The 72089-nt window shown below is 38.4% G+C and overlaps 2 protein-coding genes and 2 long non-coding RNA genes across 9 annotated transcripts in view; all 4 read right to left on the reverse strand.

The window, feature by feature from the left end:
* Positions 1–3593: 3593 nt before the first annotated feature.
* On the reverse strand, positions 3594–35821 carry kcng1 (potassium voltage-gated channel, subfamily G, member 1). Of its 4 annotated transcripts, XM_055012858.1 has the most exons (5): positions 35644–35820; positions 18219–18266; positions 17121–17292; positions 6852–7688; positions 3594–5248 (listed from the first exon to the last, which is right to left on the reverse strand). In XM_055012858.1, the coding sequence occupies exons 4-5, from the start codon at positions 7632–7634 to the stop codon at positions 4469–4471; spliced, it is 1563 nt and encodes a 520-aa protein (XP_054868833.1). In that variant the 5' UTR covers positions 7635–7688; positions 17121–17292; positions 18219–18266; positions 35644–35820; the 3' UTR covers positions 3594–4468. The 4 variants fall into 4 exon arrangements, with proteins under 4 accessions (XP_054868833.1, XP_054868834.1, XP_023122488.1 ...); XM_055012859.1 differs by lacking the exon at positions 17121–17292 and having other exon boundaries at positions 35644–35821; XM_023266720.3 differs by lacking the exon at positions 35644–35820 and having other exon boundaries at positions 18219–18410.
* An 11908-nt stretch (positions 35822–47729) lies between these two features.
* On the reverse strand, positions 47730–50887 carry LOC111566227 (uncharacterized). The gene is made up of 3 exons (XR_002745981.3): positions 50476–50887; positions 49622–49915; positions 47730–49223 (listed from the first exon to the last, which is right to left on the reverse strand). It is a non-coding gene; the product is annotated as an uncharacterized LOC111566227 (long non-coding RNA).
* Positions 50888–61970: 11083 nt separating this feature from the next.
* LOC129349406 (uncharacterized) lies at positions 61971–71040 on the reverse strand. The gene is made up of 2 exons (XR_008602398.1): positions 70916–71040; positions 61971–68165 (listed from the first exon to the last, which is right to left on the reverse strand). It is a non-coding gene; the product is annotated as an uncharacterized LOC129349406 (long non-coding RNA).
* A 731-nt stretch (positions 71041–71771) lies between these two features.
* The window catches only part of nfatc2a (nuclear factor of activated T cells 2a), a 21919-nt gene continuing 21601 nt past the window's right edge, over positions 71772–72089 (reverse strand). For all 3 annotated transcript variants that reach the window (XM_023266719.3, XM_023266717.3, XM_023266718.3), the window contains exon 10: positions 71772–72089. This exon is cut by the window's right edge and continues 2353 nt beyond it. The gene's annotated coding sequence lies outside the window, so the exon portion shown is untranslated.

Below are 72089 nucleotides of genomic sequence, written 5' to 3' on the forward strand. Positions count from 1 at the left end.
TAAAAACACAAGTGTTTAACCATTTAGGTCTTTCAAACCATATGTGTACACATGTTTTTAATATGCATGTGGAAATCTAAATACAACGATGATACATCATTAGAAGCTTGATAATCGTAACATATGAGGAGAGTCTAAATTCATCTGTCCAAGACATCTTTGGTGAAATTATTTTGAAGAACCATTGCATCATTTCACCTGCTCAGGACACGTTATGTGAGGCCTTAATGTTCAGGAGACACAACAGACTGGAAGGGGACTATATAAAAGTTTGAGATAAACGTCACATGCAACTCCTGAACACAAAGGAAGAATCGGCAGATTATGTTACACTTGTAGGCCTGTGACATAGACTGGGTCGGATAAATAATTTAAGGTATTCTGTAAGAGTTTATAGCTGCTCTTGAGACCAGCTTAGTTTGTTTGTTCTCTCTCTGTAGTGTGAAAAAAAAAACACAAATGGACTGAGGATCACTGACTCTGCTCATCTTCTTGAATAATTCAGTGAGAATGCGGTTGTCTAAACAATTCTCCACCAAAAATTAATATACTTAAAATATTAAGAGTGAAAGTTCTCATTTTGTGGCCATTTTATGTTGTATTAATTTTCAGTTTTATGCATTATATTTCTGGATTGTTGTCAGAATTATTAAATATTTCACAACTTGTAATGAGCACTTAAATTTTGTAGCTGCCTGAGGTGGAGGTAATTTTACACACCTAACACACTCACCAAGCACTTTATTAGAAGCACATGTGCAATACTAACAGATCTGCCATGAATTTTACTTTTACAAACTTTATGCATTTTCCAGCCCATTACTTAATGTGCTTTACTTTTGGTGTTTTAATTTTGTTTACTGGTGTTTGAAGCCTGCAGTGGTCGTGCTCCATCTTGCTGTATATGACAGAAGTGAGTTCATCCCTGTGGAATATCATTTAAATGTCAAATGATTCAAAATTGCACCACCTCTCAAAAAAAACCCCAATTATTTCTAAGATGACAAGTCGAGTATTTCTTTTTCTGAGCAATCAAAAAAAAAAAAAACATCTTTGGAATGACTATGTTGAAACTACAGGCTCCAAAGTAGAAACTCATTCTAACAAAAGTGAAAACAACTGTAATCATTTACACACAAGTTAGAGAACTTGTAATTATTACAATAAAAGTGCGACACTTTTTGATTAGATGGGACCAAGTATTTGTTTGGCTCAGATCAGGTTCTGCATGTTTGGTTCAAACCTAATCAGGACTACTACAATAAATGCTGACAGTGAAGCATGTAGGTGGAGGTGTCATGATGTGGGGCTGCATGAGTGCAAATGTCATGGGGTGATAACATTTATAGAGGGCATTTCTGCAGAAGTTTGGCAGAAGAGGAATATTCCAGCCTGATAATGACCGAAAGCTCGAGAATTTCTTGAGAAGAAAAACAGTGAAACTATGACCTAGCCAAGTGTGTCGCCTGACTTGAACTAAATTAAAGACCTTTGAGTTATTTTAAAGAGAAAGGTAGAGCAACACGACCCTTCTAGCAAAGAGCAGCTGAATAATAGTCTCTGAAGAATGGTTGAACATCTCTCCAGAAATCTGAAATCCTCTATGTTTAGGTGGATTAAATCTGTGTTTAAAAATGAATAAGCGCATTCAAAGTATTGGAAAAATAAAAGATAAGATGTACTGATGTGTGTTGCATCGAGTCACTACTGTTCACCCTGTATTCTTATCATAGTTAATATAAAATGAAAGATTTTAATTTTATACAAGAGCAAACACCCTACTGTTCAGCTTAGAGTTAACAGAATGACTGTAAGGTGAAGCTATTTTGGGTCATTTGACATTTCAGTGATATTGCACTCATTTCTGATTTGTGACTTCATAATGTCATGCTTTCCTGTCCAGATCTTCTGTGAAAAAGATATTTTAATCTCAGCTGACCTGCTGTTAACAGTATAATGTAGTCGAGTACACAACCACCAGCCACAGAAGAAAGAATGTCCACAAAGCTGAAAATGTATAAGCTTAATGAAAACAGAATTAATGGCAGAACAGCTGTATTGGATAGCGTTCGACTGCATATGGGCCTTGTTGTTTATCTGTATGTTTTGTATGGAAAAGATTCAGATGCAATATAACCACTAACTGTAGCTGTCAGATAAATGTAGAGATAAATGAAGAAACAAAGCAGATGTTCCTTCTGAAATGGGGCAGAAGTAAAAAAGTAGCCAAAAAATGAAATAAAATACCAAGACCTTAAGACTGTTGTTAAGTTCAGAGTTTCAGTAAATGTCCTCAGTTATATTCTAAGACAGGGGCGTCAAAGATGCGACCCGCGGGCCAAAAGTGGCCAGAAGGTCCAACTCGGCCTGCCTGACGACCGTAAAATGTAAAAATTACAGAGAAGACATTAGCTGCAAATTGTAAATTTGTAAAATTGTACATTTAAAATAATTTCTAGACCTTAATAAGTTGTTTTGATCATAAAGGAAAATAGTAGATTGCTCATTCTTTTGTCATGTTGTGCCTCATTTTTGTAATATTTTGTATTGTTTTTACTATTTTTTTCAGTTTTATTGTTTTTGTCCTTTCGTGTTTCCTGTTTGTCTCACTTGTGCTTTTTGTCTTATTTTTGTGATTTTGTGTTTCACTTTAGTCATTGTTTTTTGTCTGTGTCTTTTTTTGTCTCACTTGTATTGTTTACCCTATTTTTTGTTGCTTTGTGTCTCATTTTTGTAATATTTTGTTGTTTTTGTCTTTTTTTGCCATTTTGATCATAAAGTAAAATATTGTATCATTCAGTTCCAGAATGAACTTATTTTTCTTAAGAAATTTCAGGTTGTTTATGATGTTTTGTAAAAAGATGATTCCTTAAATGTGAACGTTTTCAGAGTGTACTTTTTTGCCCTAAAACAAAGGAAAAATGTGGAGTTGTCATTATTTATAGGCTATCATGCTCTGATTTTACTGGTCTGGCCCATTTGAGATCAAATAAGGCTGAATGTGGCCCTGAACTAAAATGAGTTGGACACCTCTGTTCTAAGAGCAGTAACCTTGACTGTGCCTCTCATGTTCTATCAGTGCATTTCATTCACGAAGCTAAACCTGTTATGTTCTGAAAAAAGATTATCTCAAGTTCTTTGAAAGGAATGTTGAACAATGATTTACCAAGCACCCTGAACACAACCCAGGATTCTAGACTCTTCTAGGAATGTAGAGGACAGATTAATCTGCTTGGTACATGATGACAGATTTCCTGATATGAGACCAGTGACTGTCGCTGGTAATGGCATGTCAGTACTTTTCTGTAATTTATTAAAATATTAGCTAACAGCAGCAAACATCAATATATACCAATCAGATCTTTCTTTTTCTTCTTTTTTCTTTTTAAGTGGCTTATGTTGAGCAAATTGAGAAGAGACAAATATGTAGTTTGTGGCAATCTATATTTAGATTAGGAAAAAGATGTTCATGTTTGAAGCCTGCCATGTGTGGTCCATGTCTTTGACTGCTTCTGCAAACCAAGCGATTATAAAGTGAAAAGTGAAATTTAAATTGAAGAGCGACAATGAAATAATGTATACAAAAGACAGAATTGCATTTAAATCCGCTTTAAGGAGAGAAATAATTTATAAACAGCTATGCACAGCAACTGCAGTAATTACAAGCACAATAATGTTATCTTCAGTGAGTATTCAAAATTGCATATGGAGCCTCAAGAAGTCGAAGAAGGACAATTAACACATCATAATTAATATGTTGATGCTGGCTGTGCCAGAGGGGGGGTTAATAAGAAACCCAGTATAATTCTAAGAGTTTTCTTAGTCATTTAGAAAACAATCATTGGATCAAGGGTCACATTTTAGCTTCAAAGAAATTTCATTTTACTTTTGGGACTTAGTAAAACAGAATTTTCCATTAAGTGGAAATGGCTAACTCCCAGGAGCACATAACGTCAACAACTCCGTTTAAATGTCGGCAGAAATCAGAGATAGGAAACATTACAATGTTGCTGAAATATAAGAATGCTCTGCTTGTGCCTTCAGTTGAGTCTTTTGTCAAATAGCATCTCTAAATGATCGTGTATTATAATATATGACTGTTCCAATCTTACAAGTAATTGTTATGCTTGAGGTTTATGTATGTTTTTTTTTTTTGTGAACTGGACTAACAACTATCCAGAGGTTATTTTGAATGGAAACACTTATTTCTATCCTTTTCCTCCTCCTTCTTGTGTATCCTTCTTGTTTAAGTGAACACTGCTACACACTGAGCTGCATTTCTGGGAAGAAAAAAATCCTTGTCACCTCTTCATCTTTTTTTTTTTTTTTTTTTAACCCGTCTATGTATAGTCCTTTCTCTGCACCCTTATTTTCTCTGATGCCTTCTTTGTCAGGCTATCTACCTCTCTTTCTTACACATACAGTGTGTCCTTCTTCATCATTTCGTTCAGTCCTACTCTCAGCTCTCTCAGTCGTCCATGTCTCTGGCATCAGACGACCCTATGGGGAAGAGCATATCACTCTCTAAGGACAGGTTGCTGCCCAAGCCGGCCATGCGGCTCCGCAGCAGGAAGTGCGTCCTCCTCTGCAGGAGCCTCTGCTGCTCCTGCTTCAGCTCCACGTAGGAACGTGAAAAGGTGTGGAAAATGGAGGTGACGGGGAAGGCCATCAGGAGGATTCCACTTAGGATGCTGCTCAGAGCCACCACCTGACCTGGGATGCTCCTTGGCACCATGTCCCCGTAGCCCACTGTTGTCATGGTGATGACAGCCCACCAATACGTAGCAGGGATGCTAGTGAACTCCTGTGTGGTGGCCATTTCATTCTCAATCAAGTACAACAGGGGGGAATACAGTGCGATGGCCACACAGAGGAACAGGAGGAGCAGTCCGAACTCTCGAGTGCAGCGGCGTGCTGTCAGGCCAAGAGTCTGCAGGCCCAGTGAATGGCGAGCTAGCCGCATCACATAGAGGATGCGCAGGGCCCTCAGGACACGCAGCACCAGGCCCACTTTGTCCAAGTAGCTGCTGCCAGAGCCCAGCCGCTTCTCCCCCGTGGAGGTGTTGTCCACCAGCAGCGTGATGTAGTACGGCAGGATGGCCACCACATCGATCAGGTTCAGGGGCTGTCTAAGGAAGGTCAGCTTGTTGCGATCTTGAATGAAGCGCAGGGTGAACTCCAGGGAGAACCAGGCTACACACACAGTCTCCACGATGAAGATATTGTAGCACATTCGGGAGCATGTTCCCTGTTAGAGAAAGACACAGAATGTGGTCATGTAGCTGTGCTGACATCACTAGAGGGAGCCACTTCAATGTGAAATCATGATCAAGGGCTATTCAGTGCAGGATGCTGCAGCAGGGAACACTTTAACTTCTTATCTCTGCAAACAGGAAAGAATAAACATTTCATCATTACAGATAACACTCATGTTCAAAATGCACTTCCTTCAATTATGGTGACAAATAAACTACCGTAGTGTGATTTTACAAACATTAATGATGATAAAAGGACAAATTCTTATTAAATGACTGTGCCGTTCTTCGCAAGCTTTTTAAAAAAGGTGTGTTTTCCTTAGATGCAGTAATGACAGTGATTCAGTGCGTGGCTGTGATGTGGTACAAAGCATTACAAAGTGCATTCTGTGATATCAGAGCCTTTGAATGCAGTCCATATCAGGGAATTATGTCATTATAAAACACACCCCCACAGAGGAGGAATGCTTTGAACAGATCATCGAAGCACCTGAAAACTCTGCTGTGAACCTGTCAGAGACACTGTTAATGCAACACTTTATTATCTGACTGTGACAAATTAGAGGCAGTGAAGCTGTAAGAATGAGATTAATGACACTTTTAATTAAACAGGTTGATTCCAACATACTCAGAAGAGTGAAGTGTGAATACAAAGTAAGGATGCCAGGTCCAATATAATGCTGCGACTCCATCAGAGTCAGGACACTCATTGTATTTTACTTTTTCCAGAACACTGCCTGAGTTTTGCTTCATCAGACTGATTTGTAACTGTAGAAGTGGTGATAACTCATCTACATCTAACGTACAGCAGCTCTACCAAGTTCAAGCAGGTCTTCTCGATGTGAAACTTGTGTTAGCTGCATGAAATGTGGTTCCTTTCAAACAAAACCGTTGAGGTTTTGGTTTTACACTCCACCCACTTACCACGCATACAGTATCTCTACTTCATTTCCTGAACAAGAAAGGAAAAAATTTGAAAAAACACTGAAGCACTCGTTCCTAAAATAGAATGTAAAGTGTTTGCAGTTACTCTCGACTTTTATCCAAAAGGAGAATGTTCGACAAAAAAAAGCTTCTAAGAGAAATTAATGGCCTTATTCAAAACCTGTTTGCACTTTAGTCTGCAAGAAGATTATGTGTATGGCTCAAATATTCCCTTTTCCTTTGATTTGACAAATGAGGCCAGGGTGCTAATTAAGGTTGTGACTGAAGTCAGACACAATAACGGAAGCGTTTCATGAAAGCAGACTGAGACATCTTCAAATATTTCTTCTAATCTGTAAAAACAACGGTTACACACTGTGGCTCTTAGCAGTTTCCTGAGAGGAGGTTTTAAACGACATGACAGATGAGACACGTCGTTATTAGCAGCTCAGTTTAAATCTGCTGACAAACACAATCTCTCCACAACACTGGGTTCACACATTCACTGTCAGTGCAGCGGTGTCTCTTTGTGTACTCTGGCGAAAACATGGAACACAACATGTTTTGTGTTGGGTCATTTTTCCGTGTTGTGACATCTTGGCAATACAATTGTTCGATATTGTGACTTTTTTCATCTTTATGTGGAATGTTAAATAACATTTATTTACTCACTGCCTCCTCCTCCTCCCTCATGGCAGGCATGGTGCTGATGGATAGATTGATAGCAGTGATGGTGACAAACAACACTGACAAACAAGCAAAGATCTTCCCTGGGAGACCAGAGTGAGGCCTCTCCACCATGTCTCTTAGCTTCCCCATGCAGCGGTTGAGTCTGGACTCTTCTACGCACTCCCCCTGACCACTGTCTGAATCCAAAAGATCCTCCAGGAATTCCTCCTCCTCCTCCGCTCTCTCCATCGCCTCAAACTCCTCCATACGCTGCAGCAGCCTCCTCCGGCAGCACCACTCCAGACTCTCCTCAGGAACCCCCCAGTAGAGCAGCTCCTCCCTGAAGGAGAGGGCGCACATCTCCCTGAGGGAGCGCAGCTTACCGGCCCTCAGGAAGGTCAGGATGGTCCGGAAGGCACAGGGGCTGCGGTCAAAGAAGAACTCATTGTGGGTGACATCGTAGTCGTCACAGATGCGCATGATCTCGTCGAAGCTGCTGCAGAGGTGCAGCTGACCCAGCCGAGACAGGGGGAAGTCCTCTAAGGTGGTCCAAGGCAGCTGGTACCGCAGGCCGCCCACATTGATGATGGCGTGGAGTTTGCGGGCGCTGGACAGGGGGACGTTCTCATGGATGGTGCTGAGCTCTGGGGCAGGCTGGGCCCTCTTGTAGAAAGCCCCCTTATGAGCCTCCTCCTCGTGCTGGGGAGGCCGGTTGAGGGAGGTATCAGAGGCACAGCTCAGGGCGCTGTAGTCATAGTCGGAGCCATCGCCCGCCAACAGGGTCATCTTTACTGATCCGCTCACATCCCTGTGCTCAACCTCCTGTCAGCACACTCTCACCTTCAGACAGAAAACAGAGAATGAATAGTTAGTATGGGGTCAGTTCAGACAGTATTCAGGAAATATGTTGATAAACTGTCTCAGATTTTGGTCAGAGTTTACTTATTTGGTAGTAGGGACCAAATAAGCGCTATTCTCTAAAGAAAGGTCTAATATAGTGAGGCCATTTTAAGGGTTCAATATCTCCAGGAATGTAACTCCCACAGACATGAAATCTGAAAGATCCAAATCATTGAATGGCTCCAGCAGAGGCCAACTATTTAATTAATGGTAAATGAAAATGTAAAAAAAATGCACCATTTCTAAAAGTGGGTGGTGTTAAGGTCCTAGAGCGTTCCTATAAGAGCATACATATGGGTGTATCCATGTTTCCGGATAAAAATCAGCCTTTGGTCAGCATATTGCCAACCTTTAAGAGCTCTAACGTCACTTGAATCTGATGTGTTGCAAGTATGGCAAGCCGATGTGCCAATCTGTGCCAATCTTTTAGTATTTCGACATGCCCTATTGCACATTTGACACAAAGGATCAAATTTTTTACCAAAAACTGTTTTTGTAACAGTTCAGTGGAACATTTTACTAAGAGGTCACATAGGGTCATTTTAAAATTTTTTCTCAATCATCTAAATTCTGGATGTATTTATTGCAAATGTTTCTTCTTTAATCTACCCTGATATTGTACTGTGATATGTGTTGTTGTCATGCATTCTGACATGTTTATCTCTTCTGTCTTTCATGCTGCAGTCAATTGCCTGTATGTGATCCAGATAAACTAAACCGAACTGAATACTGTATTTTATAAAATGTGTTGTTTAACAAAATAAAAATTAAAAAAGTGGTTGATTTATTGAAGTGGATCCAGTAAACGATTATTGTTAGCCTACTTACTCCTATAGCGGCACTGTTTCTTTAACACTGTGGCTCAGGGCTTGCACGCTAAAACATAGCGGATATCCTTTTACTTCAGAATGAGTCAGACTACAGTGCAGCATTATTTCAACCACTTCTACTTTTTGCATTTAAAATTCAATGGCTGTTTTTAATGAGAAGGCATGGTTCTGAGTGAATGATATCTGCAATCTGCAAGAAATACCAAATATTCTTAAAATACAACAGGGAAACTACAAAAGCATCAGAGATTATTGTCATGATCTATCTCATTAACTGGAATGTTACACTGACTTGTACAGAATTTTTATCGACTCCAAAGAGTGGGATGACCACAGTAAATAATTGAAAATGTGCAGTCTTTTTTCATTTGGTCTTACTTGCATGTTTGTGCCTGAGGCTTAGTTTCAGACATGAGGCAGCAGTTTTCATTAGCTATGCTCTCTAAACTACAGTCTGCCTGAGGGTTTACACGACTCTACAGCTGTAGACCCTTTGAAACTAAATCTGTCTAAATTGCTTAACCTTAATGACATTTAAACATGTAATCATCAATTTATTCTTGTCTTTTTTTAAAATAACTTAATCATCATATTCTATTACTAGTTTATTGCTTTTAATACTCATTTGTAAAAAGCAAACAGTTATTTTTCTATAAAGCATTGTGCTCTCGAAAGATTATCATGATTTTGCTTTTAGATTAAAGTTAGTTAATTACAAAGATACGGATTGCTGTGAAATATATAATTTCCAAATCTGATGTGCAAAATTATTGTTTTTTAGCTTTGTCTACCAGTATGAAAGACATTATGGTGCCCTCAGTTTAACTGTCTAAGGTAGAAAAATCAACAGATGACCACAAGAAGGCTGAGAGAGAAAATCACAGAAACACAGCACTGACATGATAGCTGTGATTTATAATTTAAGTGCTGTCCATACTTCAACAGTATCACAACTCTTAAAACTTAGTTTGCCTAAAGATATATGTTGATCATTTTTGGATATATGAGAGTTTTCCATTATTCTGATGAAAACATTGATAATACTGTCAAGTCTCTGAGGTAATCCTTGAGGTACAGCCGGTTGTTTATTAGCTTAGCTTAGCATAAAGACAGGAAGCAGCTACCATGTCTACAAACCTCAAGGTGACTAGAAGATTCCAGTGGCATTTCAAATGACCAGAGCTTAACATGAAGATGTAAATTACTGAGCTTTGATGTATGGAGTAAGATAGCTATCAAAAAGACATGTGGATGATATCTTACTCCATATTGATGGGAATGGCTTGAAGATTTATAATTTTTCTACAGAACCAGGCAAGCTAAGCTAAGCGAAGCTAAGCTAAGCTAAGCTAAACTGTGCTAAGCGAATCAGCACAACCTCGAGCACCAAAATTAGTGTTTAGACATGACTGAAGAATCAATCTCCTCATCCCATCCAGAAAAGTGATTTATATTTTTAGCGTTGTCCCTGCAGAAAAGTGATTTTAGCACCTCTCCACTTTCTAACTTAATGAGAATCAAAGCGGAGCACCTTTGGGTTCGGTGTCTTGCCCGAGGACATGTTGGCCTGTGGCGGGATCAGGGATCAAACTGCCAACCCTGTGATTAGTGGACAACTGTCACCCCTATAATACTTCTCATTGGGTTTTAAAGTTTCATATTTAGAAGTTTTGTCAGTGAAAATGATTCCTTTTCCCTGTCAAATAGCTTTTATGCACCTCTACGCTATTCCGTTGGAATGTACAGCTCAGTTAAGTCCCAGTCTCATCTCACCCCTCCCCATCCGTTGCAGCTTGAACACACCAGTTCAGCTTCAGAGTAATATTGATACAGAACATCACAACCTGGAAAGTGACAAGACTGTTTTCTTTGGTTTGTTATGTATGAAATCATGGAGGATTGAACCTGTGTTTTAAGAATGTTATCATTACGCTGAACTGTCAAAGTGGAAATACTCAGCCATGGTGTTGCCTGCTTAGTTCTCTTATGATATTTCAAATAAAAAAGTACCATATGGACATGATAAAATGGCTAAAGAAACAGTCTTTCACCAGATTGGGTCTTTAAGAGGAGATTTATAATAGTTATTTGTTGAGACAAATACAAGGCTATAGTAACTGCAAAGAGAAACTTCTTTGTTGTGATTGAGACAACAGATCACTATTATCTGTCCAATATATCACTTCCATTAGAAGAGTGACTAAAAACTAAATTAATCTTCGTTACCTTTCACGTCCTTACAACAGCACGTCTGTGCCATTACCTTAGCAGTATGAATATGCCATTTATGCATCATTAAATATGGTCACTGAGCTCCAGCATACATCAAGAGACAACAGTTTCACTCCCCGCAGTGTGCACCAACATCTGCTACCCACAGCAGCCTGGAATTAAAAATAATGACCTGATGTTGTACTGACTGTTACTGTAGTTGGATAAGTCACTCATGTAACCGTTGTGTACAGATGGACTGCTGAAGAGGCTATTTTTAAACACTAAATAATCTGTCTGTGCTACTTTTTAAATCTTTCTCAACAACACTGATTAGAGTTAAAACACTAATCTCAGTTAGATGTTGAACTGACACCTGCGATGCAAACACCCTGAGGTGGTGTCTGGGAAAATCAATGAGTTTGAGGAGCTTCGAGAAAATTCAGCAACCAGTGATTCATCTGAGTGTACTATCTAGCAATCACACGGCTTCTATTGAGAGCCAATATACCAATACTTTTGAGGTTTGTTCTCACGTTCACATCTTTTTTAAATGGAATCACACAGAAGCAGTGAAATCTGATATGATATGCTGTTAAAGAGAAAAACAAAAAACTGTCAAAACCTGGCAGCAATGGTACCAGAAAGATTACACAAAAAACATTGCAGTATTCAAAATTATTAAGTTTCAACTTCTAAAATACCAGCAAATATACATATATATATATGTATATATATGTGTGTGTGTGTGTGTGTGTGTGTGTGTGTGTGTGTGTGTGTGTGTGTATATATATATGTATATATATTTGTAGCTGATTTAAATGCAACAGCACGGTGCAATTTTACATCTCTCACTGTAAAACTGAAAAAAAAAGAAAACTCAAAAAAATTATTTGTAAAAACATATTGTTTGATGTGGACATTATGTAAAGTTTTGATCTTTTTTTTTCCAAAGTCGACATGTCAGTTAATACCTTAATCTGTGATTTCACTAGATACTAGATTTTACTTTTTTTATTTTATTTCCAAAATCTGGACAATATCAGCATAAAAATGATCAATACTCAGTCTGTCAAAATCATTCTTTTTAAAAAACAGCAAATATCTTTAAGAATTTCTTTTGATGATTTAAATACAGCACAGTGTAACAATCTAGTGGAATTTTACTGTGAAATGTAGTAAAAGAATGAATTCTTGATTTTTTAAAATAGTTTTGGCCTATTTGCTTAGAGCTAACATATAAATTATTTCCTTTTTACTGTGAAAATCTGTATAAAACATTCATTTTTTACAGTGTAAGAAGGACAAAAAAAATGTTTATTGTATGTCACCAGTCCAGTGAGGATCTCGTGGCCGGTGTCCAAACTAATTTAATCAATTACAGTAATTTAGGGGGTGGCATTTTAGCGAGTCAGAAATTAAAATGTCAGTGCCTGGATCTGCTGCACTACCAATTGTGGGTCAGGAAGGAGGCCTTGGCTTCTAAAATGAGGATGTGAATGTGCCAACTGAATGGTTATTAGGCACCTGCACTGTCAGCTTCAGTGAGCCACTGATTACAGTCAGCACCATCTTTCACCCATGAAATTAGAGTAAACCCCCCTCGACCACTTCTCTCCAACACCCTGCCTGGTTGCATTAACTTCCACATAGAGCTTCATCTCCCCTCCAGGTCAGGTGGTATCACTACTCTTTGTATTCTGATATGTTTTATCACCTTAAAAAAATAAAGAAATAAAACTGCATACAGGAAGAAGACCAACAAAAGAAGCAAATTCACTAATTTCCCATGTTTTGGGTACAAATAAGGTAAACTGGGTTAAGATGCCCCCACATAAATGAATACTCGATACAGCCTGTTTTCATTTGAGGACTTTGCTTAGATGGTCGTGACCTTGGTAATTGTACTGAAATCAATTTACTGGTCTGAGGAAATGTTTAAAAAAAACGAAGACGAAAAAGACAAGTTTTGATGTTGATTAGATATTTTGACAGAACAAAAAAGCCTCCTGTAGTTTTTTTGTAACACGAAAGTCACATAGAGAGTTGTCCCCCATGGACAACAATGATTTTCAACACTTTAGCCTTTCTAATGTTAAATCGCTGATAAATTATGTTCACAATCATCTAATATGCCATCATAATAGCTGACTAGAGGTAAAAAATGTATTACTACCTGTTTAAAAGGCTAACTTGTTGACTAGTTTTATGCTAATAACATTATCCTACATTAGCTTGCTGTTGCACTAGCTAGCTAGCTATAGCTAGCTGGAGCTTGAACTCTTCACTACTGTTGGCTCAACATTGTTTTTACATCAGGAATTTAAATATTAGTGGTAATGAAGTTGTATTAAAGTTCGAACATTTGTCAAAGTCCATAAACTTTAAAATTAATTGGCATTAATGATTTCATTTTCTGAAAGTCTAAAATAACTAATGTGTTAGCGAGCAGTTATTTAAGTAAGAATAGTAGTAAAATTTGAAAATAAAGTTAATATTAGGCATAAGTACTTAGTTGGTGTTGATTTAAAGGACTCGTGAGGTAAGATTCCCCCAGGAGCTTCCTCCATAGTACTGGGAGACATTATTTATTGACTTAACATTTATTTAACCAGGTAAGTCCCATTTAGATCAGAGATCTCCTTTACAAGGGAGACCTGGTCAAAAGGGCAGTCACAAAAAAAAAAACAAGAAACAACAGATAAAATCAACATTAAAACTTGCTCACATTGAACACTTGCACACAGACAAGGTAGACTGTAAGGATTTCACCACAACTTTAAACTCATTCAGTGTAACAAGGGCTTGAAGTTGAAGTTGAGATTGTAGTTTATTCCAAGTATTAGGTGCAGAAAATCTAAATGTTTTCTTGCCCAGTTCAGATCGTACTTTGAGGATGACCATAGATAGAAGGTTATGATTTCCATGTTTCCTTTCTAAAAGACAAATAAAGACAATGCCGTTTATCAGGACTTTATATTTAGTGTTCTAATAACAACATTATAGTCAGGAATGTCTGAATTACCCTCTAAATTTGTTCAGTAAAGCATGCCTTCTGTGCACGTATTATACTGATACTCTACTGATATATACACTACCAGTCAAAAATTTGGTCACACCTTCTCATTCATTGGTTTTTATTTATTTTATACATTGTAGATTAATACTGAAGACATCAAAACTATTTAAAAAAAAAGTTAATCTTCACTATTAATCTACATCGTAGAAAATAATACAAATAAATACAAAGTATTGAATGAAATGATGTGTCCAAACTTTTGACTGGTTGTATGTATCTATCTATATATAAACATTCTTCTAAAGGAAGGCATCTCACAGGGTTTACCCTACTGTCAAACCCAAACTAGCACTGTTCTACAAAACCAAAACTAAAATGTAAATCATATCTCAAAACAGTGTAAAATCCCTCCTTTTTGCTGCTTCTCACATTCTCCCTCCATGCGGCGGAGGTTATCGATACGCCTACAACGCATCGCCAGTGTGGATGTGCACAAGCCTACGCCACTCTCCTACTAGATTAAATCACACTTAACCCCTTGAGGCTGTTTGATTTCTCACTTTGCCTTTAAACCGATTGTGCTTTTGCCTCTCCCCAGTCACAGGAGCATTTTTTTTAAACTCTTGTTTTTTCTCCTCTCTGCTCTGTTGTGCCTCTGATGCTTCCTCTGGGGGACAAAGTCTATCTGGGAAGAAGAGATGAAACGGCGCAAAGACAGCGAAGGCTGTTCTCCCCACCAGATCGGCTGAGGTCTGGCCTCTCTCTGTGCCAGCGTTATCACAGCTAAGCCACAGGGCATGTTCTCCAGATTGCCTGGTGAGTCACTGGGTTGTGAGTCTCTGTTGCCTGACTGCATTGTGCATGAGTGTCCCACAGTTCCCTCCTCAGGAGTCTTTGGGGAGCTTTGCTACCACCAATATTGACTGGGATGATTTTAATGAGCATCATAATGACAACGGGAAAACTGCAAGATCAACGCAGAGCTAATTTTTAAAGAATTTTGTCAAGGCTTTCAGAAGTTAAGAAATTGTGAATTGTTTTTTTTAATCAGCCTGCAGAGACGTGTGCGAGACTTCTGTTCAGGGGGGATGGTTCAAACTGATTAAAATCCTCTATTTAAAAAGAGCATATGTAGAGCAGCTACGAGACATGAGTAGCGCCTTTATTAGTGATGACTATTTATGGCTGCAGATCTGCATATTGTTGTAAGACAGATTTCACCAATCTGTCTCTGAATCAAGGATTTGCAATTCAACTTGACACAATCTGTGAAATACAGACACATGGTAATTTAATGAGTATCAGATCTTTTCCCAGTATTTCTGATGAAAATCTGAATGTCACAGTGTTACAACAGTCCCTTATCTTTCCTGTGGCAGCTGTTGAGAGAGTAGAGTGCTGTCTTATTTTCTAACATGTACTCTAACAATTGTGTTTACTGTTATTGGTTGAACAATAAGCTACTCTAAAATGAATTCTCCTCATGAAGGTGTCTCAGAGAGAGAGAGAGAGAGAGAGAGAGAGAGAGAGAGAGAGAGAGAATGGAGTCCTACTATGGCCTCTTGGGCTTAATGACCATCTAAACCACACCATGTCCCTCAACTCTCCCAACCAATTCTCTTCCTATTCCCTTAAGAGCTCACTGTTCTCTAATGGACTATAAGAGGGTGGTGTTTCCAGAAATGGACCACAATAACTGCCAAACTGTCTCTCTCGTCCTCTCTCTCTCTCTTTTGTCTTTCTGATATCTGGTTAAACACTGAAGCAGTCAGGCATGCCAGGAGCAGTTCCACCCAAGAAGACCTTTCCTTACAGTAATTCCTGCAGGAATTGTTGTAAACAAAAATGTTGCTTTTTTGTTGGAAGTGGGCGGTATTAATGCATACTGACAAAGCCTGGAAGATGCTGTAGCTCCAGGGCAATAATAGTCTCCCCAGCATCGTCTGCGGTCCACCACAGTGAGCTGCTCTCTGCTTCTGAGGTACGCTGAAGTATGCTGTGGTGATAATACATCTCAGTAATGAGCTATGTTAGCACTAATGGCGGGTTTTATTTTCATTCTGTTAACCACATGGATGCATTTGTAAAGCACTCCACCCTTCATTTGTAAGAATGTTTCTTTGCGATCATACTTTAAACACTAAGCAGACAGTTATCATTTTAAATATCCGTTTTCCTCTCCCTTTTTGGACGAAACTTCTCATAACACAGAGCAAATGAGAAGCGTCACACCTCTGTCATTTTCTGTCTGCAGTTTATTTCCCTGGCCGTCCTCTGTCTGTCCTTCCTCTTAAAGCACTCGATCCCCCAGACAATCTGAGTTGACCCACCAAATCCCCACATTTCTGGATCACTGCTCCACATTATGCCTCAGCACTCCTCATCCTCTTCTCCCTAAGCAAACTGTCACATACAATACACAGCACACCTCAACTGCTCCTCAACTTTACAACCATCGCTCACATTCGACATAAAACTATAGCATGCTTATGTTCCTTTTTCACCTCAGGAATTTTTCTTTGCAAACTGGATGGTTGCACACTCTCACCGTTTGTGAGTGCTCATCTAACTTGATTATATAAATATTGCATAACATTAAGTTCTCTGCATCATTTGGGTGCAATAACCAATACTCACTTTTCAACATTCCATGCCCTCTTTCCGACCAAATATCACTCAGGGCTATGTAAACAATTTCTTTCTCACAAGCAGCTGATAAAAGTGTCTCTAAAGCCAGGCACAACCTCATACCAGTGAAGACTTGACCGCCTGTCACTTCAGACAGAGTGAAAAGACTCGTGCACTGCAGTCCAGTGCAGGTCCCTGTGGGCGGAGGTGACTGAAGTTACGAGAAATGGTCGATCAAAGATCGGCAAGGAAAAAGACTCAACTCTTAACACTATTACACTGTGAGTGTAAAAGTACTTTAGCTGATGAGATGGAATAAATGGAGCAGACAAACAGCCACACAGGGCTTTCTCATCTGCAGGGTTGATGGATGTGAAGTGAGATTGAAAAAGGATGAAGAAGAGGGAACTAAGATACACCACTTGATGGTCAGTATTGAAAATGTTTGGCGTCCAGTGCAGAAAATTAAAGCTTCCGTGTCACTGGATGTAACGTCTGCATGTCTGACTTTAGAAAAGCGGTGCAAGTGACAACTGACAGTTGGTGTATTTTTAGATTTCTGCACAGTGTGGATGTGTTCAAAATCCAGTGTGACGAGGACTATTTCATTAAAACATAGTCTAAATTCACAGCCTCGGAATGCTTTGATTGCAGGAAGAGAGAACAGAATTTCATCTTACTTACACTTTCAAATCACATCCATCACCCGATTTCTGAGTGTTGAGCCCTGACTGAAGATCCCTTTGTGTACCCACTGGTGCGCTGGGAAATAGTGTTGCTTATGGGACTGTGACTCTTCGATCCGCCTCAGTGACACAGGAGGATATCTACACCGGATACCTTTACATAAGGACACCTGGGAATAGCAAATTATAATTACTTCGCTGGCCCTTCTTTGTGGGGGAGAATCAGACAGCTACTATTATCTGTTAGAACAGGAAAAAGTCATTAGTTCATCTCATTATAGTCACAATTACCTGGAGGAGGGGGAGAGGATGATGTATTACATATCATATATCACTGATCCATAGTCGGTCGAGTCGGGAGGCATTTGCATTGTGGACTCATAATCGCGTTATGGGCGATAATGTAAAATCATCCTCAAAATGAGACCATGTGCTGCATCGAAAATGGTCTCTTATGGATTCACTGACACATAACATCAGCCATGATTCACTGTTTGAGGACTTGAAGTGGCTCTCAGATTCAAAAGTTTCTCTTACATCAATTTAAAATTAGATTTTGAAAAGTGCTTCTGCAAACATAATGCATTCTGAGTACACATTCCTGCAAGAAAATATGTCTCTCTAGGCTGAACACAGTCTCCGATGGAATATCAGTAAATGTTTACAGATCATAACACGGTGTAATGTGGCTGCAGCTTTGTTACCATGGTGTACTTGCCGAGTATCCAGCATGCAAATAACTGTCATCTGTTCAAGACATATTGTAGATGCACTGAAAGATCCCAAATAAAACCTCTTTTGATCAAATTAAAAAATAATCAGCTCGGTCTTATTACAGCTGCTGCACATTTTAAGCTGGTAACAGAGTTGACAGCACACATCTGATTATTTTTGTATAAACACATTAAACAAAACAATATTTCTTCGATCAAGCCAGGTGAGATCAGGGGAAATGTCATTTCTGAGTTCTCACAGGTGAAACAAATGCTGCCCTGCAAAGGCAAACTCTTAAACTCACAAAGTGTGGTTTCCCCATTACAAGAAGCCTCAAGTTTGGAAATATTTTCATATGAAAACAAAAAAAAAAAATACTCACGGTGATCTTGAGTCAGTTTCTTGGTTTGTGTTAGTTTGCTGAAGAAGCCTGAAAGTGATGAGAAGAAAACACATGAGGAGAACATCGGAAATGTGTTTTGAGCTTCTGCCGTCAGCTCGTTTAACTCGGCTCTGTCTCTGCACTGGAACTAGGCTGGCGGAGTACGAGGAGGATATTTGATGATCATGAGCAACAGGCTGCCTCCCCTCCCCTCACCTTCCTCCCCTCACCTCCCTCCCTCGTCGCTCTCTCTCTCTCTTTCTCTCTCTCTCTCTCAAACTCCTTCCTCTCCTCTTCCTCCAGCGCTGACATCAGAAGTGGGATGTGCCATTATACCAAAAGCTTTGGAGAGAAATCCATGGCAACCACCATCTAGAGAGCCGTGCCCCCCTCCCCTTTACCTTTAAACCAGAGAATAATCACCGCCTTTTGATTGTAGATTCACACAAAGGTTTATATTTGTCCAGTGGGCAACTCAGCTGAGGGGGGAGGCAGGGAGGAGGAGGTGAGGGAGGAGAGGGAGGAAGGGCTGCTGTGGGCTGGCTCAGACTCGCAGGGTTGTCCAATTTTAGACAAGTGGTGGGAAACGCTATCAGGAGGTATGACGGTGATGATGGTGATGAGGAGGGAGTCATGGCTCATATACAGAATGTTTATTACCACCACAACAAATGCTGCAGTTACATTTTTACTCGTGTTTCTAATCACCAGTTCTTCCAAATGAAAACAAAGTGATGGCATTTAGAAAAGGAGAGTCATAATGTCCAAAGTGACTGAGGAAATGCAGTTTAAGACAGAAAAACAACAAAAACAAACTCAGCATGCATGTACAACAAAACCTACGCTGTAAAAAATAAATGTTAAGCAGTTTTTACCTGGAATTTTTTCCAAATTTACAGTTAATTTACAGATTTTTCCTGTATTTCCCTGCATCTCCCTATACTAATAAAATCCATATTAATATGTTAACCATAAGAAAACAAGAAAAAGCTGTAAAAAAAAAAAACACGTCAAAAATCTATAATTTTATTAAATGTACTTCCTTTTATTAGAAGATTTGAGCCTAAAACTACACCTTTTTACCACATTTAAATCAATCAAACATATTGTTATTTTACAGTTACTTGCCATTTTTGGAAAGAAAAACATTCTATGTTAAAATTTTAAAAACTGTAATATATTTTTCCAACTGATATTTTACAGATGCTCTCTGTTCTGTGAAATTATAGATAATTTCAATTAAAATCACAGAATATTTGTATTCATTTACATAACGACTGAGAAACAAAACAGGTCCAAATTGTAAACAAATAATAATAAATTCTTTTACAATATATGACCACCCAATTACACTATTTTTACTGTATTTAAATTGTACATATATATATATATATATATATATATATATGTGTATATATATGTACAATATATATATAGATATATATATATATATAAAAACTATAATTAATTTACAGATATTTGCTTATATTTTCACATTTTTTGAACATTCATAATCAATCCTTGCTGGTAGATTTCACCTTTTTTTTTTTTTTTTTTTTTTTTTTTTTACTGAATTTTTCTTCCAGTGTATATGGTACGTTCATTGAGCATTACCTCAGAAATGTGCTGCCTGCATTTGGGTCTATTATCCTTTTATGGGAACTGCAGAACATCTGTGAATGACAAGTCAATCTCAGCATATTATTTTCACTTCAGTGCCATTATGAGTCATAATAGTGGAGAAAAAAACTCAATTTTCTTCCCCAGTCAGTCAGCTGGGTATGACTAGAGTGTGTAAAAAAACAGCATTATTTCATGGTAGTAGACTGTGTAATGTGCATGAAAAGAGGTATATTGGAAGGAAAAGGAAGGGTCAGGTGTGTGAGCTAATGGGTCTCAGAGCAGAGCTGCTAGAGCTGCTGGGTGACTAAAGCTAACTGAGGGTCGTGATACACATGATGGCGTGATCACAACACTTTGTAGAGGAAAGAAAAGGCTGGCAGAAACACCTCTGGTACAAAATCGTAATAACCCTGCCTGGGTATTCTGAAATGCAGATTTTATATTGAGGGTCGTGAATGATGGTCCCTGTCAAAACAAACAAAGTTAAATGATTGTCATCTTTATGCACCATTGCATACGAGGTTGCATGTCGATGTTGTTTTGACTGAGCTTAGACAGAGCAGAGCCAGAGCACTCTATGATGTATAGTCATGTCCCTTGATATCATGATTAACAAGCACTACAATATTCAAGACGTCCTTCACATAAGAGTGCTCTCATGCTGAGCTGAATTACCAAAAGTGGGGAAAAGGTATGTTTACCCGTGTAAGGATACAATTCTATCGCACAGGCAGAAGATTCCTTTCACAGTTCTACATCTCTTTCTGTTGCCCTTCTCTGTTTTTCTTGACCTTTCCTTCCAGCTGTCTAGTCTTCAGTATTTTCTTGCTGGAAAAACATGGAGATGTTGCTACTTTTGAAATTCATTTTAATTTTTGGATTGCAATACAAGCTAGTCCACACAGGTTACCAACTAACCTAACGAGATGGATATTGAGTGTTATTTGTGATGTGAATTTACTTGAAAATGTAAATATTAACGATTAAAACACAACAAAAGATTTTATAAACTACAACTTTTAACCAAGATTGAAGTTAAGAGCCTACCATATTATTAATGATGATGATTAACCTGACTAATTTGGAACTAATGTTAAGACCCAACCAAAATATATATAAAAACCCAACAGATTCAAGGCTTGTCTGTGAGCAAAAAGTATGGGGTGAAAATCCAGGTATTACTGGAGGCATAGGCATCTTGTGTTATTTCTTTTAATTGTATGAAGGTGACATTGTGTTCACAAGTTTTTATCTTGTGTGAACAAGTTATTTCCTTGTGTGCACCACGTAATTATCCAGTGAGCAGAAAATAAACTAAAATTATGCTGTGGGAACAGTTTAATTATCTTGTTCACACAATTTACTGTCTTGGGTTCACAAGGTAATTACTTGTTCCCAAAAGACAACAAGCTTAAAGACATGCATAAAGTGCGTATTTTATTACCATGTTTTTGAACTTATTTGTCACAATTCACTATTAATTTTAATGAACAAGAAAATGTTAGTGAATTTAGGTTGAGAAAGTTCAAATTCTCTACATGTTGCCACTGATATAAACATAATAAATTATCTCTGGTCCACGTCATGTTTGTGCTGAACAATGTTTTTGACAGCGACAGTAACTTAGCTGCAAAATAACTGGCACAAGACAAGCGGATTAATAACTGATGTTAAAGTCATTTAAATTAAAGGTCTGAGCAATTTACTGAGACTTTCTTTTCATTTCTTGTTCGTTTCAGCGATTTGAACATCTTATTAACTTACAGCATTGGAAATAAATATTACACCACCGTGACTGCCGTTTTCTGCCCCTTTCTTTGTGGTTCTTGGTGGAGCTATACTGTTTAACTTCTGAAGGTTGTAACAGATTCTGTTTCTCCAGTTAGCAGTGGCTCTCTGACCACTGAACTCTTCATTCAGCACACAGTTTCCTGTCTTCTCATCATCTCACAATTCTCTTCTGACAGTGCTGCTGATTCATGATTCTGTTTATCTGTTGACTTTACAGCTTTTGCTCAAAATAATGACTCAAACCCTGTTTTCAACTGTTGTAGAAATCTGGATGAACAATAGCAAAAAACTGTCAAGGTGCGACAGTATTTGTCCTTGTGATTTATTAAAGAATTAAATAAGTAACAATGAATAACAAGAAAAGCACTCAGAGAGTGCAGTACTCCACCAAGACTGCTTAGTTGTCGTATCATTTCCGACGGATGAAATCTTGAAAAACTTAATGGCAGAAATCACAACAACATAGAATGTGGCCATTTGATATAGATGTACCCACAAACAAAATGACCTTGCGCTGAGCACAGGCGTGTGTTATGCATGTGTACGTTTTGTACGGATACCGAATAGCATGACCTAAACATGTAGCGGGCGGCGGGAATTGATGGAACTCGGAAACACCCCCACAATTGAATCAATTGTTCCTTGTATCATTTCCGATGGATAAGTCCCGATGACTCCGCAGAGGTGGATTTGTAGTAGGATCGCAATCATGTGGTTGTCAGCAGGCAGCTGACGTAGTGTTCACTTGTCATAGTTTCAGTGCCACCATCTTGCAACGATACAGAAATCTATAAGAAATCTGTGGATCCAGACTATAAGCCGCATCGCTGCCAAAATCTAAACACTCGGTCCTTGTGTCATTCCTGACCTTCCCTGAAAATTTCATCCAAATTCATTTTTCTTTTTTTGAGCAACGTTGTGCAGTCAAACGTACCCCAATCGTCACATAATGCCGCTGCATTCCTTGGCAGAGTAATAAACAAAAACCAAACAAAAAAAAATATGCTGAAAAAAATATAATAAACATATTGGTTGAAAGTCAAAGTCATCAGATCACACCTTTTTAAAACCATTAAATGTAGGACAGCATTACTGCAAGATTTGTTGCTGATACACCAGATAGACATTTTCGGGGTTCTCCAGCTTCCTCCCACAGTTGAAAAACATGCTGAGGTTAATTAGTGATTCTAAACTGTCTGTAGGTGTGAATGTGAGTGTGACTGTTTGTCTCTATGTGACCCTGTGATAGACTGGTGACCTGTCCAGGGTGTATCCTGCCTTCACCCAGAGTCAGCTGGGATAGACTCAAGTCCCTCTCCAGAGACTCTACAGAAGATAAAGCACTGTATAGATAATGGATGGATGGACCAGTGTTGTGTTAGTAATAACTTTTGATCCTTTTCTAACTTAGAAAAATGTATCACGCTTTCCTGAATATCTTACTATAAAATATTTACACTAAGTGAAACAAAATTGTAAAAACACTGTCTTCCTCTCAGAACGAATCCTCTACGAGCTATCGATATCTAAACAGTCCATCTAACACATGTTGAGATATTTCAGTCAGGACTGAAAAAAGAAAAAGCATCTACAGTGCTGGACCAGCAGACGGTCAGACTGACACTGCCACTGCTGCTAAAAATGTGCATTCACTTTTGTGTAACAGCATTTGGTGTAAAGACATTTTTACTTCCCGATTAAAGCGGGCCTGTTGTTGTTCATGACTAAGTCCTAATATGCAAATTCTGGCTTGACACTTGAGTGGGCTAGTTTATGGGCGTTAGGCGAGCTTCACATCTACTGCACAGCACAAACAAGGGGCCTAAATATATGCACAAACCAACTTAGCAACAAATCCACCTTTGTCATATTTGCAATTCATAATTATTAATCATAGTCCATTAAGATGCAGGCATGTTGCGTTTGCTAATGTAAATCAGAGACAGTCAGTGAGCGTCATAAAGCATGCAAACATGAGAAAACAAGAATGAAATAAAGCAAGAACTGGATGTTTAAACTGGCTTTTTCGTGATGTATTTTCATCCAGTCAGCACTGGCAGTGATTATGCCTACAGGTGTTCACCTGCCGATTGTTGATTGGTAATTAGCCTACAGCGATTTTTGATGAGGACTGATGTACTCGGTTGACAATGCATCTTATTCTCAGACAGTTTTCTCAGAGGTGAATTGTAACCCTTGCACATCTTAGCGTTTTTAAAGAGGCCAAACGTTCGCCCGTCATCGAAGACTCTTTGATCCCCCTTTGCTCCAACATCAAATACCAATTTCAAAGGCACCTTTTATCTGCAAAATTCCAGACATGATGGGGGAAAATAAAGGATTTTCACTCAGGCTTACCGATGCCAATATCTTAGTCAAGGTTATAAATGAAGAATTCAGATGTGTCTCAATGTTGGTGAATTTTAATAATCACGCTTTTCTACTTGATAAATGGAGAACAAACTGTGAGATCTTCCATGAAACATTCACACATAATCAGTGAGCATCAAGTCTTTTACCTTGTTAACATGTCCATATGGTGTTTTTCTTACATACTGGAGAACACATCATGTGTGAAATATGCAGCCAACACTACGGATGAACATTTCCACCTTAAAACTGCAGTGTGCATGCATGACTGAATTACTCCAGTATTACAATTTGCCATCCACACGTTCTAGAGGGAGCAACGATGTGCAGTTTTAAGCAGTTGTAAGGTAGTTATGGCTTATTTTCATGGAAAAAAACTCTTAAATACTTAACTTTGAAACACAGAAATTAGATTTTAAGGGTTTAATCAATGATCACAGAGAGAATTTAAACCTCACAAATTCCTCTCCTTATTGAGAGGACACACACAAGACCTTTCAGTTTACTTAAAGGTACGTAGTAGTGATATTTTCAGGAAATATGCAGATTCATTTTTTTTACAGGGAGTTCAATGAGTACATTAATATCCCATTTATTAATGTAAATGTGTAGTTAGCTTAAGTAAAGGAAACAGTGAGCCTGGCTGTTAAATTAACAAAACGGGACTTGCTGTAGTAGGGATGCACAATGTTTTGTTTCAGCATCGACATTATGATGTGCACAATAGTCACAACACACAAGCTGCAATGTGAAGTGAAACAAACTAACTCAAATACATCATGATGTAACTTTTTTGTGTTGCTTGACAGAAAGAGGAAACTCATCAATCTCAATTTTCATGACTAATCTACGAGAAAAGTCTGTCTGACAGAACATGTATTACTTTTATTTAAGGGTTCTTGGCTATACAGTTTTTTTTTTTTTTTTAAACAGAAGTTTAATTACAATACACTGTTAACGTTCAGGTTCCACATATGCACGGCAAGAACAAAAGAGAGAGAGGGATATTTGTTACAAAAAAAATCTGATATGTTTCAGCTACAGAGAGAAAGATGTTGAATAAAAACAGGTACTTTGTCACCAATTGTTGCCACTGCATGAGGCAAGATGACCAAATTGTTTGACTATTTAGAAAATCACCATAAAGCTCTATTTGATGAGTGTAAAGTTAGATATGAATGTAATCCAAAGGGGAAAAAAGCTGTTTTGGATGCTTTTACTAATGTTACACCATTTGAGAAACATATTTATTTATTTATTGAATGCAAATGCAGAGCCCTAGAAAATCACCCCAATCATTCTACAATAATCATTTCCAAATACAGTTATTCAAGTCATCTGATAAACATTTCATACTGCAATATTTACTGTATGTCTCACAGAAACACCAAATATCAGAACGTCATTTCTTATCAATGTCATGCAGCCCATTGCTTTAGTCTTGTTGTTGTTAAGACATTGCATGTAGCCACTGAAACATCCTGTACAAAGACAACTTTTGCACTTTCATTTGGATGAAACAAAAGGTTCTTTGGTCTGTTTAGCTTTTTGGCCATCAAAGTAGATGCTGTGTTTGGTGGACACTAAACTCTACACATCACCACAAACACACCATCCCCACTGTAAAGCATGGAGGTGGCAGCATCATGATGGGATGCCACTCAGCAGCAGGCTCTGGAAGGCCTGTAAAGGTAGAGGCTAAAATGAATGCAGTAAAGTATAAAGAAATCCTGGAGGACAACCTGATGCAGTCTGCAAGAGAATTGCAACTTGGGAGAAGATTTGTTTTCCAGTAAGGCGCTGACCTGAAGCAAAAGCTACACAGAAATGGTTTAAAGATAAACAAGGTGAATATTGTGGACTGTCCGAGTCAGAGCCGAGACCCCAGTAGAATGGAGAATTGGTGGCTGGACTTGAAAAGAGCTGTTTACTCACAATCCCCCTGTAACCTGACAGAGTTGCAAAGGAGAATGGGATGAAAAGTGTCCGAAAAGTGTGGGCAGACTGACATTTTTCTAAAAAATGTAAAAAGCAAAGGTGCATCTACTAAGTACTAACTTAAAGGGGGATAAAATGAATGCAATCACTTATTTTACATTTTATATTTGTATTAATAAAAATACTTTCAAGAAATCTGTTTTCACTTTTACATGAGTCTTTTCTTTGTGAATTCTTGTTATAAAAGCCAAATTAAATTGACCCTGATTCAACACTGAAAAACAATAAGGAAAGCTTCCAAGAGGGTGAATACATTTTATTGGCACTGTATCTTTCAGCATCTTTTATCCTCTGCGTCACTGTTTTGATGTTATAATTGCTTTCAGTTCACATATGAACTTTGTACATTGACTTTTTTGGGCTTCTTGTTGTTCAGCTGTGTATGTTTTGGTTGGCCCTGTGAAAGTCAGCTCTCTTTCTTTTCTGTAATTCTTGGCACTGGTACATTGGCAGTGCTGCTGTTCAGCCAAGGCCATGTTTATTTTGTTCCCTACAAATTCTGGGCAAAAACAGCGGTGGAGCAGAAAAGCACTCAGAAGTAAATTCTGACTAATTACTGTGCAAAGTTGCTGTTCAATGAAATGAATCCAGTGCTTTGCAGTCAGACAATCCCAACGGACAACTTAGTTCCTCATTGATAGAAAAAAGTCTTTTGAATGACTGTTCATGTCTTTACAGTTTGCAAATTGTTTTGACTGTAACGGCAGGGTAAAGGTCCTGTTAGGAACCACAACAAATGGAATCTTCCTGCAAAAGTCACTAATAATCATTTAGATGTGCCTCTGCATGAATACATGGGCATTTTAACAGTGAATTGGGATAGATTGAGCTCTCATAAGACATAAAAGTCACCCAGCTACTGTGTGGCTCTATTGTTTCATCCATGAAGAGATAAAGGAGAATACCTTGTGGTAAGCATTATTCCAATAAAAATGGACAAATTCTTTATTTCCGCTCAGACAAACAAGCCCTCTCACTCACATAATTGCATTGATTCAACAGCTGCTGCTCCCTCCAGTTGTCGTCAGAGGAATTGAAATGACTTTCTTTGTTATTAGCAGCCCTTGTGCATAGCTGACGCCGGTCATGCGGCGCTCCTGGTGACACTATTTTAAAAAAAAAAAATCAGCTGCAGCAGGAGACAGACAAAGGCCTTGAAGTTAATGAGAATCATTATTCCTTTGTTTTTACTAGTTTGAGCTAAATGGCAGCATATTCAAGGAACTACAGCTTGGGGTTCTCATAATAACATTCAGCATGTCCTATCCAGACTCTGATAATTTAAGAAACACAATGAGTGTAGGAGGGATAAATGAGATGGATCATCTAATTTTCTCATTAGCTGACCTGTTATGGCAGGAAAAAATTTGTTAGTCTCACAGGAGGTCGATGCAAAGGCAACGTGGTAAGATACAACCTGCAGCAATGATTACATAGGAGCAGTATTACAGTGGCTTTGTTTTCATGGTGTGTGATGTGGTGGAGGAAGCATTCAGAGCCTTTACTTAAACTTTACTCAGTCAAATCAGATTACTATTATTAGGGCTGCATGACATTGGAAAAAATGGACAGCAATATTTAGTTCTTCTATGATGTATATTGCAACATTAAAATTAAAAAAAAATGTTACCAGTTGACTTGATTAAGTCTGTTAGTAAAGAATCAATAATTATTGAATGTTTAGGGTGATTCTATAAAACTTTCCAGAGGTATTAAAATAAAACTGACAATATTGTCCCCTGTTGTGGGTCCTGGAATCCAGAGGTCAGTCTGTCAGTATCTATCAGACTGATTAAACAGCTGTATTCAGGACAGACTGTTGAGTAAAGCAGCTTAGTAAATATGGGATGTTTATAGTCTCCATCATGTCCAGTGTGGGATGCTGCTGATAACTTTCCTCCAGCCCACTGCTTCCAGCTGCCCATTTTCACCAATCTACTCTGCATCACCCTTATAATTCTTCATATGCTCATCTACATACTGTTTGCATCTTACTACCAGGTATACATGTAGTATAGGTAATTCCAGAACCTTACACCTTAACAGCAAACTTATGAATCAGTTTCAATGTTGGCTTGTACTTGTATGTATCATTTATGTTACTCTGATCGTGCATGTATACTAATGTGTGTTACATGTTTCCTTGTCCCCCACCCCCCTCTTCTCCCATCCATCTTCCTCCCACTGCCCCATCCCCTCTACCTCTTCTATCCCCGTCAACCCGCCGGCCAGTGGCAGATGAGATCTCCCATTAAAAGGGAGTTTTTACTTGCCTCTATTGCCTTAGGGCTTGCTCTGGAGGTTCAGGCATATGGGTTCTGTAAAGCATCTTGAGATCATCTGAATTGCAATTGGCGCTATATAAATTAAATTGAATTGAATTGAATTGAATTAAAAATTATAGCTCACTAACTGTAAGATGCAGCGTGTGGCCAAAGCACTGCAGTCTGGTCCACTCGTTCAGAGCAGCCTTCACCATGTTCATCACATTCTCTGTTGTTATACAGACTTGTCTCTCATCAAGGTCACAAGCAGCCAACACTTCTATTATCGCTGTTGCAATGTTCTCACTTGTATGATGAACTGGGGAAAAAACACAAACAGTGACTTTTCAATTATGAATCCTATACTGGATGATCAGACCAGTGTAAGTTTATGTTTTTTTTTTCCTGTAGCCACTGTGGCTGCCAAATATTCCACTGTGACAGGTATATATTGGCTACATCTGTTTTCTTCCTCACGGCTTGGTTTCAACTTGTGCCTGGTTTTTTTTTATACAGCTCTGGAATGGGTGCTTCAGAAAAATAAGCACCATGGTATGACTTACTGACATACATGTTTCATAAACCCCCTCTGGTAATTGTGTTAATTAGTATCATGTTTTTCACAAGGTGAAAACTTATCGCATCAGTGATTTCTCAGTGCTGTTTGGAACCCTTCTCATATGGTGCAACACTGACAAAGACATCTAAAATAGCTGTTTTGCTCTGAATGTTTTTCAGATCTGCCTTTGCATTCATCACAATGAGCTTTGTGGTGCTGATTTAAATAGTGGCATCAGTTACAAGAAACTCCTGAGAGAGTCAACATCATTAATTCTGAAGAGTTTTGTTTTCATTGCTTTTTGCTCATTTAGTTTTATAAAACACAAATTTCATTTGTAAGAGACGTGCCACACAAATAAAGGCTGTTTGACTGATTAATTGCTTCCAGGTGTTCTGACTAACCTTTGCTGTTATAATGAATTGTTGCACAATTTTAGATTCACATTATTTCTTTGGCGGAGCTGCTAACACTAAGCAACATGACAGTGGTTTACAGCAAGGCAAAAAGGCTGGGGACACTAGTATAATCTTCAGAATGTGTTTTATTTTACAGTTCTATCAAATGTACTTTAATATAAAATCTTAACTAACTTAAAAACATAAGTATAAAATAACTTTAATTGGAAGCACCGTATAAGTAATGCCAAATTCTACCTAAGTATAGCATGAAATACCACACATTTAAAGTGTTAAATATTGGCTGTTAACTTAGGAATGCAAAGGTCTGGAAAACAATTAGAAAACAAATGCATGATTTCTGCTATCTCTCAGAAATCTCAAACCAAAGTGAGGCTGAGGTTCCAAAGAGACACAGCTGTGTCTGTTTGACTGAGATCAGTCCTAATCCTCTGCAGTGGAGCTGATTTGGCTTTGCAAGTGTCAATATTGCAAGTTCTTTTGGTGTGAAAGGATGGTGAAGATGACCTAAGTTACATGCTGGAAACTAAGAAGAGGAGAATGAATATACAATAAAGCGAGAGCTGCGATCACAACAACACACAACACAGTGGATGACAGTGAGGAAACGTGTGGGAGTTGTCTGTGACCTCAGCCTATTTCTGACAGCTGCCAGGTCACAGTGTTTGTTCAAACAACACGCTGTTCATGCTATTCACATGTGAAAAACACTGAATACTGTGAATGATTGATATTGATTATGTGTCTTTGGTTACACAAGGCCCCGCACCCCGCATTCCCACTCAGTGTGATGACAATATGCAGTGATTTCTTGTTTATTCGGGGTGTAAAAAAAAAATCTCCCTGATAATATATTATAGAGGACAAAAATAAAAATGTTTACTCTTTGATTATTTGTGTGATGACACATTGTAGCAGGAGCGCTGCTTGTTTTACTCATGTTAAATCATCCACCTGGATGCTCTAAAAACTGTATCTCACATAAGTAGCCCAGGGATCTATTTCAAAGCCCTTTTTTGGCAGGTGTAATGGTCCATCTGCTGTGTGAACCAGTTTGCCGAGTTTCTAAAATCTGAGCTCATTTTGAACAGTCTCCTCTCAAAATAATGGTTTATTAAGCAGCAATATAAAGACTCTGGTGAGCACACAGTGGGCTCAACAGGCTTAAAAGCAGCCAGATCACACTGAGTGCAGCTGAAGAGGTTGATAAAGAGGTTGATGGCAGAAGTACCATCATTCATGTGAATCAAGTGTACAGTTTACAATTAGCTTGATCAGTAGTAAAGCTGTGTCACAGTAACAGATAAGTAATGTTAAAAAGATGGCACGCCTCCCTCCACTCACTTACAGCACCAGGAGTAAAGAGTGCAGCAAAAGCTTAGCCTATTGAATTTAAAATACCTCCTGTAAAGTACCAGTTATCAAAGTGTAACACTGCGATTCCACACATTATATCATATCAAATATTGTTGGACTTATCATCACTGTATAAAAGCAAAACATGTTTTAACAATCTTTAAATGTATTTTTTTTTAAACAATTTACTGTTATTTTACTGATTTTTGCTGTTTAATAACTTGGAAAATTCCAAAAAAATCATTGATTTATAACCTCACCCTAAAAAAACAAACATTAAACAAAACAGCAAAAGTTTAAATAACATCCACAAAAAATCAGCATTTTTATAAATATAAAGTAAATTTGTTATTTCACAATGTTTGAGCAGAAAATCACACTATTTCTTTTTACTGTATTTAAATCAGCGAAAAATAGCAAATGTCTACAGATATTTGCTGTGTCAAAGGGAAATGAAGTTGGCAAAGCATGCTGTTCTTGTAACCCTAATCACTTCATTCAGCCCATGCAGCAAATCTTTAAGGTGCAGCCGGTGGACCTCTAGTTTAGTGGATTTCTATAAACGCTCAGTCTTTCTACACTTACGCCTGAAACAGCAACCTGACTCGTCAATCCATGGAGAGGATTTAGTAGTGGAAGATTTCTTGGCTTTGAGAGGAGCAACTATGTCTAGTGCAGAGGAGCACTTGCTGTGGAAAAGCTGCGTCAGGGTCTGCACATCATCACAATCAGACAGACCATGTGGCTCAAATAAAACAGTGAAGTTTTCAGCTGTGACTTCGTTAATGATGCGCCTACCGTGAAACATGGAGTTATGTGGCAGCAGATCCAAATTGCAAGAAACACTTAATAGGGCACATTTATGATCACTGACCAGGAAATCTTCAAGGTGAATGCTGTCGATTGTTAGTCCATGGATGAAACCTAGGTCAAAAAAGAAAAATTGTGTCTTTTAACAAAGAGCACGACCTTCATTAGTGGATCACCGGTACCAAAATGACCCAAGAGTCAAATTTTCTTATGTATTTTTAAGGAACCAATCAATTTTAAGTTTTTAATGGATTTTTTTTAGGATTTGTTTAGTATTTTGTCTGTGACTGTACTAAAAGAAATTGCACTTGAAGACCTAAGAATGATTCTCAACGCAATATTTCACAAATGCATGGGGTGTCCGAAAATGTTTTCCACCGCTGTACATTTCTAGTCAACATTCCATTTATCCTATTACTGTCGCTGATTTTCAGCCGACCAGTCATATATTAGATTGGGTTCAACTTGTCACGCTGGTAAATGAGAAATGGAAGACAAGCTTCAAACATGTTGTGAAAGGGCAATCGTGATATTTTCCTAAACCTAACCTAGTAATTTTTCTTTGCCTAAACCTAACCAAACAACAAGCGAAAACAAAACTCAAATCTAAGCATAATGGTTCCACGCGGGATGTGAAGTCCTGTTGTTGACTTTTGCCTCCCATCCAGACTTTCAAACATGGACTCTGTGGCTCCTTTAAACTGGATGACTTTCCTACTCCATGTCATAGTCTGACCTTCTGGGAAAAAAAATATACGTTTCTTTCAAAACTGGAATAAAAATGCAGTTTAGTTTGACATAACCAGGTTATACCTTTGTGTAACCTGCGGCCTGACAAAAACTAAAACCCCAGTCAGACATAATGAGTATCATGATGGTTTATCCAGTTTCCTTGTTAACCAGGTTTTGTTCTTCAGATTCCGTGTGCATTTACATAAAAGGGGGCGTTTGAGGTGTCATGTGACTCTTCTTCATACGGCATGGACCGGTTGCCTAGTTCAGTCAGGAGGGACGAGGTGCTATAAGGAAGAACTATAAAGAATTTGAAAATTTATTCTGGAAAAATGTGCTGCTAGAGAGGAATCCTGGTAGAATACTGTTAATATGTTTTAATATATTCATTGACTCTTAGTGACTCTCAATGCAGCTGCTTCTTATTAACATGAGAGCAGCGCATTAGAGGTGGTAAACGTTAAACTTCACATATTGGAATGTAATACTGAAAAAATGCATTTTGGCCACATCAAAGAAAAATTAATGTTAATGAATGGACATTCTCTGTCATAAATACTAAGACACTAATCAGTTGACTAATCTGTGCTGTATTAGTTGCACTGTAAAATGAACTCGACAGCAAATCAGTACGAGTCCAAAACCATTTTCTCCATCACCAACTGCATACATGTAGGTTCCCATGGCAACACAACACATACAGTGAGTGATACTGTAACTGCACGGCTTCTTTACTGACGAGTGGTATTTCTAACACACAGCTCAACATGTTTCCCTCAGCTGTGAATCTATATGAATCATAGATAATCATGAGGAAACAAATTGGTGAAAGGAGGATGCTCCTTACAGCCGATTTAAACCCCAAACTCTGAGCAGAACCGGGTCACCTAGCAGGTTAAAAGAACCTTCATGACACTGAAAATTCTGACTATAAGCTCAACATACCCCACTGTCCCCTTAATCTTAGTTTGAAGTACACCTCTATGGTTGCTGTATAACAAACTGAACAAAATGAACAAAAATGATCATTTTTATACAGATGACACAGTTCTGTATTGTTTTGCTGATCTGCACTACTCAGCCATTGAAATCCAACACAAGCCTTCAACAAAATGCAAGAAACAAACTCCATCTTAAAGGTATTCATGAATATGACCAAGATTAAAGATAATGTGGACCATAGTTTGCATATTAACTTTCCACTCAAAATGATCGTGAGAGGACCTTCGAGTTTTAGTATGTGGTTGGATCAACACATTTAAATTGCGCATTAACACGCTGTCAGTAACCTACGACGATAAAATTCACATAAAAAAAATCTCCCAGGTATCACTAGAACATGACATGTTTGTAGTACTTTATCATTATCAGTTCAGCGTACAATAACACACTGGGTCATGAGGTTTGGAAGCTCAAGAGGCCCCATTTATTACACACTGACCATTAAATGGGGATATTTGGAGTCAGATTTTTGCTGATTTTAAGAGGAATACTTTCAGAGTACAGAAAGCTCTCACAGTTAGAAGCAGCACCTCTGCTTTTTAGTTTCTTTGTATGACTAAACACACCTTTGTCTCCTCTCACCAACGCTTTTGTTCACCAGGTAAACAGACCTCCGAAGGTGAAAAGAGGAAGTTTACCAGTTTCTTCTTTTTCTGAGACTCTTTGATTGTGTCTTCAGAAGGAAATCAATGAAGGGATCAGGACATCTCAGTCACAATGAAGACTCCAGGCAGCAAATGGATGTAAGCTCACAAATCCACTGTGCAGGAAGCTGTACATCCAGTGAAGACGGAAAAACACTCCCTTTGAACTGCCTTTGGCGTGCACAGTGATTTCTAAATGCAAGTCACACACAGCTTCAGCCAAGAAAATGAATGAAAATCAAAAGAGAAATTGCCTCCACTTCACAGAAAAATGCTTCTATACACTGCATCACCTGATTAATAGAGTCCATCCACCTCTCCCACTCTGAGATGGTAAAATTGTGCAATTTTCACTTCAGATTGAACTTGACAAGCTGATAGGAAGGAATCAGAGCACAGGGGTTGATGAGACACTAACATAAGAGTTTTCTGCCACTCAGCCGAGGTGCCAGAGTACAACCTGTAGTGTTGTAGTCGAGACCACCTAAACCGAGACCAAGACATGGCCGAGACCACAGTGTATCGAGACCGGGACAAGGCCAAGACTCTGAGGGGTCGAGACCGAGTCAAGACCAAGACAAAGCGAGACCAAGTCGAGACCGAGACCATATTAAATTTAACTTAACCATTTTATTCAGTACTTATTCAATGTAGTTTTTAGGCAAGTGTAAGGTTGCCTGTAATACTCTTGTCTGCAACGACAAACAACCATTCAATATGGAACGTATCAAACAAATATTTAATACTTGCATCTTCATTTTTGTCTTGTTTTCAAAACAGTATCAAGCCATGCACAAATATGTCTAATTTTCTATAACATATCTTAATCTAGAACAGTGGCCTCTTTATTTCTATTACACCACAAATATTTCTTGTTTGATAAATCGGATATAACTGAACTTGGGTGAATTTTTTTTTTTTTAAAGGTGTATTATTGTAAAAGAAAAAACCTGGAACCACTATTCCATAAAATAGAAAGAAAAAACAATGCCAAATATTAGCATCTAAAATGCAATGAAATATAACACGTCAATGTATCTTCAAAGAGATCAGACACTGAAAGGCCAAACTACAAGTATTTCCCTGACAAACTGCTGAGGCAAAATACTTTGTTATTCAAAGCTCACCACCAAGGATAAACACATGAAAGGGTCGTTTATAAACACTACAAACAACACGGCCCTTAAAAATTACATCATGGGAAGTGAGTTTAAAGTAGAGTTTGGTTGCATTTTAGAAGCATGAGAGACTGCAACATTTTGTGACCTAAACGTGCACGATGGGGTCTCATTATAATGCCCCCTCTGCTAAAAACCCTCTCTACTTATACACATATTTATTTTACTTTATATTTAAGTTAGACATTTATTATGCAATTGTATGTTTTAATTCTAAAAATTGGCACTAAAATGAAGTGTGTACATTGCCAGGCCAAGTTGCATACGTGGGATGGAACTTTTTCATAGACGGGGTGCATAATTTGAAGTGGACACTCCTCTGTCACATCAGTAGCTCTGATCCAAGTGAGCAGCGGTACCGCGGTATGTGCTGCTATGTCAGAGCTAACATTAGCTAACATTGATGGAACATAAACAAAGCTTCATGTAGCCTGTCTCTTTATCGTTTATGAGAAGCGCAAGGCCAACGTAAACCACTACCACATGCCTTTTCCCTATATATATATATATATATATATATATATATATATACATGTACACACACACACACACACACACACACACACACACACACACACACACACACACACACACACACACACACACACATATATTCACAAACTACAGCTTGCTAAATTTATCTTGCTCACTTCGCTAGCGCCATGTAGCGTTAGCTTACCTTTCTTTATGCTTCCTCTCCAGGTGTCGATAAAAGTTTGATGTGGTTCCAGCAGCCTCAGTGAGCGTTGCGTTGCAGAATTTGCATATAGCGCTGGGTTTTCTTTTTGACGTTGATGTACAGATAAACTGTTTATGGTTAGAAAAGCCAAACTTTATTACAGCAGAGTCAGCTGACATCTTTCCCAGGGAGCGGACTCCTTCTTCCGCCTCCCGCATTAACTGTAGCGGAGTACGTGTGAAGAGGGCCGGGGTAGGTGACAGGTCACAGCCCGTAAAAATAATCCAAATTAAAAATCAGTTAAGTTATTGGTTACATTCGAGGCGGGGAGTTTTGCATCCAATCACAACAAAGCTGTTACTGAACAAATGAGAGAGTTGAGCGGTAGTTCAGTGCTGTCGGTGAAGCCATGGTCTCGGCTGGTCTCGCAGTAAAAGTCCCGAGTCCTCTGTGCCCGAGACCGAGACAAGACCTGGTAAAAATGCGGTCGAGTGCGAGACAAGACCGAGATCTTCAAAAAGTGGTCTCAAGACCGGGACCGATCTCGAGTACTACAACACTAACAACCTGCTCATACTGCAGGAGACGACGTGATTGTGTTGGAGCCCATCTGCCACCTCAGGCAACCACTGCTCGGGTCACATATGATCTTTGGCTGATCTGTGTACCATATTAGAGGTCTGTAAGAACAATAATCCACAGGTCGTAAATAAGAGGACCTGAGTGTTGCGCTCAAAGGAGGCTATCAAAAATACTTTGAGGAAAGCTTTCTTCCTACACTACGCTTTGTGTCCGTGCTTCTTTTTATTTTGATAACAGGTCACTTAAATATGACTGTATGACTGATCTAGATTCTGTCAGGGATGAGTTATGATATCACGATTCAGTATGCGTTTGATTTTTTTTTTTAATTAAATGGATACCTTTTTTTGGTTTAACCACAGCTGTGTAACATCAGAAAAGTGTCTTGGGTGAGTCCGTTGCATTTAAAATAGCAGTGTTTTAGCACCATTTCAGATTTTATTCCGACTTTACCTACTTGTCATCTGGGAGCCAAGACTAAAAATACTGCATGTTTTCAGACTTGAGAATTTTTGTATTTTCATCCTCTGAAAAACTCCAAATCACTCCTACCTGGAGAGTGATTTTAAGGGTTGAAAGTCTCCCGAAATATAGTTTCCTCAGCCATAAAAATTTGATGAAGGAACAATCAAAATTGCTTCCAGCAAATCCAGTTTATTAAATGTCTCCTGCAGAGGCCTCACACATTAGTGAAACGTTGACCAAACAGTTTACTTCAGTCAGTAACAATCCTCTGGGACCCCAATATCACCCTTGTTTGAAAATTTGACATTTTCTTCCAATTTCAAGGGCAAACAATTAAACATTTGCTGGAACCACTAGATTGTTTGGATCTGCTTGATGCATGCTGTCTGTGTCCTCACTAAATGTCATGCCTGCAGACCTTATGGAGATATTTTTTCCTCTAAATGGCTTCCCTGACAAGATGATTCTTTTCAGCATGAAATTACAAAAAATCTCAGGTTTGAAAACATAAAATTCTCAAAATGCAATTGAAATATTTTACATAACTCAGTTTCGGTTTCCCAATAACAAATAGATAAATTCCTAAAAATCCGAGACTGTGGAGCAGCATAATTCCATCATTCTGTAGGCACTGACATAAACTGACCCTGTTGTTTCTTTGTTTGCAGTTGCACCCATTATGACAATGAAAAACCACTGAAATGCCTAGAAAATCTGAAAACTAGCTGTACTGGCAACACAGTGCAGAAGTGTAGATTTTTGGGGAAAGTAGAGGATACATCCCCTTCATTATTTGGAATGCATGAGATTGCCTCACCCAATAAAAACATTAAAGAAGCAAAGGACTTATTATACAGATGCTATTGATGCAGCAATGATTCTGTCTTTTCTTTCAAGGACTGGGTTGTATTTCACTCACAAAACATGATCATGAATAGTGAGCTCACGCAACTATTGAATTTTTTGTGGCAAACATAATTATACCCGACACACACAATCATCTCCGCTGGCACGGTGCACATGCAAAATTAAAAAAAACAACTCCCTAAGTTCCAATATATTTTGGATGTGGAGAAAGTTTTTAACATAAGTTATTAATTAAAAAGAATGAATTTATTATTGCTACAAAAAGGTGCCGCATGCACATTTACAGAGATTACTTCCCCAAACAAAAGAAACAAAAGAGTATACCTTGTCTGTGTGTTTGTGTTGACTTTGTGTTGACTTAGCAGGGAAAATATTAAATGAGACAGACTGATCTGAAGGAGAATAAATATTTGAAAGTTGTTTTCTTTGCTTGATGCAGGTCAATAAATTGACCCTTCTGAGACAGATTAACATCCTTTTCATGACCACAGGATATCAGAATCAGCTTTAATGGCCAAGTACGTAAACAACATACAAGGAATTTGGTTTCGGCTGTTGGTGTCACCCCAGGAATATGAAAGAGAATTATAAAAAAATAAAGAAACTATAGAAAGAGGAACAGGGAGGGAAAAAAATGTATTAATAATTTTTCTTTTCCTGTCTTCTGACATGGATGTCAAGAAATGAGAAGCTCCTTAATGCATCAGCTAGGGTTAAATAAGTTGTTGCAGCTGAAACATATTCATCACTGCAGTAATTATCCAATGGAAGGCTCGACTTTTTTTGGCCAGGCAGTGCATTATTTGAATGTATTCACTTTGAATCCAGTGTCACAATGTGGAAATTATTACTACAAGAATGGCACATTAACTGTGTTAACTTCCAATCCTTGCACCCTTCTGTAGTCATGCAGAAGTAAATTCAGGGTGTGAATATTGGTATTAAGTTACGATAAAAAACATTTTTTAAAAACACAGTTTCGTTGTCGTCAGCAGGTAAAAGTATTCAATAATTGCAACAGAAAGCTGCAAATTGACAGAGTTGAGAAAAAACAAGCACTCAGAATTCAGCAAAAACACAAGAACAAAATCACGTTAGGAAATAATTAGTGCTTCATAGTTTAAGGAACCGAGCATGTAATTATAATATAACCTCATTCTGTGTGTTTTGTGCTCCTCACTACTAGAAGAATAATATACTCTTTAAATATATTCAAAACTCTTGTAAAGCCCTTTGGCTGATCAGAATCGGTATGAATGCACCATTAGAGTGAGACAGCTGTTGATGACAGAACGCAATTATATCACTGCCTCACATAAAACAAAGCAGTCAGCATGATAATACCATGGCATCAGTATCTGCAGCTTCACGTGTGCACATGTCAGGAGTTCACATGACTTGATACCAAAAATAGCAGGAGGTCTTGGCCTTGCAAACAGGATTTCCGAGATGCTGCTGCTGCAACAGAATAATGATTTCTGCTTTTATCACTGAGCTATTAGATGGGTTTGTCCATGGAAAAAAGTGTTTCTTTTCCTCTTTGTTTCATCTCCAGAGACTGTATGTTCAGTTTGACCTGCATGACTTCACTCTTGATTCCCATAGCAGGCGAATCTTACCACTTACTGTAGACAGCTGTTGAAGCATGCAATACCATTAGCAGGCATTTTACCAATACTGTTTTCTAACCATTGTATCGTGAGGAAATTTTGACACCCTGAATTATAGGGCTGTTAGACATAATGATGATAATCAGCAACCACAGTGCCCATAAAAAATATTCTTGCCCTTGGAAATTGTCTCCTTCTATTGCTTTTCAATATTGAATCACGTTCATTTTAATCTGGTTTCGACTTTTGGAAACAGATTTCTACAAAGCAATTACTTAAAAAATATAACTTAGAGTAAATGATGGCTTATGTACTCACCCCCTTTAAGACAATATTTAGTAGATGCCCCTGTTGGCCTCAATTACAGCAATGTGGATAGGTCTCAGTCAGTCTTGCACATCTGAACCCTGCAATTTTACCCCATCTTTCTTTGCAAAATTGCTTAAACTCTGTTAGGTTACACAGAGATTCAAAGTATAGAACCTTTTTCAAGTCAAGCCACAAATTCTGAATTAGATTAAGGTGTGGGTTACGACTTGACCGCTCTAGAAAAAATTCACCTTGTGGTTTTTATACCATATCTATGTGCCTTTGGCTGTTTACTTTGGGTCATTTTATTGCTGGAAAACAAATCTTCTACCAATTCACAGTTCATTTGCAGACTGCATCATGTTGCCCCCCCAGGATTTTCCTATACTACTGCATTCATTTTATCCGCTACCTTAACAAGTCTTCCAGGACCTGCTGTTGAGAAGTATTCCCACATCATGATGCTGCCACCGCCATGTTTCATGGTAAACATGGTGTTTTTGTAATGATGTGTCGTGTTTGGTGTCTGCGAAACACAGCATGTGGTCTAATGGCCAAAAAGCTAAATTTTTGTGTCATCAGACCAAAGAACTTTCTTCCAGTTGAGTTCAGAGTCTCCCACATGCCTTCTGGTGAACTCTAGCCTCATCCATAAAGATTAGACTGGTGAAAAATAAGCAACAGTTTCTGTATGCACAGTCTCTCCCATTTCTGCCGCTGAAACTTGTAACTTACCATTGTAACTCACTCACCATGTTATTGCTGTTCTCATCCATATAGAAATTCACTATGTCATATATGTACATACCCGAACATAGATTCATCATGCCTGGTATATTGTCTCTTACCTTCATGGTGTAGTTATAGCCAGGAGCACTGATTCACCAGTGGCTGGACCTTCTAGATACAGGTGTTTTTATACTATTATCACTTGTAATCGCTGCACTCAGATAATGCCCAATTGTGTGACTTCCAGCACCAATTGCCTGCACCTTTGTTGAATTAGGTGAGTCACATTAAAAGGGTCGAATACTTAAACAATCACTTCTTTTGCTTTTTATATTTTCAACTAACTGACATTACTTTGGAAAAAAAAACTTAATTTTGGCACCAAAGAATCTTCTTTTTTTTGTAAATTTGTTCAATAAATGGCAAATTAAATTAACTATGATTCAATGGTGAAAGGTAAAAAAAAAAGGGAAAATTTCTAAGAGGGTAAATATATATATTTTTATAGGCACTGTATTGGGCAACTAGAAAAACTTTACCAAACTATGGGGAAATTACTAATTATTTCAACTAGGAAGCCACCTATCTGATCAATTTATGATTAGGTAACATAAAATAAAAAAATAAATGGTATGATGGTTTCAAATACAGAGTGTCACAAAAGGCACTATAAATCACTTTTTCCTCTGTTTGAGCATAAGATATCACTTCTTTAGACATTTTTATGTATACATTTTGACTTGTCACAGCAGGAAAATCCCAGTTGGAAGCTACATCAATGAACCACGCCACCACATAATGTCAGAGCCTGTCAGAACTAACGGGATTTAAATCTTATCGTCTGCATCTGGGGATTTTCTGCTTTGTCGTGTCAAAATGTGTGTCATAAAAATGTCTATTAGTGCGCTTGCTTCAACAAAGGGCAGATGACTTTTATGCTTTTAGCCTCACTTCATTCAAGCCTTGAAACGGTCTGCTTCATTATCAGATATGTGCTTCTGTTCATTTAAGTTTATCTCATCCTTTCTTTGTTCCATTGTATCAGTATGGATCAGTTTATATCACACAAAAAACTGAAACTGCTCACAGACCCACTTTGCATTCTTCATGTACTCAGTTTAAATTGAAATGTTGCTCTGAGCCTTCTCTCTCTTAAACTGTTTAATATACAGGAACGTGTCTTTTGAAGCTTCAACCCTTAATTGATTGTCTGCTACTGAAAATGAAAGCAAAACCAAATCAAGGAGTGAGATGTAATGTTATGCACATACTGCGTTATCATCTACCTCTGTAGCCACCGAGGCTCTTAGTTACAAAGTGAGTTCACACTTACACACTGTGTTTAAATTTGCATAAGCCCAGTCTTATTATTTAAAACTGGTGTAGGCAGCATTTTTTTTTTTTTTTTTTGATATCACTGAGCTCTTGGCTCCATTTTCAGCTTTTAGAAAATCTAGCAAATGACCAGAGATTTCAGCCAATCTCAGGATTTTTCATTGAGGTCAGGTGAGATTATAAAAAACAGCAACAAAGCCAAGAATTGAAATAGCAGTTGGTGGCAGAATAGCATCAACAGATTACTCTACATCAGGCAAATGAGATCTGAAACCCATCGGTAGCCGCATTGATTCGTTCTAATTAAGTTGCTGACAGCTTTTTTGGAAAAAAAGGAAAAAAATGACATCATTGTCTTTTCCTAAACACTTTGCCTCGACCTTGATGGAAAATACTATGATGTCAAGGAAATATGTCAAGGACAATTCATAAGAATGTAGGAAAAGATAACTGCGGGGTTAAGAGAATCCTAGGCCTATTTATGCTTTCCACATATGAGTGTACATAAGCGTTTATGTGACACACATTCTATTGTCCATCCAATTCTGCAAAGCTCTGAGTGAACCTTCTATGGACATCTGCATGCAGCTCAAAATTTGATCATGTTGACTATCTGCTCTGAAATCACTCTGGCTGCACATGCACCTAGAAAAAACACTGAAAACTGTACAAGGAGATTCTCCTTCATCTTTATAATCTATAACAAGAAAAGCCCTCAGAGAGCACAGTACTCCGCCAAGGCTGTTCATTCCCCTACATGCCTTTTTTTTTTTTTTTTTTTTTTTTTTTTTTTAAGAAATGCAGGATTTGTTTATTAGTTATTGATGATCAGAAATCACAGCACTATAGAATGTGGCCATTTAATACAGATGTACCCACAAACAAAATGACCTTGGGCTGAGCACAGGTGTGTGTTATGCATGTGTACGTTATGTACGGATACCGAATTGTGTGACCTAAATATGCAGCGGGCGGCGGGAATTGATGAGACTCGGAAACACCCCCACAATTTAATCAATTGTTCCTTGTATCATTTCCGACAGATAAGTCCCAATAATTCCGCTGACAATCACGTGATTGTCAGCAGGCAACTGACGTAGCATTCACTTGTTGTCATAGTTACAGTGACGCCATGCTGCTATCTGACAAAGATACAGAAATCTACAACAATTTGTGGTTCCAGACTATAAGCCGCATCACTGCCAACTTGGTCCTTGTGTCATTTCTGACATTCCCTAAAAATTTCATCCAAATCCGTTATTCCATTTTGGAGTAATGTTGGACACAGACAAACATACGCTGATCGTCACATAACTCCGCTGCATTCCTTGGCAGAGTAACAAAAGAGGTATGATTGGAAATAGTTACTTTGGAGGTGTTTGGATTTGCACATGCTTTCTATTGACAGTCACAGTTGAAGTGCTAAATTCTCCAGAAATCCTGAGCTATGTCCACTCTAGGTGCTCGGCAGACCTCAGGAATAATCACACGGTGCTGCAGTCAAGTCACAGTGTTTCAGAAACATCCACAGGAGTCTTTGTGGTTTCCTCTGCTCAATATCAGGTACAATACTACCATCCACATAACAGACCAACATGTACCTATTGTAGTATGAACAGCAATGCGTGCATCCACTGTCACCTTTCAAAGTCAACACTGGTCTGCACGCTAAATTGGTCCTTACACTGATCATACAATAGTGGATGTTGCTGATGTAGGTCTGCAGTAGTGTGTCACTTTGGATGTTGCTGCTGCAACTCATTGTGGAGGGGCATTATCTTCTTTCCTTTTGTGAAGGACGAACCAGTTCATCATATGCTGCAGGAGAAAACAAAGGAGGCGGTGAGGCATGTTCCTGTACCATATAGAGAATTCGACCAGCTTTTATCTCTCCTGCCAGTTAGATATACTTCTGGGGCGTTTCACTCAGTTAGGAACATTTCTGATCAAAAAAGACTATTTGACTGCAACTCTGCTCTCACAATACTAATCAGCTCAGACAGGTGCACAGCATTTGGCTAATCAGACTTCTTCAAACCAAATGCTCTTGCACATCAGTTGGGGTCAGTGGTTTATGCTGTTCCTTCACAATCAGCAGGTCACTAATGTGATTGCTATTAAGGCCAACACTGATCAAGCTTTTGCAATCAGCCCTTGCTTTAAAGTAGAAAGTGACAAAAGCCTTTTGGGTCATCTAATGTTTCATTTGGTTCAAAAGATTTGCTGTTTTATTTTGTAAATAGTGCATACAAATTAGTTGGACATTGAAGCAGTAGAGTTGAGGTCAAGTACAATGAAAGCAACTGTGGCAGAGAAGCAGAGGGCACAATATTTTTCAAGCATCATTATAGTGAATCAGCATAACATTTTGAGAGTGCTGAGGACAGCCACAGTATAATTATGGTTTCTGACTCTCAGAATACATTCCCTCAACTGTTTTTGTGCAAGTTTACCTTTTGCTAACCATTGCCTCTTGTTTTCATTTTTCCACTGAAGTGATTACTTATCAGTTACTTCTATTCTGCTTTTCTCTTCATGATGCCGTCTGCTCCTAGTCTGACTGTATATATATGAAGACATAAACATTATAAAACAATACATATGGAATTATGTTGTGAACAAAAGAAGTGCTAATCTTCGGTATTAATCTACAATGTAGAAAATAATACAAATAAATAAAAAGCATTGAATGAGAAGGTGTGTCCAAACTTTTGACTGGTGGTGTATATATGAGCAAAGCTATACTTACACCACAAAGTGTGGTCCATTCACATCACATCAAATTATCATATATAAAAATAGGTACAATAATTTCCTTCAATATATACATTGCCCATGTAATCTTGTCTGTGCAATGTAGTGGCAATTAGTTTGCAAATCTTTATCAGTGCTTTAGTCTCATCATGCAAAAAGTGAATTAATAATGTCAGCTGTCAGAAGAATCATTTGTTCTTTAGATATCAGAGGTGCTTCAGACCTATTTTCATGCATAATTCCTCAGCAAAAATTTCTTTCCTGTTAAGATACCACTTTCGCAAAAAAGTGAGAATTCCAACTGTTTTTAAGGCTCTCATCATGCTGGCGGTGAGCAGCTGATGACCTTTGGCTTTGTGGACAGCAGCAAGACTCATCCCTGTGGAAATGCTGTCATCTGATCTCTGGGGGAGTTGTGAAAATGAGAAACATGTACTGTACATCCACTTGAAAATGGCGTGATAGGTCACTCTGGTGAGTGAAACTGAGTGCATTCAGAAATATACCTGGGAAGCTCCTTTGAAGAAGCAGTTGTTCAAAGACGCATTCAGCAAAATGCAGCAACAAGTGCACTTGGCCTTTTCTGCCCCTATCAGCTGTGAGAGGCATATTGAGGCATATTGTGTCAGAATGAAGGTGTTTTCAGAAAAACACGGACAGATACTGAATTATGAGACTTTATTTTGATGCAATTATGTGGATATTACTTAGTTAATTGCATCATCCTTGGAGAGCCTCCTCATTTTGTGGCTGATTAGAGCAGCAGTAGGACTATGAGCCCTGCTGACCTCCATTCTAGCTGTCTAATAACAGAGCATTTCACTCCCAGGATACAAGGTGGATGTAATTATCAAAGCAGTAGCATAGTAAATAGCTGCCTCCTGAATCCTGATGATCAGAGCTGAAGACGACTGAGTTACAGGAACCTCGTTTATTCAGGTTTTGGGGATTAATATGACCATGTGAAATACTTACTGCAAGTCTATTAAAGAATGCACTCCCACTAGAGCTACCTTTTTCTACTTTTTTCCCCAAAAATAAATTAGCCTGGAGAATGTCTTCAATGTATTTGCAGTAATGGAAATTTAAAAAACATTTGCTAATTGTTGCCAAAATGTGGACACCTTTGCCTCCATATGCTGAGAAACACTGCGTGCTGCAACCCAAAGCTCTGAAACGGCTACTGAGTGGACGTTGCAGTGACATTGCATTGCCAACCTATGTTAACACTGTGAAGAGTGAACTTAAACATTTGTATTTCGATGCATCCCCTGAAGCTCAAAGGTTGAAATGACTTGTTTGGATTTTTTTATATGATAGTTGTGTAATTAAAACATTATTTGTACATGCTTGTACAAGTCCTGCTGAACGTTGACACTGTGGATTTGGCTTTTGCTGATTTGGCGGCAGGTGTGGCCTGCGACTGGTGGCCCTGGTGGTGGTGGTGGTGGTTGTGCTGGAGCTGAACTAATCTGAGAGCATGAGACAGTCCTTCAAATAGTGCAAAGACAAACACAAGAGTTAGCTTTGCAAAATTAACAGTTTCTATTCAGAGAATTCTGGTTGCCAAAGATGCGATATAAATATCCCTTGTTTTAAGTTTAATTCAGTTGCTACGGATACCACATTGTTGCTATGTGACAGATGAAACATGGGCTGGGGAGTGTATGTGATATGCAAAGACATGTAATGCACACACATTATCATATATATATATATATATATATATATATATATATATATATATATATATATATATATATATAGACACATATATATAATGATGAACGAACAACGTTGTCATCATTTAGTCAAATTAGCCTTTTGGGTGCTTCTTTAAAATGTCCAGTCCTGTTTGTCACTTCTCTGATATGTTATTGCCTAAATACAGCTGTGTGTGCTTTGTATTGCATTCAGTCTACACATCTGAATTTATTTCCAATTAGACCAAAGTCAGTGTTGAGGATTAACCATTCCCTCCAGGCTGAACACGGAATATGACCAGTTTGTCAAAGGGCTTAGATGCACTGAATACCTGATTAGTCAGGGTTCATTAACTCGGTGAGACTGGTTTGTCTTGTTTTCTGCATTGTGCGAAGCCCATTTGTTTTTGTGATTAGGTTTCACAGAAACAGACAGTGATCAAAAAAACTTGAATTTCAAGGTGGAAAACACAAATACGCCAAAAGTCTTTTTCTCACTTGCACTCTCTCGGTTTCTTTCCTTCTGTTCTGCATCTCTGTTCGTCTACTTCAAGTGTGAGAAGTCAACGTCTGCTGTCAGTGTTAAGGGGATGTCAGCTTATAACTCAGCAGGTCTGCAGATCACAAAGGCTTTGATTATAGCTGTGCAAAATAACAGCTCCCCTCTCAGAGCAATCTGTGCAGCCAAGCCTCTATCTGATCTGCTGTGTGCCATTTAATGGGGTCCTGCGTTTCTCTTATGATAGTCATTATTAGGAAAATCTTGCTGGTATTCCATTCCTGTCACTCTTGAATACCTATAAACCTTTCAAAATAACCCTGGAAAATAATGAAATGTATGTCTGACTGCATACTTTATTTAATCAGTATTTTACTTTAAATTTGAACTCTGAGCTTTTACTAATCTTCTTAGCTGTCCAACCACATCTCCCATGGTGAGTTAACATGACTTTTCCACCTCAAGAGGTTCTGGCATTCATTAAAATGAGCTATTTCTTCATGTGTGAGGTTTGACTCACATTCATGCTATCAGACACAGTCTCTGCTGGATGTAAATTAGGTCTTGGACTCAATGTATCAGCCAGATTAATTAACAGGATGTCTCTGGTGTCGAGTCTCAATTTGGTGGGGATTTTTACCCCCCTCTGTCAATTTTTTTTTTCAACCTCAAAGAATTATATATTCATATAAGACAAATTCATGATTAGACAAAGGTCAAAATATGACATCCACGACTGAAAAAAGAATTCACAAAAATATACTCAGAGGTTGCTCTGTTAAATAACCAGTACAAATTTAATTTCGAGAGAGGTGTTAGTGATGAATCGCTCAAACTTGAAGGTTATAAAAAAAATTGGAATTTGATATACTGGGCTCACTATTACAAGCCATTCAGTCCCTGTACAACCAAATGTAGAGCTGCATTTGCTTTCTTTGCAAGTCAGACACCCTGGCGATGTGGGTGATGGACATCGCCAGGGCTGCTCCTTGTCTCTAATCCTGTTTGTGGTGTTCATGGACAGGATATTAAGGAGTAGCTGATGTGAGGAGAGCAGGGCCAGAGTGGAACTCATTTTCAGCTCTGAAGTTTCATGCCTCAGACCGGTCCTATTACTATTAAAATCATGTAATTATAACCTTACATGTTGAGTCTACAATAGCACTCTGTTCTGTAAAGCCTTGTAATTCAGTGTATTTTTCTCAAATATTTCCAATTCAGTGTAAGTGAGGGTTGCTTCACAATGTGGATTTATTTCAACATGAGTGCACATCTCCAACATTATTCTTTACAACAATATCAGAATCTATAATCTGTTCAAATAATTGTTCACAGATATCCAAACCTTAAAAATGAAATTAAAGTCAATATATTAAATATTAAATTTTAAAAATAAAATAAAAAGTGTTGCACTTTCTAACAACACCATAATCTTTTTCCTCTGCAAGGAAACACTTCCATGACAACTTACATTTCACAAATATGAGAACATGAGTTAAAGGGCAAATCTCCAACACTATTCTTTACAACATCACATTATCAAATATCACGCAAATAAGTGTTCATAAGACAAAGTTTCCCAGCATCATACTATTCTTTAAATTAAATAACTTTATGTTAGATGCCACAATGCCACACAATTCACTGACTTGATAATTAACGGTTTGCAAAGTTCTACATCTTGCTGTAACCGTTTCATCGTCCTCGTTTCAAACCACGAGCTTGTTTTAGTGACAACGTTTCTAATGTCAGCACATCTGGCTGTGTCTGTTTCCAGAGCTTTCCTCTTTTTAATTCTTGCCGTCTCTGTGCCACCCTTGCTCTTTCTATTTCCATCTTTCTATTTCCATCTTTCAAACACCACTGACCGTGTGCATGAACGTGTTACGTCGGGGTGCATCTGCAAAAAAAAGAAAAAGTAGAAAAAAGAGAAGAGTTGCCAGTGGAGGTAGAGGCGGCCCTGGGACATAATGATCAACCCAGTGCCATGAGTGAACACCTGCCCTCATGGCCCAAACATCAGACCAGCCCACCGGGAATTGTCCCGGTCCTCCCGATTAGCCACTCCAGGCCTGGAGGAGAGTGTCTGATTTGGGGACCTCATAATCACATTTCTGCTTTTTGCAGATGACATGGTACTGTTGGCTTCATCAGACCATGACTATTAGCATGCACTGGAGCAGTTTGCAGCCAAGTGTAAAGTGACTGGGTAGTGAGTCAGCACCTCCAAGGCCATGGTTCTCTGCTGGAAACCAGTGGAATGCTCCTTGCAGGTTTGTGGGGGAGTTGCTTCACCAAGCAATTTACCAGTCCATCTACATTCCAACACTCACTACTGGTCATGACCTCTGGGTAGTGACCGAAAGAATGAGACTGCAAGCATGAGCGGTCCAAACAAGTTTACTCTGTGGGGCTCAGTCTTAGAGACAGGGTGAAAAGCTTGGACATCCAGAAGAAGCTTGGAGTAGAGTCACTTCTCCTTTTCGTCGAAAGGAGCCATTTGAGGTGATTGGGACTTCTGGTTTGGATGCCTTCTGGGAGACTTCCTTTGGAAGTTTTCCAAGCACGTCCGTCTTGGAGGAGACCACGGAGTAGACTCAAAACAGGAGGCATTATATATCTTGTCTGGCCTGTGAATGCCTCAGGATCCCCCAGGAAGAACTGGAAAGCATTGGTAGTAGGAGGGACGTCTGGAATGTAGCAGAGCCTCTCCACCAGCTGTTTGTGCTGAGGTGAAACACACAATTATTACAAGTGTTAACAAATAGACAACGAAATGATGCAGAAGACTGTTTAAAGCCACCTTTTTATTTGGAGTAATAACTCAAGATATCAGGATGTCACACAGTTTGTCTGAACATAGATTTCATCTTTGCACTTTTAAACTTTATTTTTATTTTTTCTGTTAAGCCACTTTATCCTCATCTCTCACCCTTGTATATAATGTAAATATTATTACTATTGTTCTATTATTATTTTATTCTTATCACTACGTCTACTGTTACATAAGCTGCTGTAACAATGTAAATTTCCCCTGGCGTGGGGAGAAATAAAGAACTTTATCTCTTATCTCTTTTCACAGCTTTAACAGTGTCTATGGAGACGTTGCAATTCAGAAAGGTTACCTTTGGAATTAGTCAAAGCCGTTCTTCTTTCTTTTCCTTGGTCTGACTCTTCTTTTTCTGTTTGGGGCTTTTTGTCGTCTCATCTTGGCATAATTCTTCCATTTTTGATCATCCTGGGGTTCCTCTCAGTGTTTCTTCGTCCTATAAGAAAAAAAATGGACACAGATGCAGCGATTAGCACAGTCAGCTAACAGCACCAACCAGCTAACAGCACCAACCTGCTGGTTCTGTCTGTGTGGAGTTCATGTTCTCTCTGGACCTGGGTGGGTTCTCTGCAGATGCTCCAACTTCTTCCTGCAATCCAAACATGCATGGAAGGTAAATCTAGAATTCTAAATGTGTGAGTGTGAGCATGAATAGTTGTCTTTCTTTGTGTAGCTCTGTGATGGACTGGTGTCCTCCAGCTCCTGCAGCCCTCTATGAGATAAAACAGGAACAGCTAATGGATGGATGACGCCTCTTGATATGGAGCACAAGATACACAAAATAGTAACACACAAATGAATTAGATTTCATTTTTGCGTGACATATATGTAACATTACAGATCTTTGACACGAGGAGATGTTAATTTCAAAAAAATGGCAGAAATGTATTCAAGTCTTACTTCTAAAGTATGTTTTCTTCCAGGCTTCGTCAAAATGTTCATGTGGGCCTACTGAAACATGTGCTGTGCAGTGAGAAGTATCTGTAGTCATAAAGTTGGCTCCATGTATGCATTGTATGTGTGCAAATGACGTGAGTCATGATGACATACTTAGTAAATGTAAGAACTTCATTTTTTATACACATTAACCTTGGCTTCACTGTAATCAATAGCAAACATCACACTGTCATCAGTTTGACTGTGACTCACCCAATGCGATGTCTTTATAGGCTGGTCCACAACTGGCCTCTGCTTTCACCCCTTCAGCTCTTGGTGTGATGGCTGGATAGACAGTCTGTCATCTTCTGAGCCTGAAGTCTTTGCATCAATGTCCACACTGGCAGCACAGATAGGGCTGAAGACTGCAATCAAAATGATCACACATGCGGCCACTTGTTGCGATTGTGCGAGCAAAAATTTCATGTGAGTGAATGGTGATCATTTAGTTGTATTGTTGTCGCTTTAACCAGCTCAGGCAGCCACTGCGTTAGCCATAGTGGTGGAAAACAACTTTTATGACTTCATGGCTCTGCCAGTCTTTTCTTGCCTGATGAGTAAAATGAGTTATTAAGCTGTTGTGCGTTCCTCAACAACAACTGAGGAAAGAAAAGGCCAAGAGGGAGAAGTCAGAGTCATACACACCTGATGATCAGACTGTAGATGCAGGCAGGACCACCTTTCCTGCGTCCTTGTCCTCTGCCTCACCCTCATCTTGACATTTCTGTCATTGCCTGATACATGGTCAGCTGAGAACTTTGAATTTTTTTTTAGGGAGCAGTCTTCATGTTCTCATTTCATTCATGCAACTGGTTTTCTGCCTTTTCAGTCTGCTGCAGGATGTCTGCCTCTTGGGCCTTAATTTAACTGCTGCTGTGGTCTATTGCAAGGGAGGTGGGATGAGGGGGACCTGAGGGAGGCCTATAAATAAACAAGAATAAAAGGAGTTAGTCCACTCTCACAAGGCACACCCTCAGATCTTTTCATCTACAGGCCCTGCAAGGCCGGGCAGGCTAACTACAGCAAACAAATCTGAACAGTCACTGTGAAAAGCACAAACAAGAGATACAAAATTAACGATTAAATGAATGATTAAAAAATGTTCACCTGCAATACATTCCTGCATACCTGCTATACCGACATCTCACACACAACAAGAAATCAAACCCCCCATAAAAGTTGTGTGGCCATACTGCAACATCCAGAGACATACAGCTGTTAAAAAGGCACACCTTAACTTTTGTGGAACGAGCTACCCCTTAAACATCCAACAAATGTCTTACCACAAATCATGACAACTGAGGCATTGTGTTTTCTCTGTCCTCCCACATAAAATATTCAGCACCTCCCCAATCACTTAACTCAAGTTATTGCTTCCTCTCCCAATCAGAGGCCGATAGTGGAGCACCATCCCATGCCACTGGTTACATGAAGTTAGTGAAATTGGGTTCAGTAACAATAACCACTATGAGAAGATCTTAAATACAGCACGAGCCAAGAAGATGGATACCAAAGATGATGGACATGCCACAAAACTTTTTGCAAAAATACCTGGGGTTTGATGGCTTAACAACCCAATGAAACCCAGAGGATACATTCAGCAAAAAGACATAAATAGGTTTGTAAATGTCACTGTTCTCAACCACCTGGTTGATCTGTTAGCAGTTGGGCATGTGAAAATCCTGACCACAGAACTGTGTGGGCTTCAATTCCCTATGGGTTGAGGCTCACCATCTGATAAATACAAAGTTCTCAAATCTTCTAGGACTCTCTGGAAGGCCTGAAGAAAAATCCTGTGTTTCGAGATTTTCAGAGTCAAACTACATTTAAGCTTCGAGCGAACCTGTCAACATTAATGACCACAGAATGAAGCTAAAAAGAAATTAGCATACTGGTCAGTTGTAATTCAGTTGTACAACTGCTTATGAGGAAAGGGGATTAAAACACAAACCATCCATGACAAACCAGCATCCAATCTATTAGTTTCATGGAGCTAATACAATGTGTTGCTGATCATATAAGGCACTAATATTATCTCATGAGCAGCGTTTACCAACACAACATTCACATTACACTGAATATGAAACAGTCTTACAAATACACCAGTATACAGAACATGTGTGTCTCGCATTTTTATCAACTCAGAACAGTCTGTTAGTCGGCTAACGCAATTAGCACGAGTAAACGTGGATTAACCGTTCGGCTAACGCTGCTAGCTTGCTAATGTACTCAGCACAAGTCAACTCGGTAAACAATACTACAGTTTAGCATAACGGCTAGCTGCCTCACGCTTGTACTGAACTCACCAAAGTGTCGGCGCAAAATGTCAACTACTAGCGGAGAAACGGCGTCAGATCTCTCTAGCCTCAGGCAGAAATGCCAACAGCCGCCATGACCAGCACAACAACGTTTCACTGCCTGTGTAGCTGTGACTTTCAACGGGCGCACGGACCGAAACAGTCCGAGGCGGGACAACGACCTTACCGGTAAGCCACATGAACCACTGGCCGCTTATCAAAGTCAATAAGCGAATAATTATTTTATTAAAATTATTTTACATTATACTTCACACTTATTGGGCATACACCCTGTGCAGTGTTGTCTTTTGAAGCCCTGTGTTGTTTTTTAAACTTTTCGGCCGTTGGTGGAATCTGGGCGGAGCTTGTGCATAGAACGTGAGGTCACAATCAATCACAGCCCGTGAAATATTATGACATCATTGATGACGCCACGCTCAAAAGTGTATAAATGTCTGCATTCAGATAATCTAACCACACTTTGAGAGGAACAGTCGTTTGAAAACACCAGCACAGAGAGAAAGATTCTTCAGTAAATTCAGCTATCAACAATCCTTTGGAATACCATGGCAAAGAACCTCAGTATTAGAAAAGGAAACACGCTTGGCAGTTGCCACGTGGTAGAAGACATTCTTGGTGAAGGAGCCTTTGGTGTTGTGGCAAAATGTCGCAATACAGAGACCCAAAAGTCAGTTGCAGTCAAAGTCAACAAGGGCGAGGAAGGCGTTCTGCAACAAGCCATCTATGAAATTGCCGTACTGAAGCGGATGCAGTGTCTGGATCATGACATCTGCAACATCGTCCAATGGGACGGATTTTTCTTTGACAAAGAAAATATCTGCATCACCTTTGAGCTACTTGATATGAGTCTCCGCGGTTACATGAAGGAGCAGGACAGATTCTTTACCATTGGAGAGCTGAAGCCGATATTACATCAGCTGGCCACAGCTCTCGCCAGCCTGCACTCCATTGGTATCACACACATGGACTTAAAACCTGATAACATCATGGTTGTTGACCGCAGTCATCAACCATTGAAAGTCAAACTTATTGACTTTGGCCTAGCACGTCCAGTGTCAGCGCTACACCAAGGTGAATTTGTGGGGACGCGCGTTTACCGTGCACCAGAAATGTTACTGGGAGTACCCTTCGATGAGTCCGTTGATATGTGGGCTCTGGGTCTAGTGATGGCAGAGCTGGCCATGGGGTGCTGTATGTACCCGGGCAATTCGCATTACGATATGGTCAGATATATCGTAGAAACCCAAGGCCAGCCACCGGATGACCTCCTGGATAATGGGTTGTACACTAGTGATTATTTCTATCCTCAAGACAACAGCAGCTCACGCTGGAGATTCAAGACTCCAAAGGATATTTATCGTGAACGCGGGTTCCGTGCGTCCGAGACCAGGAGTGTTATGCTCAAATCTCTGGATGAAATTGAGCAAAACATGAAGCAAGACACTGACCACCCCAGGGATCAGAAGATGTTCATTAGCTTGATCAAAAGCATGCTGAACCTTGATGCGTCCAACCGGATCACAGCTCAACAGGTTCTGGACCATGAATTTTTTGCTGCCAGCATCCCTCAGAGCCCATCAAGAGATGCTGGGACTCAATTAACACACATAGACAACCAACAACATGGAAGTTTCAACGTCCAGCATCCAGTTCCTTTCCGGGCTGCTATGTCGCTGCAGGAACATGTACACTTTCACCTCCGACATTCAGTTCCCTCCCGGGCTGCTGTTTCATTGGAGGAACATGTCAACTTGAACTTCCAACATCCAGTTCACACATCGTGGCAGGAATCTGAAGACTTAAGTGTCCAATTACCAACTACACCCGTGGCTGTTACATCACCCAAAAACTCTGTGGATACCGGCCTACCTAAAATCTCTGACATCGAAATGATGCCCACAGGAGATGCTGACGTCAAAATAACCCACACAGAAGTTCTACATCAAACTCCTTCTGAGGCTGGTACAATGGGTGAGTGCTGTCCAGGAGCAGGCGGTCAGATTGAGGACATTTCCATTAAAAGAAGCCACATCAAAGATGAAGTCCTTCATCCAACTCTCTCCTCGACATCATCGGAGCAGAGCTCAGACGCCGACACTAGAACTGAGGTCAAGACAAAGAAGAAGAGCTTGTGGAAACGCATCAAGAGAAGAGTTACAAAGGCTTTCCACAAATACATCTTGTGTGGATCAGTAAGCCCTTCTCCAACTTCTCCACCCTGATTCCTCTCTCTATCTTATCTATCTATCTATCTAAATTGATTAATCGGACTCTCTAAATTGCCTCCCAAAAACAAAAAGATAACAAAAAAATAAAACCAAATTAAAATAAAACAACAAAAAATCTATTATCAGTCATTATCAGTAAATAAATATAATTTGCCCTTAATTCTACTTTTGTTTGTTTCTCTCAGTAAATGCACCACTGCACTACATTCTGGTTGTTGTTGTTCAAACACTGGTGGTTCTGATTTAAACAGAACTAAAGCTCAGAAGGTAGTTTTTAGTACTGAACAGGGTTCATATGGTGGACAACAGCTTGTTGTTCCAACAATGTCAATGTTTTTTCATTTAATGTGCACATACTGTATCCTACTTGCACACAGCTGATCTGCACCACAGCTTTTAATTCATTGTATTGGACAGTAAATGCATTGTCTTGTATTTCTCTTTGTATAAAGTTGGATGTAAAGAAGAATCTTACTGTAACATTAAACCTGATTACTCAAAACTTTAGCGCACAGGGAAACTAGTCAAAGTAATGTTTCCAAGAATTTCTACATGTGTGTGTGTCTGAAGCAAGAACTTGGGAATTTCCCCATAATCTTCCAGATTGTGGTCTTTCATTCCATTTTCTTTCTCAGTGTAGCCAAATATTTACAATTATTTTGTTATGTGGTTGTTGGTTATTGGATCCAGTGTGAACAGTATATTTTTGGACACTTTTATGTGAGTCATGTAGAATCAAATGATTTTACGCAAATATCACAATTTTCAGTTTAGAATGTTGGAATTTTCCCGATGGAACCAAGCATCACATATGATTTGCTCAGGGACTGTTGCAAAGTTGAAAACCTCACCATCCTTTCTGTTTTTACAGGGTTTTTTTCTTTTTATCATTATTAATGTTTAAACAGTAAATTACTTTATATAGCAAAGGATTGTGGGAAAATATATGCTCACTACAGGAAATCTTCTGTACTGTGAATCCATTCACATTAGCAAACCTGAAAACAAAACGCTGTCCAAAGGCCAGGGAAATTTCTTCATTTTTTAAAAAACTGTTTTTGGGGAAATTGTGGTGAAAGTACAGAAAAGAAAAATGGCATTAAGGCAACAAAAAGGTTGTTATATTTCATGTAAAACTGTGACTTTTTCTACATGTCAACTTTCTGTCAAGTTGACTAGCTTTTCTTTTTTTTGTTTGAAGATTCTACATTTGTCAGTGTCAACGTATCAGCTTTATGTTAGACATATATTTTGACAGATAAAGAACCATCACTGGATAGATGATGAACCTGGTATTTTTTTAGTGGTGGGACGTGATTAAAAAAATTAGTCTAATTAATTACAGGCTTTGTAATTAATTAATCAAAATTAATCGCATTTCAAACAGCAATATTTGACACAATAGATAATTATTTTCAATTCAAATAAATTTTGGTTGACAGTTGAATCAATGAATAGACATATACATGTGTATAATTTAAAATTTATAAAATTAATACCATTTTAAAATGGAACATAAAGAAAATAAAGTTATTGTGATGATTTAAGGCCTAGATTTAGTTCAGTTTTCCCACTGTATGGCACATAAAAAAAGCATAAGTAGTTCAAGGACCTTCAAAAAGTTGAAAATCCACCGATTCATTCTGTTTTCATAGTTTCTGGGTCTGATAAATGGTGTCATTTTGATGTTTCTTAAAAACAAAAATATTTTTTCATAAACTAAAAGTTTATAATGAAGTTATTAAAAGACAAACATTTTTGTGGTTTAACTCGGTGGTTCCCAACCTGGGGTCTGCGCCCCCTCAGGGGGGCGCCAGAGATCTGAGAGGGGGCGTGAAGCTTTGTCTGCTCTGAGGCTGTGATGTTATAAAAAATAGATTTTTACATTCTGGATAAAATCAGAGTAACAGACTCACTGTGACGTCACAAGTCTATCTATAAAACATTTTTAAAACACATTTATTTGGTCTTTCCTCAGGTTGGCTTCTAGTTCATCCCGATTCATTAGTTTGTGTGCAGTTAGAAAATTACTGACGGAAACGGTGTCTGAAAAACGCAAAACGGGTGAAGATTCATCAGTACCTAAAAACTCCGGCTATACCTCGAGAGTTACCTTAAATTTGGTTTTATTAAAGGACAAGACAGAATTATGTTATTTGAGGTGAAATGCTCACAAATGACAGCGTGAAGGAAACAAAACACAGTTCGGTAAAGTCGGAAAGATATTCACAAATTCGGATTTCCGGCATCAATAACTCATTAAATATACGTTGTCTAAACATGAACGATGCCTCTTTTCCATCGTTGTTAGATAGACAATGTACTACAAGCCCAGGTAAATCAAAAGTAGCTGTCTTTCAAGCTGCAGAAATAACATTGGTGTCTATGAGCAGCTGGCTGTGTGACGAGTGAACAGGGACCGTATGCAAAATGCAAAACCGCTGCAAACAGCGAAGAGACACAAATATTCAACAAATTTACTGCAGCCAGCAACTGACTCCTGCTGGTCATACTACAACTCTTGGTTTGATATAAATGTTTTCCCCATAATTTTTAGGGTTTTTTTAGTTAAAAAAAAATCAATAACTTAACTCTTATGCATTGTAGTGTCACCAAATTTACTGCAGCCATAAACTCTCTTCTCCTCGCATAGTACAACTCTTGGTTTGACTCTATTAGTAATACAATTCAATAACTTCCCTCTTATGTTTTGTAGTGTACTTATGGGGTGGTTTTGGTGGGGTTGGGGTGGGGGTGGGTTGGGGGTGGTAGGCGCCGCGGTGGGGGGCGCTGGGGCTGGGGTTCAGCTTAAAGGGGGGCTCCAAGCCTAACAGGTTGAGAACCACTGCACTATCACACCATAGTAGAAGATGGGATCTAGTGATGTTGATGGAGCTGTGGCTTAACTGATTACAGGCAGCTGTCCCCCTTGATTAAAGGTCACATAGTGACATTTTTATTGTCTTTTTAAGGTCGTTGCAAACTTTGAGGTGTAAACTGCAAGGTGTTAACATATGGAGACATTTACTTCTGCCATTTCTCTGGCTTTTGATTGACTAATCAATTAACTGACTTGCCGTGTCAGGATTTGCTAAAATGTTACATAACCTTATACTAAAGTTAAGGGATCAATGAATCAGAGTAGTAAGTACAGTTCAAGCGGACATGAATTTCAGTACGTTACAGGGAAAGTTCCCCATTTTCAACCATTTACATTGAATCCTCTTGAAATATACTTGTGTATGCTCTATAATAATATGTGGCGACTGTGTCAGAGGCTGACAGAGAGATTTCAAAGACCGTTGTTGATGTGCTGAAGGGGAGAAAGTGGCTGGTAAATGGTTTGATTTCTCAGATAAAACTATTACTGCCATTTTCATTTTCTACTGAGACGTATCTGCAGCTGAATGGATGTGAAATGCGAGAGGCTGGCAGGACAGAAGTTCATGTAATTAGACTTACTGGCAGCACTTCATGCTTTAACACTAAAAACACTCTGCCACAACAACTGGGCAGTAACCCAAGATGCATAAAAGCCCACCAATGCATTCCCGCAATCAATCTGATAGCACCTACTGTGATAGCAGAAACAAATTGCAGAGTTGTAAACAAACAAATAATACAGTGACTACAGATAAGATATAATAGGCTGACATGGTCAAAGGACTACACTATATATTATGATGCTTCTGTGTAGCATAGCATTCCTATTTTTAACATAATAGTGCATTTAAAAAAAGAAATCTAGGAAGGAAAATTGAATTAGTTATCCTGTGCTCTCCCATCCCTCAGCAATTACTCTTGAAGTATGTTTGTCCACGGCGCTTTACCTCCAGGTGACCGCGTGAGGCTCAGACACACAGTGTACTTGGCAAATTTAATTCGCACAATCAGTAAGAACAAGGTAAAGATACAGGATCATTAAGGAACTTCCACTGTGCATTTTTCTATCAAAGGTATACGGTCAAACTTTCCTTGAATCTGTCTATTTACTAGTGCAACTAGGTGAAAAAGTTGAACATTTTCCATCAGTTATTTAAGAAAGTGAAAAATAAATCTATTCTTCATTTGTCTACACACATAAAGGGAAGTATTAAAAATCTTTTTTGTTTTAATTTGGATGACTATGGCTTATAGCTCATGAAAATTTACGAAATCCAGTATCTCAAATTATTAAAGTATTTATTTTAGTTAAGGAAATGACTGTTCATACAGGATAAATACTGTGTATCTCTTGGTCTAGTTTAGTACACGCAACCACAATCATGGAGAAGACTGCTGACTTGAAAGTTGTCCAAAAGACGACCATCAACACTCTCTACAGAGGAGGGAAGGCCGTTACTGAAAAGGCTGGCTGTTGGCGGAAGGCTGTATCAAAGCACATCAAGGGAAAGTCGACTGGAAGGGGAAAGTGCAGTAGGAAAAGATGCACAAGCAAAAGGGCCTTGAGCAGACCACAGCCTTGAGTGGATGGTCAAGAAGTTGATTCATGAACATCGGAGAGCCTCACAAGGACTCAGGCTGGTGTCAGTGCATCAACGGCCACCAAGTACAGATGGCTTCAGGAAAGAAGCTACAACTGTCACATTCCTTACACCAAGACACTCCTGAACTAGAGACGTCAGAAGATCTTATCTGTGCTAAGAAGAAAAAGAACTGGACTGTTGCTCAGATCCAAAATTCTCTTGTCAGATGAAAATAAACTTTACATCTTACTTTGAAATCAAGTTCCCAGAATCTGGAGGATGAGTGAAGAGGAACAGAATCCATTCAAAATGTTTAAAGTCCAGGGAGACGTTTCTGCAGTTTGTGATGATTTTTGGTGTCATGACATCTGCTAGTGTTGGTCCACTGTGTTGTATCAAGTCCATCTACCATCTACCACTCCATGCTTCCATCTACTGACAAGTTTTATGGAGATGCCAACTTCCTCAACGTCTCAAGAACTGTTCAAATGAAAACCTGAAATTTTCACCGTTATTTCTTGTCATGTCATTGATTCAGAATCTGAAATATTTGAATGAGTATATTCAATAATCTATGGTTTTGAATGAGTTGAAATATGTATAAAAATTATTCCCAGTTTTGAGCACACATTATCATAAAAAGTGGCAATGTAGAAGTAAAGTAGTAATATTTTCTGAACCATATGTTGTAGCATAAAACACAATGAAACAAAATACCATGTACAAAACTTTTAAATCTAAAATACCTGGTCACAAAATGAAGAAAAGTTCTTGCTGTTGAATTTTCATAACTGATTGTACAGATATGACAAGCTAGACCACCGAATTGTAGAAGAAAATTATCTTTTTAGTGTATTTTTTGTATTTCTTTAGTAAACAGCGTGAACTGTTTTCATACTTATAATATTTATTGTATTCATAGTTAACTATTCATACTTTCTGAGATAGTCATTCAAATATAATTCCCTTATTTCAACCAGAACCAAAGTAGTTGATTAAATGACTCACTGTCAGACTTTGCCAACACCCGTGCCAAGTTATTACCATAGCAAAAAGAAAAATAAAAAAGAGAGAAGCATACTCTGATTAATTTCAAACTTTAACAGTGATTTACTGAAATACATCATATAACAAGCTTGCTAGCTGATTTCTCCATCAGTGATGCAAAGCAACCTTAGTCATCATACATGCGACACTGTCCGCAAACGAGTTGACTTCCTCTCCTGCACCCACACACACATCCACCTTTGACTGAAAGAAGAAAATTCACACCTGCAAGCAGTTTCTGTGAGTGGTAGTGGGGAAATGTGAAGTAGCACTATGAAGCCTGTTTAGGGGAACTGGTCTGCATATTAAAATAAAAAGCTGAATGAAGAAGGTGGATTCGTCATAGCTGAATCCAAATGCATTAATATGACTAAAGTTAAACATCACACTGTTGAAAATGTTGCCAATTGCAGCAGCTTAACAAATTCATTTAAAGTGGTGCCTTTTACATAAATCCATGGATGTTTCTATGAATATCATTCCAATTACTGCGCTGTCAGAAGTGGACTGCAGAGAGAAGAAGGCATTATGTAAACACAGGACCCCTGACACTGGTGCCGGTGGAGGGAACTATAGAAATGAACTACGGAGCAGTTTGTTGCTTGTGTTGTTGGTGGTGGGCGGCAGCTGTATTTACCAGTGGAGCCTGTTTCCTGTGATTTAATGAGCATCAGGGGCACTTCAGGGCTGATGTCACTGTTCACCTCTGAGCAAGAGTGGGATTTCACCAGCTGGTGATAAAAGATAATAAACCATTACAACAGTTTGGACAGCTTGCTTTGCTCTCTACACTTTCTGCTTTTGTTTTGTCCTTGTAAAACTGTAAAGGAAAGTGTGTTCGGCTCAAGTTATGCTCTACATTCACACTGAATAACTATTTTGGGGCGCATATTTGAGCGTCAAATGAATATAATTTATGTAATTATGTGAAATTAATGGTTAACTTGAAATACAAGGACTTTAATAGTTACTGTATGGTAAGTGGCAACTATTAAAGGCAGATGTAGTTCTTTTTCCTTCATTTGCACAGTGTAGCTGTTTGAAAAGCAAACCCATTTGGTTTGTCATGTGTATGAAGACACACATGGACAAGCAAGCAGGTGCAACTATACAGTCCAGACATGAAGCCTAACATAAAATCTAAACTTGATTTATTGTTGACTTCTCTATGCTGAAGTTGTGCTGCGATTAAAATGGAACGCTTTGTGTGGACATAATTGGTTCGTAACCCTTTAAATATCAAACTACGTTCAGGCAGAAGTTGTTCTAGTGGCCGTAAGGCTAACACCACAACAATGGCCCAACAAAGTTCTGTAGGTGTGAAAGAAGACGCACCACTGCCTCCATCCACTGCCTGTTCTGTGCATTCATTCATCCATAAACAAGTAAGCCTGGACTCTCTCTTTTCTGGTTTTTTATAATGGTCAGACTGGCACAGGTTCGCCTGCTAAGTGAACTGTAACTGATGCACCACATTCACAGCCAAATTTAATTTCTATTCATCCATTTTCCTTCACAGTCCCAAATACACTGTAAAAAAAATACACAGTGTAAATGGGGCAGCGAGGGTACCTCATGAAATAAACTGTGGAATACTGTACATTGAAAAACTGTAAAATCTGTTAAAATAATGACAATCTGTGAAATAGTGATATTTTAGCTGTTTAAAATACAGTGAGACAGTGTAATTTTACATACACATAATGCACAATACAGATTTCTGATGTATACATTATATACAGTCTTACTCTGCTCTATTTACAGTAAACATGCAAATTATTACTTTTTTCTGTGGTTTCACTAGATATTATTTGCAACTGATCAAAACAGTTAAACTACAGTTGAATATTTAATCCTCATCACACATCATTTTTGCTTCAAATAACAGAAAATATCAGTTTCAAATACATTTCAAAATGCAGAAAAAGTGGAACAGTAACATTTCTAAAACACTAAATACAGTGAAAATAATGGCACATATCTATAATATATCTTACTCAGATACAGTAAAACATTGTCAAATTTTATGCTTACATGTTCTAAAAGAACCAAAAGTCATTTATAACAAATACAGATTGAGCTACTGATCACAAGGTCAGGAGAGTGAGCCCCAGCAACGGCAGGCTGTTGGGTCATTTTAAGATTCAGATAAGGCTTATAAAAAAAAAAATAATAATAAAGAATACATGATGCCTGTAAAATAACAGCAAATTGTTCAAACAATTACTGCTAAAACCATTAATTTTTACAATGTAGAAATTCAAGGTACCTCAGCAGCTTGGTGAAGAAGAGGAGTCTATAGCTACAAAGCTTGTCCAGCCAAGTTTGCCACCTGTTTTCAGGTTTGGTCTCACAGTCTCACATGGCCCAAGTTAGTATTAAGACAAACAATACAAAATTGAAAGGCATTTCCAGCATCAACAAACATCAAAGAGAGCAGAAAAGACACATCCTTTCATGTATGTTGGGTTTTGCCTCCTTTTCTTTGCTCTAAAATTTCACATCTATTGCAAACATTAATGTAATTTGAATTTGACATCAACAGCATCTGAGGTTTCTATTGAGTTTATTGTAAATCTGCAGCATCAAACAGCAGCAGGATCCACACCAGTGTCTCCGAAGCGATGGGCTTGTGTGCATTTATGCATGTGGCACAAAGGCGGGAGCTTCATTAATTATTTTTTTTTTAATAAATTATCCTTAACATGGAAACAGAATCATTCAGGACCTAACTGTAAATGATGCTGTGCACTTCCCTTCACATCAGACAGGAGACACACACACACACACACACACACACACACACCTACACACACACACATCCTCTTTCTAAGCTACAGTTCAATTATTCTTAAACTGCGTCTTGCCAGCTGTATATTATTTTACTGCAAAACCAGACCTGTTTTCTAAATTCAAAATATTTTTCTTACATTTCTACCCCCCCCTCTGGCGGAAACGGGCTTCCATACATTTTCTCCTCAGCTGGTAGCAGAAAAGTGGCCACCATGCAACAGACTGCACCTGAGCTATTTTCGCCGCTTTCTTCCACTTTGCTCATTAAAACTGCGAGCTATTTCTTTAATGCCTCTACATGCGGTTCAGACTTGACCCATGTTGGATTCAGATTGAATGCTGAAGCTCTGCGAGGAGTCTGAAGCAGGATTTACTCAGACTGAAGTGCTTGTCGGATGGGCAGAGTCTGACCATTTCTAAGGTTCATATTCATGCAGTAACTAACCGACTATAAAGCTGCAAGAAAATATGGATATACACTGACACATCCTCAAGTAGATACAGCTTAAGCTTCAGATGTATCAGAGATTTCTGCCTGCCAGGTCGTATTTGTACATGACTGACCTCTTCCATTGTGATTCTCACCTTCCTCCTTCATTCTAATTAGAAGTCCAACTCTCCAGTTCAAACCAGAATATCTGCTCAGCGTTTAAATACCTGCCCTGCTTTGAAGCAAGCATGTTTATTTTTATAGCACCTTGTTATACACAGAGGTTATGTAAAGGGCTTTATAGGCAAAGCTGAAAAATACAATACTGACTAGGCAGCAGCAGAATGAAATTCATTTAATTGGTTAAATCAAAAACAGCACAGACAAGTTAAGCACATTTTATAGAAATGAAACTGGTTGACTGAGACAGCAGAGAAAGACAAAAGGTAAGAAAAACAAAAATGCATAAAATATAAAGTATAAATATAATAGAACAAAGTGAATTCAAATCAAGTGAAGAAAAGTGTAGAAAAAAATGAGACAGTGAAGACCAGACTTTAGAATAAAGCGGATTGATCTTACAGGTTTGTATTCAGCAAACATATCTTTTGGGCCCATACCATCCAGAAACTTACACACAGTTAGTAAGGCCTTCAATTCAACTCTGTATCATGGAGAATTTCTAGTCCGTCTACCACAACCCCTGGATTACTCTAACAATAAATAATCAGAACAGGTTTTTAAAAAGGAAAAACCTCAGAATCTGTGATCTTCACAACAAACCAAGCTGGTCTTGAGGTTAACTGACTACAGCCATGCAGCATTTTAATGTAAATACCGTTCTGTACCCTGCCCAGTGTGCATCGTCAGCCTACACAGGTAAGAATAGCCTCTGATTCTGTTCTCATGTCATGAGCAGCATAACTGTATGAGGCCAATTATGCAGGACCAAAGGAATCTCTGTTAAGTCTATCATGTGTGATGAACATTGTGGCAGGTCAAGTAACACATATGGGACATACAAAACAATGTTAGCATCTTTTTACAGTTCACATGTTGACCCTATATTTTATGAGTCACTGTGAATCTGACCCATATGGACTCTTCTTATAAGCATTACATCCTTAGCACATTTAATTGGGGTGATTTTCACTCTCCTAAAGAGTATTATCATCTTTACATTGTAGATTCTATGTCCATATATTTCAACACACGTATTAAATATATGTAAATGTCAATAGCACTGGTAACTGATTGAACCTTAAAACTCCTGTCTTTGTACCAGCGTTACATATTTAGAAGATTTTTCCATGAAATCAGTCTCTTCCTGTCTCAAAATGGCTTGGATGCAACTCCACGCTGCTGCTTCCTCTTCCTCCTGCAGATCTATAAAATCCCATCTTTTATTTCCATCAACTCCTCCCCTCTCACTGCAGCTCGAGCAGACCAGCTCATCTATATCTCTGCCTGAGCACTGTAAAACTACTCTACATTGCACAATGGCAAGCGGTAATATTGAAGTAACTCAATCATACATGTTCAAACCAGATTCTGAGGAAGAATAATGATAGAGAAAGTTCCACTCTGCAGATTGACAAGGTTGGTTCTGTAAGTTTGTTACGTCTGAAAACCTGACAGTCCAATTCTGTGTTTTTGAGGCTGTCATCGATCCACTGCAGCGTTTAAGTGGAGATGTTCAGCCCTGGAGTTAGCTCCTTTTTTAATTCATAACATGTCTTTCAGCATATAAAAATAATGTATACGCTCTCTCGTCATGCCTACAAATACATCCTGATGGCTTCAGGAGTGCATAAATCACGTCTACCACACTATTATGAATGTATTAAGATCAGTTTAATATATGATACATTTTCAAACTGATAAAGTCTTGCTATAGCAGTGTCGGAGATTTTGGAGACACAAAGTTAACTTGATGTTGTGCGTCAGCTCTTTCTAAGACAGTTTCTAACTTTGTGATCTCTCAGTTTACAGCACCATCTGATGTCAAACAAACAAATGCTATATTCAGCTGCAGCATTAAAACTTCATAAAATTTTAATCTTGTGAAGACTTTAGTAACGAATAAATCAAGGAGAAAATATAAAGTTTTATTGTGGCAACAAAGGATATGTGGAACTTTATTGTCCTCCAAACTTAGGCAGACGATTATAGACATGTGGTTGAAGTTATGTAATCTGTAGTAAGTTAAATGTGTTTTATTTTACAGTGTATAAATCTCCACATAGTTAATGAATTACATATAACAAGGTCATGTTTAAAGAGCTGCAGCTTTAGGTTCTGGATGATTTCTAAATTTCTATGTGGGTCATTGTGTTGCATTAAACTAATTAGTAAACTTTACCTATTATTAGAATGTAATGCAGAAAATAACATCAGGGACTTTATGGTCATCCTATGATTACATTGATATATATTTGCACAAACAGTTTTATCATAAAACTTATAAAAACCCCAAACTGAACTTATTTACCAGCAGCTACTTCCTGAAAGCCGGCTGACAATAAATCAATGCTCTGTGTGAGTGTTATCCTGTGTGGTTATTGGTGTTATTTACCAGAATAATCTGTCCTGACTGTACAACACAACATTAGCTTTAAGATGTACACAAACTTTAGTTAAGAATTTGTGGCTCTGGATTTGTGGAACTAGATCTGGCAGAAAAAAAAATCATTTTAAGAAAACATTTAGGACCAATGACCTTTATTTTTTAATCAAAATATTTTGTTACTTCGCTAAGAGCTTCAGTAAAAAGCAACTGGACTACTATTTGGTTCTTGATGATGTTTCACCTCTCATCTAAGAGGCTTCTATGGCTGAAAGCTGCTTTTTACTGAAACTCTTAGATTAATATGACCTTGATGATTGAGAATCTACACAGGTATTTTGTTACCTTTTTCTTCCTATTGCATACCTTTTGGCCCCCGAATTACCCTGGTGAAGGCTGCACATGTGAAGTTTTTCCTCACTGGAATCAAAGACAGCGATAATTGAGTCACTTCAGTTCCTGTCAGTGTGACTTTTCAGAAATACAGTTGCTGTTTATAACTTTATGATTCAGAGACATGAGTAAGTACAGCATTGCAGACAGCTAGTTCATGTTTACGCAGAAATAGCTTGCTTTATTAGTGAAAAGCCCTTTTGACTTTGCATAAATAGTAACTGTGTAGAACTGGAAAGCTGTACCGTTTAGATTCAGCCTCAAATGCATCTTCTGCACCCCCAAATACATTTAGGATGAATTTACCACTGCAGGAGTTATGTAAACCACTACTACTGATATGCACCCTGGCAGCTTTAAAGAGGATCCCTCACACCAGTCAGGCTATTTCTCATGGACAATGACATTTGTGAAACCTTAAATATTCACCATGTCACTAGTGCCTCACTTGTTTATCCCAAACATCGCAAATTGTCCTCAGAGTTCTTTACTGTCTGTACAACATGCAACATATTAACTCCTTCATGTAACTGGCCTCCACACATGCACATTTTGCATGAAAAACACACACACATAACTGCATTACATTCTGAAAAGTAATTCAAAGGAGCTATTCACATCACCCAATTAAATGCATTGCTACAAGATTTTAAAAAAATCTAATTCAATGATTTAGAAAAAAAACTATTTAAATTGCAAACATTATTTCAATGGGTTGTGTTGACATTATAATGTTGGTAATTACATCAACTTAATATTTTGTGTAATTTAAACTCAAACTTTTGCATTAGCTGAATAAAAACTAAACCCAAGTTGAGGTAATTTAATGAAATTGGCTTGATAACTTCTTTTTATTCAATCTGAGGTCAGGATTGTCCCATCCCCGATCTAAACATGTCAATTTTGGATAGTTAAAACTGGTAGTTCAAAACACCCTTAACTGTACAGGAAAAGCTAATTCTCATATCTCAGTGTCCTCTGTTGGTTGAACATAATTTCATTAAAAGTTGTCTTAACTCAAAAAGACTGATGCAAATTGTTGTTTTAGCATTTGTTTTGTTGAGCCCAAACATTATTTTTCTGACTGTACCAGTTTACAATAAACTGGATTTACAGTGTTTGTCAAATCTATTTTGTAAATCTGCCCCTTTCTTTTAATTTTCAGGCTTTTATTCTGATCCAAAGGAAACTGCTTCTCTATGAAAGCAGTAACATTGTTGTTTAAATTTATCAGATTGCACTTAATGCATCTACTTTTACCAGATGGCTTGTGTATGTACTTAAAGAAAATCTATTTTAGAAACCCCTCACGTCTTGTGAAATGTTAGCAGCAGCTAAATTTGCTTAAATATTAAAATGTCCTTGAAAAGCTAAATAAAGCATGCAGCTGTTTTGTCAAAGAAGCTTTTGCAAGCTTCTAATTTGCAATTCAGGAGCGACTGGATCTGCCAGTTCCGTGACAAAAAAAAAAAACACTGTGGTGAAGTATTCCAATTTTTTTCACAGAGGGAGCGCTTGTGTTCTGCCTCTCAGTAACCCTGACTCCCTCAGTCTGCTGTTGAAGCTCCTCAGAGTTACATTCACATGTTCTTGTCTCCCTCTGCAGGGCGTCAGCAGAGCTCAGCACTGTGCTTTAGTTTCCTCTTGTCACACTAGTTGTCACTGTAATACAGGAAATAAATGAGCATTAGCATGACTGAGCATGCAGTATTTCCATTTCAATGTCTTGTGTTTCATCATTCGTATGCTGTTTTATGCATTAATCACATTGGATCCTGTATATATTCTGAGCTGATTTCCCAGGCTGTGTTTCTCATGAGTCAAATTATGTTAAAAACTAAAAGTTCTACAGGATGAGAAGAAACTGTGGAGCTTTTTCTTTTTTTTTTAACTGAAGGGAAGACGGCACATTAGCATCATTCATCTCTGAGATTGGCTCAGTTAATTACTGGCTTTATTTGGATAATGTTTTGATACTCCACCTAGTCAGTTCAGTTGCTACTTTAGCATTCAGAGGAGCATTTATATACCTGAAGCCCAGGAAACTGACTCATGTCTGAGAAAATGATGTTTAGTTTTCTGCAAACGGACAGTATCATCTTTATTCCTCACAAACAGCCTGTTATACTGTTGCTCTGCAGCTGACCTTGTAGCTTTTTGTAAAGGAAAAAGGCCTCTTTTAATACCAAATCAGCTCACCTAGAAGGAGAATGTGTATTTTAAAAATCAGGATTTTACTTTATGTGAGATTCAATAATTGTGTAATGTGGCGGCTAGTTAACCCTGACGCCTTTTGTGTCAGGATGAGCTCAGCCCTTGTATTTTTTTGTTGAAAAAGCACAAAAGTGAGCTGAATGAAATGCCAAGCTCATCATGTATTTCATTCTTATCCAATTTCACACAGCAAATCTGTATGCACTCCAAACTCATTACGCCATAGAGCGGTAAAGGGCGCATGAGTCATCAAGGCATATCTGTATGAGTGGGCTGCAGACGGCTCATGCAGAGGAGCCCACGTGTTGCTTTTTCAGCCACGGTGATGTCATAACCAGAGACTTCCTGAACACAAGGTTCATTCACGGAGCCCTCCTCCCGACACGGGGACTGAGCACCAAACAAGCTGTCCCCATGGCAACTGCAGCCTCCGGGCATGTGAGTCCCCTTCTTGTTTGTTATTTGAGGGAGGATTTGAGTTTGAAACTGTGTGTGTACTGTCCACGATCACGTGTGCCCATGCAAACAGCACACAACATTCCTCGGTTCAAGTTCTGAATATTTTTATGTTGTATATAAACAAACAAGCTGGGTCTCCCATGAGTCCATCTGCTCCTGGCTCAGAGCAGGAGGAGAGCACTTGATGAGTCACTGTCTACTGTGGGTCCACTAATATTCAATTTTCCTCTCATGATAGGCACCATAGAGAGTGAAGAGACACCTTCGAGCTGTCTCTACTGTACACATGAGAGATGAACCTCAAGGAACACATGAGCCCAGAACATTTAAAGTGAAAATCCATTTATATTTACCTCATTAACATGTCAATATGGTGTTCTAGCACACTGGAAGACATACAGTTAGGGTCACTTCATGCAAAACCACTCAGTGCCTCCTACCTGCTCTCCATAGAATCAACTGATTTGTTTAAACTTTAGTATATTTAATGACGTTATGCAACATTTAACCTCCATGCTTGGATTTTTTTTTTTTTAGAGCTACAGTCCCTTAAAGTACATAGTGATAGGTTTAAAATGTCATGCCTTTTAATTCCAGAAATATTATTGGTACAGGAAATTATTTTTTCGGGGTTGAAAAATACATTTGAGCTATTGAAAACTGCAACCAAATCAGCTGCACTTCCACATCAACCTAAAGACAAAATCTTGTTTTTGTTCAATTAGATTTTTCTATAATCAACTTTGAGCATCAGTTTGATGGGATAAAAAATCATTTTTAAAAATTTTCTCAAGTGAACTATCAGGAAACATATGAAACATCCAGGGTACCTGTCAAGTGTTCTCCCACTTTCAATGCCGTGTGAATATCATTGATGATTTTTGAGGGTTTGTGTTCAGTTTCCCCACTTGAAAAAGGATGTTTCATCTACCCAGGTTATGAGCTGGGCTCCACTCATGAGTCAGACAGTTGCTTTCTTTTCTTCCTCATTTATTTTGCAATGATTGCAAGGTCATGGAATACAATGATGTCAACTTAGGTGATAGGTTTAGTTGATAGGGTTAATTGATAGGTTTAGGTCAAAAACATTTAAACAAAACACAAAAGAACAATGTTCACAATATTGCATTCGGCAGATAGTAACAGCCATTCCCCACGTACAATTTCACCTCATTAGTAAATGCCATTCAATGTATGTTTGTTAACCTCAACATCAAATAACTGAAGCAACAAACCATGGCATGACCAATTTTCAACAAATCCTATGCCGCATATGAATTTACCTGCATTTTAAAGAGTTGATTTTAATCACATTTTAACAAATTTTACTCAACATTTCTATCAGACTTTTTAAACTATTTTTATACTTTTTAATTCATATTTTTAAAATTATTTAATGTGCATAAAGTGACTTTTAAAGTGCATTCCGTTCCAGATCCAATGAATAAACAAATAGAATAAAGTGCATAGTACAACCCACCATTACAAACAGAATGAATTACCTGGTCTTTTAACCTTCGCTGGAAAACCTCTAATTAGCACCAATTAGCCTGCAATCTTATTTCAACTGAGCAATTACAAACACAGCAACTATTGGCATACAGACATAAAAAAGTTAACAACGAGCCGCTCGTGGCTGACGCCGATCTCCGTGGCTAATGCTAATGCTAACACGTTCTGCAGCGGCACACATCGGCAGGTTAAACAGTCTCCTAGATCTTTCATGATTCTGCTCTTACCGGCTGCTACCCGGATTTTTGTAGATGAAGCAGTCCTGTACAGTTTTCCGCAGATCCTCACGCTCACAGCCACTTTGTTTGAGGAGGTCATTCATTCTCCTCAGTGCTGCGTGTGTCCCTTTTTATGCTGCAGGTAGCAAACCTGTAGCCGCAGATTGGTTCCGCCCCAGCTGAGTGTAGCACCTGTGTGAATGCTTCTTCTTTCTATCAGATTTCAGCTTCTCCCAGTTTGACTTGACAGTACCAGTGCTTCTTTCTAATACTATCTATCCAGGATATTAAACTGGTGCAGTTTTGCTATTGAAACTATGTTTATCTGAAGGCATTTATACTCAAAGTTGGTTTTAGAAAAAAGTCATGCTGACCACAATCAAGAGTTTGTACTGTGATGACTGAACTTGATGTGAAATGGATTTAGTTGCACTTTTCAACGAGCTCAAATGTGTTTTTCATCCCTGAAGATTTCACGTCTATCTCCAGTACAAATGAAGTTATGAGGGCTCAAAAATGCTGGAGAAAAAAAACAAATTAAAAAGTGAAAATTTTGCAACACCTCTAAGTAACTCAAGGGCTTATAACTTGGAACATATTCATAGCATGAAGGTAAACTTTTACATGGTCTTACAAGTTATTTCAGCTGATTCTGAGGGGGTCAGATAGGAAGCACTGATTGATTTTTCATGGAACTGAATATTCAACTATGACATAGAGAGATCATTTCTTTAGGGGTTTAATCAACGCTTGGAGAGGGATTTTAAGGCTCTGGGACCAGAACCTTTAATGCTTAGTACTTTTTAAAAATATGTATTTATGAGAGAAACAGGAAAAGCAACACATTAAAACAAGGACAATCATATTGTATATGGTTATTATTTATTGCTTCTTTTAGGGATACAAAAATAGCATGAATAGACACTTTTAAAGAGGCACAAAGACTCATGAATGAAACATGTACATGACAACTATCAACACAGAAAATAAAATAAGAGTTTTAAAACCTTCCCAAAGATTTCTTTAAAGACTGTAAAATAATAACAACAAACACATAAACAAAAATATAATATATAACTATTAAGCATAAGTGTATCATAATTCCCTACTGAAGGGGTTTTACATTGTAATACAACAGATAAAAGATATAATGATGACTATAACGTTGTGTAGTTTACACAAC

This window comes from Amphiprion ocellaris, chromosome 8 (genome assembly GCF_022539595.1).
Source record: "Amphiprion ocellaris isolate individual 3 ecotype Okinawa chromosome 8, ASM2253959v1, whole genome shotgun sequence".
In the NCBI taxonomy this organism is placed as follows: Eukaryota; Metazoa; Chordata; class Actinopteri; family Pomacentridae; genus Amphiprion; species Amphiprion ocellaris.

What these genes read in the sequence shown, in the direction of transcription:
- kcng1 (XM_055012859.1), bottom strand. Translation starts at nt 7,634, where the DNA reads ATGACCCTGTTGGCGGGCGATGGCTCCGACTATGACTACAGCGCCCTG. An exon ending in TGAGGGAGGAGGAGGAGGCA is followed by an intron (nt 5,249 to 6,851) that starts GTGAGTAAATAA and finishes TTTCTCTAACAG; the next exon opens with GGAACATGCTCCCGAATGTG.